The sequence below is a fragment of the Tachypleus tridentatus genome, chromosome 12 (genome assembly GCF_004210375.1).
Source record: "Tachypleus tridentatus isolate NWPU-2018 chromosome 12, ASM421037v1, whole genome shotgun sequence".
In the NCBI taxonomy this organism is placed as follows: domain Eukaryota; kingdom Metazoa; phylum Arthropoda; class Merostomata; order Xiphosura; family Limulidae; genus Tachypleus; species Tachypleus tridentatus.
In genome coordinates this window covers 93,513,108-93,574,055 of record NC_134836.1, presented here as the reverse complement: position 1 = coordinate 93,574,055, position 60,948 = coordinate 93,513,108, and the positions used below count along the sequence as shown (strand labels likewise).

At 31.9% G+C, this 60,948-nt stretch overlaps 2 protein-coding genes across 2 annotated transcripts; one reads left to right on the top strand and one right to left on the bottom strand.

Moving 5' to 3' along the window:
• Positions 1-232: 232 nt before the first annotated feature.
• Positions 233-21,531, top strand: LOC143234012 (polypeptide N-acetylgalactosaminyltransferase 1-like). The gene is given in 11 exon segments (XM_076471008.1): positions 233-1,245; positions 5,252-5,418; positions 6,390-6,567; positions 8,274-8,483; positions 9,693-9,810; positions 12,055-12,240; positions 13,749-13,839; positions 13,842-13,882; positions 15,992-16,105; positions 17,448-17,588; positions 17,895-21,531. Coding segments are annotated over 11 exon segments (2,127 nt in total). The 5' UTR covers positions 233-529; the 3' UTR covers positions 18,060-21,531.
• A 2,864-nt stretch (positions 21,532-24,395) lies between these two features.
• LOC143234013 (putative transcriptional regulatory protein Pmob_0807) lies at positions 24,396-34,506 on the bottom strand. The gene is made up of 6 exons (XM_076471009.1): positions 34,451-34,506; positions 28,942-29,520; positions 28,612-28,724; positions 26,972-27,099; positions 26,416-26,596; positions 24,396-25,660 (listed from the first exon to the last, which is right to left on the bottom strand). The coding sequence occupies exons 2-6, from the start codon at positions 29,486-29,488 to the stop codon at positions 25,460-25,462; spliced, it is 1,170 nt and encodes a 389-aa protein (XP_076327124.1). The 5' UTR covers positions 29,489-29,520; positions 34,451-34,506; the 3' UTR covers positions 24,396-25,459.
• Positions 34,507-60,948: the final 26,442 nt, after the last annotated feature.

Genomic DNA, 60,948 nt, shown 5'->3' with positions numbered 1-60,948 from the left:
TTAGTATCAATTTTTTTAAATCATGTCATGTTTATTTATAATTGTGCCATAATTAGCACTGTGAACAAGAACTGAAATTGCATGATACCTGGCAGAGCTTTTGATGTACTTTTGTTATTTACTTGCTATATGTATAATTACATGGTATTTCTGGCCAATGACGTAATTTAACATTTTAGAAAAACATTTTTTCGAAATTTACTTGGTTTGTTGTTTCATTTTTTTGTATGCTATAGAGGGCAGTAGTGTAATAGTTTCATTTGACACGTGTATAGGTGAGTGACTTTTGAGTGACCTGGATATGTCAGGAAAGGCTATGCTCAACATGAAAAAGTTGAAATGTGGTTTACCTTATTGTATATTTTACAATACTAGTACGGGGTAATATGAGGTGAAAATGGCACACATTAATACATTAAGAAAAGGTTGTAGTTGCGACAAAACGTTCTTGACATAACTTGAGAGCTCTGCGTTTTGACTTAATCTTTCTTTTTGTGTTCATCCAGTTTTGCATTTTTATACGAATAATATGCTTGCACGGTGGTTTAACAGACGTCGTCGCTTAACTCTTTTTAAACTTCTTTTAATTGCATCTGCCACTCTAGGCGTTGGATTTTGGTATAGTCAAGTAAAGTTGAAAACAAACTTAGAATCTGATACTTTCTCGAATAAGCAGAAAAAGATATCGGAAGTAATTAACTTTAGCACAAACGAGCAGAGTTCGAAAGTAATACAAAAAGAGAAACCTTTTGAGCTAGAGAGTTTACAGAAACCCCCGTCAGGAAGTTATGTTTCTTATACTGACTTTATTAGTGATCACCAAAATCATAACGCACAAATACAGCGACCTGGCTCAGACTTGAATGTTAATGAAGATGAGAAGAATAACCACAATAATGTACTGCCACCACCATTAACTGCTGAACTTGCGAAGGACAGTGGCAAAAATGACCAGAACTTAACTAGAAGTTTTGTCGTTAAGACTAAATCAGCTGCAGGTAAGACAAATGATCACAAAAATGAAGCTAGCTGGGAACATAAACGTAGAGATAAACTTCAAAATATAGTTTTTAATGACGGAATTATGAAAGTGACTCCTGGACTTGGAGAAGAGGGAAGACCAGTAATTCTTGATGAGAAAGAGCAAATTTTGGCTGATGAATTGTTTAGTTCAGCAGCTTTTAATGTGTACATCAGTGATAGAATTTCACTTAATCGAAGTGTGCCTGATGCTAGACATCCATTGTAAGTTTATAATATTTTAAGATGATTAGGTGTTTTACTTTTTTACATTGTGTAAAGTATGTGGAAATATGTTTTCTAAGGTACATGAAACTAGTACTTGTATCTTTGTGCCACTAGTCATAGACCATAGGTGTACAATTTACTGTGATTTTATGAATGTACCACTACCATTATAGTACGTAGTAGAATATTGCTCTAACAGTAATGCCAAACAATTGCATTCAAATATGTGTGAAAGACAAGGGATGCAGAAGACAGTTTTTATAGGTTGTTTTTTGTTTTTTTTACTTTACTAATTTTAAGGTTTGACAACAGATTATTTGATTCCCCTTGGTGGATTCAGCAGATAACCCAATGTGATTTTGCTGTAAGAAAAACATGCCACTGATTATAAAACTAAGTTTCTGAACATTTGTAACTTGAAGTAAACTCTCCATAACTTTTTTGCATTATGAAAGAAAACAAGTCTTAAAACCTATAAGCACTTCTCATATATTAATAATTTTAGTACTATCTGTTTTTTACAACACGATGAAAGCGTTTAGTAAAATAGAGGTGAAACTACACACAAGTGCATCGTTCACACACACACGCATACAGTGTTTTAAATAAAACCTCATCAGACTTTTAAGAAGGTAAAATAAGCTTTTTTAATCTTAAAATTTTAATAAACAGAATCAAAACATATTTGATTTTTTGCACCATGCCATAACCCTTATACAAGACTCATTTCCTTAAGTGTATATTTTAGTTACACATTAGTCTGTAGCTCTCAGTATTAACATTTTATTTTCCACTTTGCAGTTCTTTAACTAAGGGATGTCATTTTAAAAACATTTTTGTTTGTTTCTAAAATATCTTCTTTAACTTAAACAGATTTAATGAAAAATTATTTTTGTGTCTATGTTCTACACTTAGAGAATATACTGGAGCTAGGAAACTTCTTTCACCCATTCATCAGTAAAAACACTAATAAACAAACAGTTTAACACTTTTTCATGTAATTTTTTCATAACAAAGTAAATAATCTTTCATATTCTATCTTAACCTTAATGATAACTATTTTTTAATATATTTATTTTACTAAATTGAAACCAGAGAATGATTTAAAAAATTCCAGTTATCCATTAATATTTATCATTTCTTAAAAACTCTTTTCTTCTATTTAAGCATTTTGATAAAGGATTTCAGTTATAATATGAATATTTGAAAGATGATAGTATGGTACATTTATTAAACTAACAAAAAATTCTGAGTTTCATTGACATTCCTCCAATTTACAGTAGCTGCCCAATCCTTCCCTCTCAAATCAGCTTACATTTTAAAATAAAATTTAAAGACAATAAGAACCAAGTTGGTCCAAGTATAAGAAAAAAACCCTATCAGTTTTTCATACAGGCATTTACCCAGTCTCCATTAAACTCTCTTGAATTAACTACATCCACTGTATCTGAAGGTAACCCATTCCAAAGACCAGTCACCCAGTTAAAAAAAAAATAAGTTTTAGTTGAATTCTCCTACCATACCAGAATTTATACTTATGCCCTTTAATAATCCTATCATATTCAACATCAAGCATGAAAAAAAACAATGCATCAATACCATTGATTCCTTCAACAATCTTAAATGCTTCAATCATATCTCCTTCAACTCTTTTTTTTTTTAAGATAAAAATACTTGAAAGATATTTTCTCCTATGACAACCTTTCTATCCCAGGTGTTATTCTTGTAGTTCTTGTGTAAACCCTTTTAAACCATTCAGTGTCTTTTTTTCAAGGTAAGGAGCCCAAATTTGAACATGGTACTCCAAATTTGAGCTAATACAATCTTTTTTGACATACTCAGTGCTTGTGTTGACACAACCTAAAATCCTGTTTGCCCTACTGTCATTAGCAACAGCACAATACTTAGATGGCACAGGACTCTGGTCAACCAAAACACCAAGTTATTTTTCTTCCTTAACACTGTTAAGGTTATTCTCATTAAAATTATGCTTTAATTTTAATTACAATAATCCACTTGCATTTAGTTGCCAAACTCACTAAATAATGTAAATCCTTTCATAAAACAACTGCATTCACCTCATAACTATGAACACCAAAGACTTTGATATCATCAGCAAATTTAGATTAATTGTTAACCATTCTTTCATATGCATATGTATCAATATGAATAATAAAGAGAAAAGTTCCTAAAATAGTCTTGGTACTCTATTTGTAACAATAACAATATTTTTCTGAAACTTCTTACCTTAGAATTTTCACTCAAATCTGAACAGAATCTGTTTCAAAGACCAACTGCCCTGTTAGAAAAATAAAATTCTTAGATGAATATGACTTGTATTTTTGTCTCCAAGTTTTGTCATTCTTATCACTAAGTATGAAAAAAATGTGATTCATGAAAACTGTCGATTCCCTTAACAATATTAAACATCTAATCATATTCTATTCAGCTATTCTTTTCAAAAGAAAAAAAAATCAAAGATCTTCACCTGTCCTCATATGATAATCTTTCTATCCAAGGTGTCATTTTTCTATCTCTTTTCTGAACCCTTTTGAACAATTTGGTGTTTTTCCTAAAGTGAGGCACCAAAAGCTGAACACAATATTCAATATGTGGCCTAATCAATGAACTATACAATAAAATTATAAACTATTTAGATTTGTATTCAAGATTTCTGTAGATACAACCTAAAATCCTGTTTACCCTGCAACTGGAAACAACTGATATTCAAATTATCCACTTCCACAATAAAGATATTAAGGGATTGTATTGAGAAGTTTAAGACTGTTAAGAGAATAAATAGCACTATGCATCCTCTTTGTTTCATATTTAATTTTAAAAATGGTAAGATTAGGAACCTTTAGTTGTGGTAGATATAGGTAATTTTAATTAAAAAGTTTAAGGGAACTTCAATAAACATTTAATAAGGACTGGCTTTGAGTGTTTTATGTTAAGATGGTAAGATTAGGAACCTTTAGTTGTGGTAGATATAGGTAATTTTAATTAAAGAGTTTAAGGGAACTTCAGTAAACATTTAATAAGGACTGGCTTTGAGTGTTTTATTTTAGAGTTTAGTATAATAGCTATAGTAAATTATAAATAATCAAAGGATTTTGTTTGTAAGTACAAAGCTACACAAAGAGCTGTCTGTGCTCTGCTCACCAAGGGTATTGAAACCTAGTTTTTAACATTGTAAGTTCACACATATACCATTGTGCTGCTAAGAGGAAGTCAAAAGATTTTAATATAGTTAATCCCAAATTTTATTACATATTGTTGTAAGCTATATTTTTCATGACTTATTTTGTTAGTTAGAGTATCGGTTTACTTGTTCTGTAAATCAAGGAACTAATAAAATACAGCAACTTATAAATAGGGATTTTTGAGATAGTGAAGTGCATACACTAATATTACATGGACTGAACTTGCCTTATTTTTACTTAATAATTTAAAATAACCAACCACTGAAAGAACAACATGGAAACCAATGCACATTATTTTTGAATATGCAATTTTTATAATTGATTTGTATAACTTCAATTTGCAGGCCAAATCAAGTATGTCTATGGGCCATAGTTTAGGCATTCCTGCTATAATTTATAAACTTTGTCCAGTTAATTGTTCTGTTTGGTCAACAGACCTTTAGTAAGCTTTCTAAGTAGTCTCCTAATATATTAGGATTTATCTCTAAGTGATCTCTGGAAGATGTTCAGCCCATTCAAGTTTTATTAAGAATAATTCATTTGTAATGTTTTAGCATAAAATTGTTTGTTGTGAGGTGCAAGTTTAAGCTGTACATGCAGTGTTATTATCTCAAAATAATAATGTTATTGGTAATATTACATGAATACATGTTCTATTCAAGTATTGGTATGCATTCTGTTCAACTAAGTGTATGTAAATGAAAGGAAGTGATTGTATAATATGCTAGCATTCAAGTGTACTGATGTTAGTGTCTTTCTGTGTTCATTAGTATTAACTGGTTCTAATGTTTAAATTTCAGGTGCAAAAGTGTGCAATATGAGAATAACCTTCCAACAGCCAGTATTGTGATAATTTTCACAAATGAAATGTGGTCAAGTCTTCTACGAACAATCCATAGTGTTGTGAACAGAACTCCATCACATCTTCTTCATGAAATAATTTTAGTGGATGATTTAAGTACTATTGGTACGTTGTTCTCTTTGATATTTAAGATAAACCTTGTAGTTTAAATGTAAATGACTTTCTATCTTTCAGTTGCATTGACATTTTTTATTTAGCAGTTTCTCAGTTTGTGTGTGTGTGTATATTAAGAAATTGTGCAAAAACTTCAAATACAGGATTTCAAAATGATTAGTTCTTTTGTTGTATTTTATTTTCAATGAGATTTTGAACTGTGTATATAATTGGTAATCATACATTATTGGAAGGATCTTAGTGTTTCATAAAGTGAATTTATTCAACTTTTTCAAGGAATTTAAAAGTTAACACAATTAACATTGAAGTAGAAAATAAAAATAATAAATTGTATATTCCTGTTGTAACTATTTCATCATCCATTAGTGATGAACTGCAGCCTTTATATCTGGTGTTTGTATTCATTAATATTGTGTTTTGAAGAATAGGTAAAATAAATGCTACTAGTTGATACTTTTGTTCTGTTTACTGAATATTTTATATGTTTTATGAAAATGAAAATTTCGTAGTAGGAAGTTATATTAGCATTTAGAAAAGTATAATAGAAAACTAGAAAATTATTTAAACATTTATTATTCCAATTTAAACTAGTTCTATTTTATGTATTTTTGAATGAATTCTCTCTATATCCAGCTTAAAAATACTTAACCGTGAACTTAAGCCTTCATGTAAGAAAAAAGAGAAGGCAATGATGAAATCGTTAATAATTAGTCTTACATGAGAGAAGTTAAGAAATGGTATTATCTTGGTACTGATACTGAAAGTATTATTTTAAAACTTGAAATTATGAACTTAAACATGCTTTGATATTTTGTATCATGCTGAGAATGTTTTTTCAAGTTCTAGGAATATGTAGCTATATATCTAAAGCTGAATAAATGCTTCTGCTGTGATGTGAGAATGTTATATTTGGATTAAGCTAAAAGATATATTTATATGTGGATTTTGTACCATCTTATCAGAGTATCTGAAAGGAAAGCTGGAAAACTATTTAAAAAAGAATCTGCCAAGAACAAAAATAAAACTCTTACACATGAAGAAACGGGAAGGGCTAATTCGAGCTCGACTGGCTGGAGCAAAAATTGCTACTGGGGATGTCTTGGTATTTCTGGATTCTCATTGTGAAACAAATTTTGTGTGGTAAGTGGATGGAAAGGAAAATATTGAGATTTTTATAATTTCTACAAGTTTTATAGAATAGTATCTTATTAAATAAGATACAGTTAGTTCAAGATTGTTGGAATTAAACATTTACCCATCCATGTTGTAGTGTTGATTTGTTTTAAAAAGTGTACATCATAATTGTGATGTCTGTTTTTTAAATTGGGTATTTGTATTTTATTTTTTATACATTATTGCTCATTAATCCACAATAAACTTTGAGGACTGTAAGGTTTTAAAGAATATCCTACATTTTATGTATTGTTGTGTAAATTGTGTAATTATGTATTTCACAAGTGCTGAGGTGTGAGATGTTTTTTGTTCCTTAATGCAAATAATAACTACAGAAATAATAGAATAATATTAGTATTAAAATTTTATACAAAGAACATACAAAATTGCCACTTTTAAAAAAATTGGTATCATGCATCATACAACTAAACTATTTTACTCAATAAGTTAACATTTTATGGGGGCCCGGCATGGCCAAGTGTGTTAAGGCGTGCGACTCGTAATCTGAGGGTTGCAGGTTTGCATCCTGGTCGCACCAAACATGCTTGCCCTTTCAGCCGTGGGGGCATTGTAATGTGACAGTCAATCCCACTATTCATTGGTAAAAGAGTAGCTCAAGAGATGGTGGTGGGTGGTGATGACTAGCTGCCTTCCCTCTAGTCTTACACTGCTAAATTAGGGACGGCTAGCATAGATAGCCCTCGAGTAGTTTTGTGCAAAATTCAAAAACAAACAAACATTTTATGGCAAGCATCAACTATATACTAATGTAAGACATATTATTATAATTAATATTAACTTCTAATCAAAGGAAGCTATGTACTTGGAGTGAAACTACAAGTTAGCTTTGCGATTAGTATAGCTAATTAAATATACCTTTCTTATGTTTCTACTTATAAAGGCTATAATGAACTTTTTCTTCAGTTGAATACCATCATTATTAATGATATATGCAGCTGTAATTCATACAGTTCCTTTCTTAGGTTAAACAGAAACATTAGTTCTTGATATGAATTTCTATTGTAGAAGAAAATTTCTTGGAAAATATCACCTTGCGTAATATATCTGTTTGCCTTAATTCTCCTTAATATGTTTTTAACCAATGTAAACTCATTAAGCATCTCCTCTCTTTTACTTTAAAAGAGAATGACATTTAATTGTGATGCATTTATGAGATACATGTTACTGTTTATATTTTATAGATTTAGTTTTAGTTTTTCTATAGTACTACCAAAAACTCGTGTTTGTGTAGATGAAAAATAATAATTAAGAAAATTAAAACATACCTGAACTTTCTGTAATAATATAAAATTAAATGTAGAACAAAGTATACTGAATATACTGTGTGGTGTGTCTAACACCATCACTTTAACTAGCTTTTGACACTTAAAAATCTATGTAACTGCCACAGAAAGTAATAAGTAACCTTAAAACTTTTGTAAAAACTAAAAAGGAAACACAAGTTCTTAAGAAGTTCAATAATAATAAAGAGTTATAAAGGAAAGCTACAACACTTATTATGGCAAAGAAAGCAATTATCAAAAACTAATGTAATAATATTAACATTATGATACTATATGTACAAAACTTCCATACAACATAAATGGGATCTTGAATTCATGTAATTCAGAACTAAAATTCCTAAACTGTTTTTCTATTTGTCTCACAATCAGGCTAGAGCCATTATTGCAGAGAATAAAAGAAGACAGAAAAACAGTGGTTTGTCCAATAATTGATGTTATTGATGACAAAACTCTACAGTATGTTGCAAGCAATGGAGAGTATTTTCAGATTGGTGGTTTCACATGGAATGGACACTTTACATGGATAGAAATACCAGAGTGGGAAGAAGAACAGAGAAAAAGTGTTGTAGCTCCAACAAAGTACTGTATAAATAACTGTTCATTTTGTAACAAAAGTAACATACCATAAATTATTTTGTAAAAACATATTTGAGACTGACTCAATTATAAGGCAATGTTTTGGATTAATAGTTAGTCTGTAAAATTTATAGTCACTTTAATTATGGTTGATCACAGACCCCATCCCCTATTCTAGCCTGTCTCATTTCTGAATGTCTAGATATCATCCATCTATGCATGTGCACCAGATTCATGCTAAAGGTCATTGCTATTTCTTTCTGATTCTCCTGCTGTATATTCAGTAATAATATTGATTTTATGGACCTAGAAAAGGACATTATGACATTCATTTTTTTTCTTTTCCATGGTTTCTAAAAATAGAGCCACTTTATATTTGAGATTGCTCTGTAGTTTGGCCAGTATGGTTATGTATGTATGTGAAACTTTCCTGTATGAAACAAATGTGTGTTTGACACAAGTATGAATTAATGTAAAAGTGTATTAGTAATTTTAATATTATAGCATTGAGATCACATTTTAATACATGTGTTTAATATAAGAAGATGCAGGGGACATTAAAAAAATTCTAACAGAATCTGTTTATAATCCCAAAGAAATTTAGAATTTGTTTTAATAGACATACATTTAAAATTTTATCAAATTAATCTTAAATAATTTTATAAAATTATACATTTTATGATGTACACAAGTTTGCAAGAGAAAATTTGAAAAATCAAATAATGGGTCTATTTTGAATTGAAAAGAGCTAAATTGTTGTGTAAACTAATAAAATTGTTTGAAATTCATTATATGTAGATCAATTAGAAAATTACAATATAATATTAGTCACAAATAATAAAACCTATTTATCAAGCATAAATATTTCTTTCAGTTCTACAAATTCTCGAATGTTGAAAGTAACTGTTTTGTAACAATTACACAATTATTAATTGCAACATTTTAACAACTTTTTAAGTGTGTTTAATAGTAGTATTCTAGCTAATACATTTTTGGAATATATAAGAAATCTAGCTAATTTCAAAATATTTTTGAATGTGTCATGAAACTGAAATTTGAATAGCATATTTGAGGTTGAAATATTCCATCATTTATTATATTGTGTATAATATACTTAGTGCACTCAACGTGTAATGTTTTATTGGTGACTTTCAATTATAAATTATTATAATAAGGAACAAATTTACAAATAGTTTTTTATTTAAATTACAGAAGCCCAACAATGGCAGGTGGCCTTTTCGCCATTGATCGTAATTACTTCTGGGAAATTGGGAGCTATGATGAAGGGATGGATATATGGGGTGGTGAAAATTTAGAAATGGCTTTCAGGGTAAGAAAATTGTTACAGTATTCAATGATTCAAACAATTTTTTTTGATAAATAGAATTGAAAATGTCCCAAAGCAGTGACAAGTTTTGATAACTGATTTGTTCTGTTAATTTAGAAGTGGAGATCTATATATCTGATGAATAAACTCAATAATAATAATAATATAACAAGTAAAATTCAAGCAAACTGAAAAATCATATTGACCCTTATTTTTCATGAAATAAGAATTCTTATGAGAGGTATAGAATGTTTTCTCTCTACCCTGTTGATTATATTCTAAAGAAAAAAAAAGATTAATTTCTTTGCTAGACATGCTGTGATATTATACATACCTTATTATACATATTATATATATTTTTTAAAAAATTCCTAAAAATCTGATAATGAAATTACAGAATAAAAAAATAATTCTTGGTACAAAATATGTTAAATAATTTCCCCCAAAATAAAATCAGAAGAGATAAGTGATATTAAATTTTTCAGATGATGAAAGACTAGTTTCTAAAGTTTTCAGTTGACAGAAGACTAGTTTCTAAAGACATTTAAAGTATTCTTGAAATAAAGTTTTTCATGAATAAAACTTTAATTATTGACACACACATATTTATATATTTTGGGTCTAGATGGCTTTCATTGAGACCTAAAAGTATAAAGTTTCTTCACAAAATTATATATTGAATTTTTTTAATATAAAATTGATATATTTACAATATGGATATAATGTTATATAAAATAACATAACTTATAAAATACATTATTAAATAAATCTAATATATTTCAGGTTAAGTTGCTTTATATGTCTCCACAGAGAGACATAATAATTTTCTGTTGTTTCTTCTTTTTCCAAACACTTTTCAATCTATTGCAGTTACTTCATTTCTTTCTTGGCACATGGACTTCAACTTTGGTAGGGTGTTAAACCTTGGTCCAGTACACCCAAATATCATTTATATGTTTTGATTTAAGAATTTTATGGATTTGAAAGTTATACTATCCAAATATGTACATCTTGGGCTCCTTCAGGATGATATTTACAGGAATCAAGATGAAAACTAACAAATATAAAAATTTAAGCATATTGACATCTAGAAAGTAGGATCTGCCCATTTTAAACCTTTTTTTTTTTTTTTACAAGGGTTAGAGCTCACAAAAAGGCATAATTTTTGGGTGTTTGATCAATTTACTTGGCTTAATTTTGACTGATTTACGTGGTATTTGTTACAAAGATAGTTTTCTGCAGTTTCCATACTTAATTTTTCATTTTGGAAAGCACAATTTGAGGTTTTTGTTAACTATTAATGTGTATGCCAACCAACTTATATGGGAGTTAGTACAAAGATATCTTCTTGCAGGTTCCAAACAGTGATATAGATAGTTTAAGAGGTTTTTGGTGTCAAAATTGGTGATGTTGCTTTTGCCAAAAATGTTGGGCTGTTTAGTTTTTATTAAATTAGCATCTTAATGAAATGAGACTTGAGCTCAAAACCCAGATGAAATATATATTGGCTTAATTGTGTGTGATTAACTATGTATAGCATAACATTAGCTTTTTCAGAATTATTTTTTGTTTCTAAAGAATTTTGTATTATTTGCTAAAATATGTATAGTGTTTTGTGAACAACCCTCTCATATGTTTGTACCAGTACTGTGGGTTTCATATTATTTTTAGGTGCCCTGTGTTGGTGTTTTGCTCCATAACACAAAATTCATAATATTTACAGTTTGTATTATTTGTTAATAAACTTATTGTCTTGTAAATATTATTTGCATATGCTTTTGCATAATTTGTTAATAGGTTTATTCAGGATTTCTTGCTAGATTATTTGTTAGTTTTTTTATGATTATTTTTGAGCATAATTTATTATGGAGAGTAATTCTCCATTTGTTTATAAGTAGTCAACCATCAGCCCACATTTCACATTTTGTCTTCCTGCACATATATTAGTGTTATCTACTCTTAATATTATAAAACCTGTAGCATATGTTCCTCAACTTTATGAGCATGTAAATTTATTTTGAAGATTTTAATATTTTTTACTGTAGATGTCAGGATTAATGAAACACAGTAAAATTATTTCACTTTATATTAGTTTGCATGAATAGTTTTGAAAGAGTAAGGACAAGTAACTTGTGTAAACTAAAATGTAAATGTTAATTCTTATAGACTTATCATTAATATGTATTATATAAAGGTTTGAGTGAAGAGTCTTTGGCTAAAGCACTGGCTATGTTATCATGCAAATAGGTATGGATGTGTGGTGGATCTCTGGAAATCATCCCTTGCTCTCACGTTGGTCATATCTTTCGTAGTTTTCACCCATACTCTTTCCCTGGGAATAAAGATACTCATGGAATCAACACTGTAAGGACAGTTGAAGTGTGGATGGATGAGTACAAGAAATATTTCTATATGCATAGACCAGATCTTAGGGTAAAACTATTCAAGATATTCTTACAGTAATAATATTAACCATTTACTTAAAACTCACAGAACTAATCTGTATTAAAAGTGATTGATGTCCACACATTACTGAAGATATGAGCTGAGGACAGCATGCCATAAAATTGAGCTGAGGTTCCATTTCAGAAAAAAACAAAAAAAATCGTGTTCCACACTTTGGAGCTGTGGATGATGCATTATAAGAGTAATAATCAAAACTCACTATTTGGTCTGATGAAATTAGCCAAGATTTGGCAGTTTGTGGTGTCTAGCTGCCTTCCCTCTAGTTCATTACTTCAGAAGAAGGGACAGCTAGGGCAGATTGTCCTCATGCCACTTTCATAATATCCAACAAACAAACAAGCATAGCTGAATGCCTTTTAGAAAGGGTTTGTGAATCTAATTGCACATTACCAAATGACCAAAATAAGGTATTTTTTAGATTAAAATGGACTTTCGAATGCTCTTTGCTTCACAGTTTTCAAAAATTGTTAATTCAGAGGTAGATACTACTATGTTAAATGTCTCAAAGTTAGAAGAAACTCAAAATCATTTAAAATTTCAAAGTTAATGCCAAACTGCTAGTTCAGGTTGTAGTCTTAACTTATTGGTCACATCAGCTTTCTTTGAATGCGTAGTGACAGTATGATTTAGTACAAGTTTTTTAGATGTTTTGACATTTGATCTCATGAATATTTATGTTGCCCCATTAACTTAAGTCATAAGTTATTTATAATGATGCAGATATATGAAGCAATCAAATTATCATTTTATTTGTGAATTTATGTAATTTATTTGGTTTGTTATGTAAACACCAAAAAGTTTCTCAATATCTTTCAAAAATAAATTTACCAATAACAGTGATGTAAATTTTGAAGTGTTGCTAACTTGAATGTGCCAGAACTTTATATGTGGTAAGGTATAAATCATATGAACTATGAATAAAGTTATTGATAAAACAGGCAGCAAAATTTTAAACTTCTTTTGAAATCATGAAAAATTGTCACTAAATAGTGGTTCAAATGTCATAATAACAGAAAAACATGGTGTAACATTTGTAATAACTTGCAAAAAATTATGTAATAAATATAAGGTTTAAAGTAACAATTACATGTTTTATCACACCATTTTGTACGGAGTATTATTTTACATTGGGGAAAACCAGTATTATCCTCCCTCTGGATGGCTATTGTGTTTTTTTTTTAATCAAATTGGTCATCACCTCACATTTTTACGATTTGTCTTTCTGCACATATATTAGTATTATATACCCTTAAAATTATGAAACATCTAGCACAAATTCCCAAACTTAATGAGCATGTAAATCCACAATTTTTTATGTTGGATGAGCTTTACTGAAGATATGTAACACATTTATATGTATGTAAATGTCTTGTATAATAAACATGTTTTATGCTTTTATGTGTGTGTGTGTATGTATGTATGTATGTGTGTATATATATATATATATATATATTTTTTTTTTTCTTCCTTTTCAGCATATTAATTATGGAGATATTACTGATCGGCTTGAGCTTCGAGATAAGTTACAGTGCAAAGATTTTGAGTGGTATTTGGAGAATATATATCCCAAAAATTCACTTTTGATCAGAATGTTTTTGCATTTGGAACTGTAAGTTTTAACTACATATCTTGTTGTCATTTATAATTATTTGTGTGTATACTTTTCATGTAAATAGTAGATGAATTTGTACAGTGTGTCATTTTTGATTCTTTAGATTATAACAACAAATCGTTAGCTTACATCAGGCACCAAAATCCATACTATAACTAGTAATTTAAGCAGTATCAGATAACACTGGTTCAGTTAGTTTGTTGAAAGAGGATAAATCCAGTAACTATTAAGTGTGAAATTCGGCTTATTACCTCCACTATCAAAGGTAGGTGGAGTTTATTTCATCCCTGTACAAGGGCTGTTCAAAAAATATGCGGACTATTTGAATTGCACGGCTCCAGTTGGTTCCAGAGGAATCCGCTTGGTGTCACTAGGTTTGCACAGATCAGCTGATTACGATGCCATTTCCCGATTGCAGATATCTTCATTTGTGTATTAGCTACGCGGTTTTAAGTGAAGTGCAATTTTTTCGTTTGGCGGATTTCAGAATGAATGACCTGAAGGAGCAACGACTTGCTGTGAAATTTTGTGTTAAACTTGGAAAATCTGCAACTGAAACTTTTGCTATGCTTAACACGGGCTTACGGTGATGCTGCTATGAAGCATACGGCATGTTTCAAGTGGCATGAACGTTTTAAGAATGGTCAACAGTCCATTGAAGATGATGAGCATCCTGGACGTCCTTCCACGTCAACTGACGACCCACGCGTCGACAAAATCAACACCCTGGTGCGGGCAAATCGACGTCTGACTGTCAGGGAGCTTGCTGAAGAGTGTGGGATATCAGTTGGATCTTGTTACAAGATTTTGACCGAAAAATTGAAGATGCACCGCGTTGCTGCGAAATTCAGCCCTCAGAACTCGCGAGTTTTTGGCCAAACACTCGATCACTGTTCTTCCCCTCCCCCCCTACTCACCTGACCTTGCTTCTTGCAATTTTTTCTTATTCCCCAAACTCAAAAGACCCTTGAAAGGAAGAAGATTTGAGATGATTCCTGAGATTAAGGCAAATGCGAGAAGGAGCTGGAGGACATTACAAAAGAAGCGTACCAGGACTGTTTCAACAAGTGGAAACACCGTTAGGATAAGTGTGTGCATTGGGGAGGAGAGTACTTTGAAGGGGTCCCAGACCTGTAACTTCTAAATAAAGTACATTTTGTTTTATGACGTCAGTCCGCGTATTTTTTGAACAGACCTCGTATGTGAGGTTGTCGTTAAGATTTTTCAAAAGTGGATTTAGACAATAGTTAGTTGGTATGCATTTGGATTATGACCCAACTAAGAAGTGATTAGCTTTTGTAGAGTCAAAGTCATGAATATCCAAAACCATCCCTATCTGTTAACATGGGGACAAATTTTTCACACTATTTTTGCTTTACAACTTAGTAAAAAATTATTGATTTTTGCCAAAACTTGATGACATGTAGAATATTTTTCCAAATTGTCCTGCCAAAAAATGAACTGTTTCCATTGATAATGGTGGACATACAGACATTTTAATATTTTTTTAGAGCTGAGTATAATCAACATTGTGTGGCAGGGGAGGTATATGCTCTGGTGAGTGCTCCTCTAGTTGTATTTTTGTTTATACATATTTTGCTCTTTTGAGATGAAAATAACTTTCAGGTCATTTTTTTAGACTTAAAAATCAAGTGTTTTCTTGTATTCTTATGAGGCATAGTATAAATGGGAACATAGTAGCTTACCTGTATAAAATCCATATCATGATAATTAGACAAGTACTGTTCTTTGCAATATGCATTTGTGCTTATAATCATGAAAACATTTTTAATTTCACGAGTAAAAATTTGCTAACTAGCCTACCGATACATTGATATCAACAAACGTTATGCGTGTATCTGAATACATTTGTTGATATCAATATATTTATACATGTGTGTGTGTGTGTGTGATGAATACTGGTTCATACATTTGTAATTTTGTATTTTACATACATTTATTAGAAAGGAAATTCAAGACAGGGAGCTAACTTAATAAATAAAATTTATGAAATTTCTAGGTTTTCTGTTTGAATATATTTTGTGTTGTTGAATTTTGGTAATCTCTAATCTGATACGTATTTTTACCCTTTCATGTTACATGTAGGTGCGTAACCCTGTTAGCCATCTCTGTTTAGATACTTTGAACCGAGATGAAGATAAATCTGAACCACTGGGACTGTACTACTGCAAGAGTCAAAAGGGTGTTGTAATGAATCAAGTAAACTTATAATTTCTTAAAAATCTTGGAACTAGAATTAATAAGAGTATGTACAAGTGAGCATGCATGAATTAATGACTATTACATAGTAATGGTAGTATACATGAGGGTTTATAGAAATAATGTTGTATGTGTAGAAAGAGAAACAAGATCCTTTATTTGGTTGTTGTTTATGTTTTCCTACTGTGCATCATTGATAGACAATATATTTTTGGCATAATCTGGCATTGTAGCCCTAGTCATGATTACATATCCAGATTAACAATGTAATAAAACCTAACAATTTCTACTTTATTTGGAATTTTGAGGGAAAAATTCTTTTGCTCATTTGTCTAATAATACTAGGATTTTCAGGGTTCCTATAAGGGAAAGTAATAGAAAGCCATGGTATTTTGTCAATGAAATTTTACTTCTAAAAGTCCTAGAAAGCCTTTGAAAACCTAACTTCATCACTCTTATATTCCCCATTTTTATTGACAACAACTTTGTATCATTGTGCTTATCTCAGTTTTGCCAAAAAAAATGAACATTGATCAGTACCAGTTGGAGTTAGGAAAAGTTGAAATACATATTTGTATGCATGAATAGTTCTTTAGTGATTTCTTCAAACTTTCTTTTAATGGCTTGTTTCATAACTTTTTTTTTTGATTGAATGTTTTTTTATGGCTCAGGTGTTACTCATATTGCTGACAAGTTTTGTACAGCTATTACTTTTTTTTTTATAAAATATAATAATAGTTATTTAATTTAGTCGAAGTTCAACTTCTGTTCAGATCAGGAGATTAGGCCCATAAAAACGAGAACTTGATCCCAAGTACTCCTGAAATTATTTTTTTCATTATTCTGAACAAACTGTTTTAACACAGAATTCTATCATAGGTTTGTGATCACTATTGGTCCTGGAATGCCAGCTTCAGGAGATACATTTTGTGTATGAAATAGTTATAGCAATCTATGCTACTTTTATAATGTTTTATTAAGAGTAACTCTATTCCTGCAAGTGGCTACAAACAATGAATGTCACTTCAAACTTTTTATGGCTTTTAGGTTTATTTTTTACAAACAAAATAGTTTAAGAAAATAATTTTCACTCAAAATACTCCATTTTGATTTAGGTGTACAATACTTTTTAATGACCTTTAATTACATCAGAACATTCATATAAAATACAAATTTGAAAGCTGTTTTGTCATAAAGTTATTTTACTTAAGTATCAGTAGTGAGAATGCCACTTTGCTTTTTTATAAGAAGGCTTAAGTACAAACACAGTTCTCAAAAACATTTGTAATTATAATTTATAATTAAATGATAATCACATGGTAGCCTTCTTTCTGCTTTGTAGGTGTTCTCCCTTTCTGTTAGCAATGAGCTTAGGCAAGAAGAAAACTGTGCAGAGGTACTATACAAAACTTCTCAACACCAGAAAGTTATGATGGTGAAATGTCATGGTAGAGGTGAAGGCCAAGAGTGGCACCATATGAGGGTAAGATTATTTCAAAAAATGTTACTAGTGTGTATACACATCCACAGACAGTAGCCTGAAAACGTTTTATATAATTTAAGCTATTATCTGGACTGTATTTTCTAATTTAAAAAATAATCCCTGTGAAGTCAAAAAACATTTAAATTTTTTTATAAGTGTCAAAAAAGAAACCACAAAAAACTATTAATACTGAAATGTTTCCTTTTAAAAATATATTTTATTTCATTGGTTGAGATTTTTGTTTATTTGTGTTTTAAGTAAAATCATAGGGTAAAGGTAAAAGTAAGCCACTGTTGCAATTTTTAGGGTGGGCCAATCATCCACAGAGAAACGGGTAAATGCTTGGATGTTGCTGGAAGCAAAGCAGCCAAGGATGTGTATGTAACAGAATGTAAGGGAACTCGCTCGCAAATCTGGTGGTTTGAGAACTATTTAAACATGCATCCTCATGTGGAACAACAGAAACCATAATAAGTTACAGATACGCACTATGTTTCTACGGATATTAGTGGTATGTTTTCCATGATTATACACAAACGTATCTATTCAAATCTATCTACTGCCTAAACCACTATGGAAAAAACTGATATAAACTATATTCACAACTACATTGATGGTAATGTACAAATATTTATAATTTGCTTGGTAGAACTACTTTTTTTTTATGAAGAAATTGAGAGTGAAAACCCCTTATTAAGGTGATTAACACTACATCTTTAACATATTCACTCTTACAGTGACCTTTGTAGAAATTATGAACTTAATTTAAGCAGATATAGTTATTTTTAACTTAGAATTTTGCCTGGTGCCCTTTCCGTTTTGTCTTCCATTATCTGGTAAAGTGAATGTTTAATAAATTTAATTCATCTTTACAAACTTGTAACACAAGAACAACGGCAAAAAGAACAAAATATTTTTTGGTGATTTAATGCAATATTTATTATCACAAGTTTTTTTATAGTATTTTATTAGATGTTTTTAACTTTTAACATAAAGTGCAACATTCATAGTGTCAAGAATTAATAAAGCTGTTCAGTAGTTGTGCAGTGATGTAAATGTGATGTTTAGCATTTTTTTTATCATGCTACATAAAATGAAAAAAATTTAAAAAAGTGTACTTATCTTACTTTATAAAACTATGTAGTGGCTGTGCATATCATAAATGTAAATAACATTTAATCTTTAAAAACTATGCAGTCATTTAAACAATATAAAATTCTAATTCTCTCACAAAGAAACAAATTCTTCTTTTGTGGCTGGAATGAGAAATAAAAGGATGCATATGTCTCCTTATTTCAAGAGATTAAATAAATGACAGTTTATTTGGTTTTCTTCTATATTAACATAAATTTGTGCTTGGATAAGTACCTTGAAACTTTGCATTTGTAAGTCTATTTACATGTGCATGATTAAAGTTAAATTGAGAATAACTTCCTGATATGAGCAGACGTAAACTGATCCTCAAATTGATGTTACGTAACTACATTCGTAAACTAATCCTCAAACTGTTGTCTTACGTAACTACATTTACATTTGTTGTTAATATCAGTTACAAAAGTACTTAATTTTTTTTTGTAGGATTTTCATCAAAGTACATACCATTGAATTCAGTGTAAGAAAACCCTCAATAAAACATTAGTTTACAACAAGAAATATGTGCTATGAGAGCTAGAGGCATAAATGTTTTATTTTAAGTTTCTTACTTTGGGTTTCTTCAAGGTCATATTTCTAATGATAATTCGCTGGATTCATTGTCTTTCATCTGAACTTTCATTTCGTACTTAGTTGTTATCAGTAGCAGCGAGAATATGTTTTCTTGCTTTTTCTGCATGTGTTGACATTTATTGAATTTTCTCTGTGTAAATGTGCATGGTTTATATCACATGGGTGGATAAAAAAAAACTTATCAACCCAACAAAATGCTATAATTGTAGCAACTATACATTAGTTCATGGAATACTGCCCAGCTCATGCTTGTCACACTGGCAAAACATTGTAGCTATATGAGAAGCATATATCAGAAGACAATAATAGAGGTGACTGAAAATTCAAGAGTCTTGTATGTTTATACGTGGTAGTGGTATACTGAGTTGGCCAGTATAGTTTCTGGGAATACAAAAATAGCAAGCATATTAGGTATTCCACTATAGAAAACAGCAAAGAGTTAACAATGTTCCACTGTGTACTGGGTTAGTACATATTCCCAGAAGACACCATGCTTCACTTCAACCACTTATTTCTTGTATAGTAATGCTGCTTACCAGGTCTTTCAGTTGGTACTAGAGTTCATGAGGTTATTTTGGTGGCAACTTACAAAATATTAGTTATCTGTATTTGTAAATAAATCATAAAGTTGAAGGCTTACAGTTTATGATGCTTCTTATCCACCTGCGGAATTGAACTTGAATTATAGACATTTTACATAATAACCAACTCGACTGCTAAAATTACAGATTCAAAATGGAAGTTGATAAAAGTGGATATAAAATTCATTAATTACAAAACACTTTTCAACATTAAATGGGTAGGATAGTGTGGTATTCATCCATGTTGTATCTCAACTTATGAAGGCTATTAATCCACAGAATTGGTTAGTTTAAGTGGTAATAATATGAGTATTCTTACTTGATGTGACCAGACATATACCTTAGGTGGGGGTGTCTAAAGAGGTACAAATCAATTGGATAGCCTTACATATTCTTTTAAGTTTACCCCATAAAAAAGTAATTTGTGTAACTTCCATAATAAGGACTGCACACAGCATCTGCTTTGAAAGCTATAATTTGAGGAACTTTCCTCAAAAGAATTTTAATGTATTCTTTTGACAAAGCCATGCACATTTCTTCTTGAAGCATATTGATGAATGGAATAATTCAAACATTGATTTTAGGATTATTAGCTAATAAATTAACACTTCAGTATATTTCACTGTTTCTGTAGCAGCTTCTGATACAAGTAACTTAATATTATGTACAGCATATATTCATGTAATTATTTATTTTTTATCAATTATGACAAGCAAAAAAGTGTATGAAGCATTTTTAAAGGTATTTACAAAGTATCTTATTACAAAATATCAAATTAAAATGTTTCATCCAGTTGTATTGTGCATGCTATCTTCAATGTGATGCTGGTACTAATAATTTTGATGCATTTCAAAATTCAGTCTAATTGAGAGAACGTTCACAAATCAATACTTAATATTTTTTTATTTTAAAAGGATGTTGTTGTTTTTTCCTTAAGATTACGTAAAGTGATATTTTATTTAGTGTTTACATGTTAATTTTAAATACATTATTAGGCAGCTAAATGTATTTCATTGTCTGTAGTATGTTCTCTACTGGCTCAGGTACAACTTCTATACAAAAGGTTTTGAAAAGTAAATCACTGCAGTTTTGAGAAGATAAAATATATATGTATCCCACACTTAAAAGCAGTTCTGTTTAATGTTTTTCTTTGCAATTTATTGTAAGTTACAATACTTACAATCAAGTGTTAGTAGATTTAAAAAAATTTTTTTAATTTTCTAGGTTTTAAGGTTTCTAGTGATTGTTTTATACCTGCCTTCTCTCCCCAATTTTTTGCTTAGTGATAGTAGTTCTGTTATTACTATTTACAGCTGTTGTATATTATAGTTATGATTTTAGAATAATTAACAGAAACAAGTGAATGTGTTAAGATTGTTATTAATAGCAAAATTTTGAATGGTTTGTTGTAATATGCTTTACTTGATATATCCCCAGCCTATGGTACAAATTTTGATGAGAAAGAATACAAGTGGAATCATATAGAAAATAGTGTTTACTTCTAATGTAGGTTTTACTTATTATGAATAAGAGAAAAATCTCCACAAAGAATCTTAACTTTGTTTCTATGTTTATTATTTTGTTATTATATTTCTATACTGTATATCCTTTCCTGAAATAAATGAGAAATATCTCAATCTTTGTAAATGTTAAATAATCAAACAAAATTAAATCTCAGTTTGTGGATTAAAATGACATGTTTATATTTGTTTCACTAATCATGTGGCTACAGCTCAGATCCAGACATTAAAGTAACACTGTACAGAAATGTCACAAATAAATGATCAAACCAATAACATACAGCTAAACAAAAAAGGAACAAAACATTTAGATTTTATGGAAAACAGGAAACAGCTCATGGCAACTCAGAGTTGAATTTAGCATGTCTAGAATGTTTCATGCAAATTTAGATGATGTAATTTATCCATGGAATAAGATATTATAATTAATGTCACTGAGACTGACAACTGTATAAATAACCAGTTCTGTAATAGCTTTGAGACCAAATCTTGAGACAGGAACAGTTTTGTGTTAAAGCAGCTACTCTAAGAGCCAACAAGAATATTTTCCAAAACCCAAACCTACCGATACATTTTATTTCAGTAAAGAAAAAGGGAATTTGAGTGTTTTCCACCATAAGGCAGGCATGATAAAGTATTCTAAGAAACCAGTGTTAAGCTGGAGAACGTGACACATAAAGAAGCTAGAATCCTGAAATCTACAATCCAGCAAATTTAATAAGACCCACAGATAAACAGTATGATAGTTATTTCAACTTGTTCCAAAAACATGAAAAATATTCTCATTTGGATACTAAAAGAACATGGGGAGGGAGTTCTCTGTTTCCTACTTAGCCAAATATTATACCATTCATACAGTTTTGTACATGAAATTAGTCACAGCACACAAAAGGTAAAATACTGTGTGGCAAACAGGTATATGACATGATGACTGAAAGTCTACGTACAAAAACTTACAAGCTGTATTATGATTATGAAACATTGTTACACAGTAATATTGCCAAAGGTTTGACTAAGAAAACCTTCAAGTCAGAAATATTAAACATCTGAATATTTATATTAAAACTAATATTTCATCATCAAGATAAGGAAAAATATTGATGTTCTATAAAAATTAATTTTATAAGTTCACAACATAAAAACACCCTGAAGAATATGAGAGAGATAAATGGTTAGATAATTATTAGTCACTCTTTGACAAATGTTTCTTGTATATAAATCTAAGTAAAATTTTACTCTCATTATAAGTGCAAAACAAAATAATAATAATTCAATAGTATTCTAAAGATGGCTAGTATAGGTATTAAAAATTTAATTATAGTACGGTTTTAATACCCATACCAGCCATCTTTAGAATAAATTTTTACTTCAAGTGGATTTCTTTACATCATGAATAATTCTGTAGTTCATTTAGATAATTCAAAGTAGAAAATCTGTAATGAGAAAACAATGTAAAAAATTTAGCACAGGGTATTTATAAACTTATTAGATGTATTAACGTTTTTGAAATGGATACATGTACAGCAAAGGAGGACAGGTAAGATCAATGGTTAAGAGTTAATATTCACACAGTATCTTAAATGAAATGCACAGAATAAAGAAAAAATAAACTCAGGTTAGACTGATTAACAAAACAAAAATGCAGACATTTACAATTTTATTTCTAAAAGGTAGCTAAAATTAGTTTCAAAATTTCATTTTTTTCTATGTATTTCAATGAGAAATTACTTGAATAGTAACTGAAAAGACTTATCATTGATTTTGCCAGTTATCCTTTCATTTTGAAGGAAACTAGGTTTTCTGTAGTCTTTCACGTAACACTTAAAATCATATAACTGAAATTTGAAACAAAATTTGATCTGGCCCACCTTGCATATCTAAAAAACACTTCTATAGAAGTGTTATGAAAATGTAAAACGTTTATTTACTTCATGTAACATACTTGTTTTGAACAAATTTTAACCTTTCTATTGAGTTTAAAATATTAAATTTGTCAAATAACATTTTAGTAACTAAAATATATGTCAAAATTCTTAACTACAAGTCCTCTTAGAATTTTTGTATGCAGTTCTTTAGTATTGAAGATCAAGAATAAAATACCATATAAATTATGTACACAGTAACTTAGTTTTAAATAGTCTGTTAAAGCATTTCTCTTTTCAAAATATTCTAAAGTTTTATTATAACATAATATTAACCAGTCCTGTATCAACTTCTCTAACTCAACAATATAAACGAGTTTCCACTAAAACAAACCCATAAAATTTTGCTGCTAACATTATCTTAGCTACATATCTCTGCTTAATAGTTTATGACAATGGTTTCCAAACTTTTAGTCTGTGGCTCTCTTGATGTGAATAAGAATGTTTGAGGCCCTCCCACCTATAACTTTAGCATAGTGATTGCTTTTTTTGTTTTTGAATTTTGTGCAAAGCTACACGAGGGCTATCAGTGCTAGCCACCCCTAATTTAGCAGTGTAAGGGCAACTCTTGGGCTACTCTTTTACCAACGACTAGTAGGATTAATCAGAGCATATAACATCCCTACAGCTGAAAGGGCAAGCATGTTTGGCGCAATGGGGATTCGAACCCACAACCCTCAGATTACAAGTTGAATGCTTTAACCCACCTAGCCATGTTGGGACTGCATAGTGATTGGAAAACAGTACCAGAAACAATAACATCTTTTGATATACTTTATCATTTAATTAATTCAACACAATTGTGATCAGCTTACTGTTTATTTAGAATTAAAAATAATTGAGCATCTTTGTTTTCATCCCATTTTTGGCAGCCCTTGGAGGCTGTGAATCCAACTTTGGGAAACAAAGGTACATGACAGAATGACTGAAAGTTTATGTACAAAAACTTACAAGCTGTATTATGATTATGAAAGATTGTTTCAGCACTCATAAAACAAAAGAATATCTTTAATACTTTTAATTTCAAGCTAAAATAATGCAAACAAAAACTGAAATGTATTTTTGAGATGTAATGAGATTTATTATAAAGCAAAAGAAATTTCTTACCATGCTCACACAACACCAAAATATTCGGTAAGACCATATTACAATAGAAATCTTATTTTTGAACGAACTGTACTTGCTTTTATAACAGAAGAGATGATGCTTTCCCTAAATGATTTCTCAGTTGGCTTGTGTTGTGTCAATATAAGACCATAACCAGTAAAGGAAGTACATGCATTATAACTTCTGTATTTTATAAAAAAACGTTTAAGAGAATATATGAATTCTGTATACTCATTCCTAGACATCAGGATTAATCACCAGTATATTGAACAGTATTGAGAAACATTAAAATCTCTTTCATAATCTACCATAGATCTTCAGGTAAGCTTGCTTCCTTATACTTCACATTGAGTTTTACAAAAGAATGTTAATGATCATTAAAAGGGAGAAAAGAGTATTAGAACTGAATAAACCCACATCAAAGTAGATTTTAAAATCCCTGTAGAAAACTTTATTGTATGATACTAAAAGAACATGGGGGGGAAGAGTTCTCTGTTTTCTACTTAACCAAATGTTATACCATTCATACAGTTTTGTACATGAAATTAGACACAGCACACAAAAGGTAAAATATTGTGTGTTAAACACCAATAAATTTTACATAATTCTTAGTGATAAACAGTTGATGCAGTACCAGAAATCCTTGTAGCTCTACATATGTAAGTTAGCAAAATGTAGTTAACATTCATTAATGTTTCTCTGTAAATGATTTTTTCTCTGTAAAAGTTCAAGAAATTCTAGATAACTTGTATAAAACTTAAACATCATCAAATTCTTGTTCCATGAAGTATTTTTAAACATCTAAGGTTTGGAAAAATTATTGTCTTTTTACATATTGTAACATTAATTATTGGTACTTTGCATCTAAGAAACTGCAGAGAATAATTGTCTAACTACATGTATTTTACTCCAAAGTTTATCTCTCTCTCTTTTTTTACAAACACTTTTTAAAAGATGAAATCACAATCACTTGCAGCTAAAAACTGCTGAACAAAGAACAGGACATGTAACTCCAATTACTCAATATTATCAAAAATTTTAACAACATCTGGTATATCTTCTAGTAAATTTATCAGTTGTCCAGTTAACTGCATATGTTCTTCACTAAGAGGCACACGTGCATGAGGCAAAAATTCTAAACCAGTTTCCTCAATTGGATACTTGGCCTGCTCAAGATATTTCTTTACTTTTGGAAACTCAGCAGGAGATGATATAAACTGAAGTAAAAAATAAAATGTGGAAAATACTTTTCAAAATTTCAAAGAACTTAATTAAAGTGTAAATTTTCAGCTAAATTGAATTTACAAAATGTAAGAACAAAAGTTCTGAGCTGTAACTAAACAACATGTTTGTCCTTGTTGTCGCTGCATACAAAATTAAGAAAACCAACTGATAGTACTCGCACTTAAGTGCAACATGTGATACTATAAACATCATCATCAATGTACCTTATATGCAAGAGGAAAAAAGTAAATTAAGTCTGTTTATTACATCTATTTCAACCAATCGTTAAAAAGCTACACTCCCAGGAAAGTTGGTAACCCTTCTGACAAGCATATAGAATAATTATGCAAAATCATTTTATTGTGATTATATCAAAAAATCATCCATTTCATGATAAAATGGAAGATAAACAAAAGATTACAATAAAAGCGTTTTATATATTAAACCACTGTTTTAATAATATCCTTTGGAGTAAATTCTTATTATGGGACATTATGAAAAATTCTTAAATTATTGTTATTAATGTGGGATATAATGGAAAGATGCAGTTTCAGATAAATATTTTATGAAAAAAATGAACTAATCTGAGTTTATATTCTGCATGCATAATCAGTCTGTATTACTCGTGTTTTATTTATAAACAGAAAATTATATAAATAACACTTGTTTTATTTGTATAAACAATACATGAAAATGTAAATTTCTCTCTTGCTGTTTATGATAGCAAGAACTTTATTTACACATTTACCTGAAGATTTGGTATTCCATCTTCATTCTCCATTTCTTGCACATCCTCTGCTCCAGATTCTATCGCATCTTCTATGGCAACTCCGTGATCGATAGCAACACCATCTTTCGTCTTTCCAGCTCGAATAATCACTTTTTCATCAAATAAAACTTTTGCTCTTCCTTCATCAAGTATAAAAGAACTAAAATATCAAAACAAAAGGGTAAGGAAAGTAATTTTACTCTTAAAATTCAACCTGTACAGTAGTTATGTATCAACAGAATTGCTTTCAGAAATTATTTTCCTCAAGATAAATTCCAGAAACTAAAGTGTTGGAAAATAACTAAAAATTAATCATTTACATTCAGTTAATCAAGTAGTATGGTATTCCTAACATACGAGAAAAAAAATGGCTGATGGCAGGTGCTGTTAGAGATTATCAAATCGATAATCAAAATGTTTCATAAATAACAAATTCAAGAAAGACTTTTCAAAATGTTTCTTTAGAATAGTGATGAATGTAATAATTAACTGTCCATATTTTCATTTAACTAACAATCACTTCTACATTACATACCTGTATTTACGGCAAGATTGTTTGATTTCGTGAATAAGACGAGATAAATTATCAGTTTCCACAGTCACTATTAAGCTACAGCCACCAGGTCCCATTACTTCTATTATACTTGTCTTTGTTTTTTTGTTCTAGAAAGTTATTAATCAAAGCAATATAATCACCTATTTGGTATTATTAACTTTTCTTTCTCTTAATAGTGTACAATAGTACTAAAAGGTTATAAAATTATGTACAAGGAAAATTGTGATTTTATTCGTAAACTTCATGTTTATGAATTCATATTTGACTCACAAGAAAATAGAGTGAATTTGTTTTTCAAAAACAATTTTATTCTACATAATGAAATGTAGCAACTAATTCATTTACAACTAAACAAATACCAGTTATGAAAAATTCACACATCATTACTATGTTTATGTTTTCTATTAGTTCAATCATAAGTTTGCAAGATATGATTGGATTTTTTCACTTTTGTAAAAGAAAAGTAGATAAAATATACATATTTTAAACTCTAAAAAAAATAATTAATGCTTTTTTTATAACTATGTTTGAATTAATCACAAATAATTATAGCTAACTGCCACGTTATAATGCCGGTATGACTGAAAGAGGGAGCATGTTTGGTGTGACAGGGATATGAACCCGCAACCCTTGGATTACGAGTCGAGTGCCTTAACCAACTGGCCATGCTAGGCCCCTTGTGCTGATATTCTCCTAAAAGTATTAAACAGTTGTTTTGTGTAAACCAAACACAAGAGTAAATATTCCACCATGTACTGAAAAGTCAAAATGTTCATTTCATTTATGGGCTTTATCTAAAAACCCTTATTATCATAATGGATACTTATTCTTTACCCAAAAGTGTTTACATACACATGTTGAAAGTTTCTATACAAAATATAAAAAGCACAGAATAAAAGAAAAAAGAATGCTAACCCTTTTACAGATATACATATCTACACGTACCCACCAACCAACTTGAATTCTGAATCTAATAACAGTAATAAAGGAAATTAACAAAATTCCTGTCTATAAACTCATAAGACCACACAAATGGCAAGATAATAGCAGTCAATTTAACCTACTGCTGGGACTCTTAGTCCAAAACATTCAAGTTTTTGTTAATCCATTTTAAATGTACATATGACCCTTCACATTCATGTAGTTATCTAAAAACCATTTAATGGAATAAAAACATATTACATTTTAATATTCAAAAAGTTCCAACTTTTTCATTCTACTATTCAGACAAAATATATCTATTGAGAGATTGTCAAACATTTAACATTTTCCACATTATTTACATAATCAGATCAAAATCTTAAGTTTCCTACATCCTAACTAAAATTCTTTAAATCAAATATTGCTTTAATAGTCTATCTCAGCATGCATCCTAATATGTTATACAAGATTATGGTGGCTTTCCTAATTTTAAATGTAACAATATGAATTCAGAATCTGAATCTACTTCATGAAACTATCAGTTTGATCAACAGTTCAAAACAATTTTATACAACACATATCTATTTAACTATCACTTTATACAACATTGAAATGCCTCAATGTAATGACCCTTTTGTACACCTTTTTGAATTCACCATAATTCTCACAATAATAAAAAAAATTAATTTTATTCTCACCAATGCCTTTTTCAGAACTCCATCAATTGTTGCAGATGGCATGTTGTTGGACCTTGCTTTTTCAATTAAACTTGCCAGTTTACTGTTACGTTTTGGATCGGCACTTCCTCCATCTATACTAATAAATAAAACAACACATGCTAAATGATTCATGGTCATAATATACATATCTTTTTTCTCAAACCTTAGCTTAGATATTTTAGTTCAAAATTTTATTTTATATCTAAATTCTTGGTACAGGTGCTTTCACATTTTCATATGCATTCTCTGACAATAGTACTTTAAGGTAATTATAAATAATAATAAACACAATAAATGACTCAAACTCACCTATGACAGCTTGTCTCATTAAGCGACTTAACTTATCAAATATTTTGGCTCTCATTATATCTTTGCTTCCCTTGATGTGACGTATATTTTGCCACTTGCTGTGACCTGCCATGCCTCTTCTTAATACACATTTATGTGCTTGATAAACATGATTTAGTATTACAGATGGTGGACAAGAAACTTCAAATGAATAGAAGTGTCTAACATACACTGTCTGTGGTGTGAACACACTGGTCATTTTGCCAAGTCCAAATATTTTCTCTTTATCTAGTTGCATCTCACTTTTGCATTTGTTTTGTAATCTGTATTCTTTAACCAACATATTTGGAACTGGTTTTGGAACCTTAACCGTTTTACAGTTTCTTCTAATACTATACGAAGAACCCATTTCTCTTGCAGAACATGTAGACAGATGTCTTGCTTTTAGAACATTCACCAGTGTGTGTTGACAGATGGGGTGCTGGTTGAATTTACCAAGTAAACACATAGCCATGGCAGGTCTGCAGTACAAGAAAATCTGCACAGGTACACCATTATAGCCTACCATGTTTATTACCAACCAAAATACTTTGGATGAGCCTAGATAAAGAGAAATACAATTTGTTATATTCATTATGCACTACAATTTTCTTTCTTACATTATAGAATTGTAGATTTTGAGTGGTACATATAATATATGGTCCCAAACTTTAAATATATACAATTTTTTCCATAAAGATAATGAACAATACACACTTTCATTCAACAAAGTCTGTAATACTTACAGGTACAAATATAAGTACATCAAAGAGTAGAAGACAAAGTATCTGAAGACAATTCAGCACATTAAGGTTACTAATTCACTAATTAACTTACTTCAGATAAAACTAGGAACAGAAATTATTTATATGTGACCCATTATGCCATGCCCCAAAATATCCTATAAATTGATATGTAGTATGTTCTTTGGTGTGTCATAGCTGTTCTGGGGCACTTGGGATGAAATCTCAATAATCAAAGAAATAAATCAGAGTTAAAATGATTAATGAAAATGGAAGATGAACTCCTAACATCCCATGGCATAGTGAATCATGTCAAATGAAGCCTTTCCAATTAAACTTTATATTTACATTTTACATTCCAATTTAATCATGGTCTACTAATGGGGGTTGACCTAAAACCTATTACTCACCAAGCAAGTACTCTATCATACAAGTGTTAACCACTAGCTATTGCTAATTATGTATTTAATGAATAATTCAAAATACTATGCAAATTATCCAAGAAATGTTAAGGCAAGTTCACACAACAGTACTTTATGGCACAAATTAAGTTAATAAAACATGGTTAGTGAGGAATGCTAAGTAAAGGTGGGTTGATAACAAGCTATATGACTATTTTAAGCCTCTAAAACCTTTGAGACAATGCATGTTCAGTTATAAGAAATTTTCAGGTCATACACATGGAAACATCAAACACAAATCAAAGGATGTCATCTGTATGATGTGTTGATTACACCTCATTTGGAGTATATTAAATTCTTGTCCACATGTTGAAAAAGAATTTTTTTAACTGTTGGAGAGGGTTCAGAGAAAAGCTACAAGGACAATTCCAGGTTTTAAGTTTTTGCACAAGACCAGACTAAAATCTATTGATATGTTTTTGCTGAAGTAGAGAAGAGTTTGCAGATGGATGCTACCAATGTTTTTAAAACTGTTAAAGGTTTAGATTACATAAATTCAAATGAAGTCTCCCAAAAATGCACTGGAAGAAAGACTAGAGGGGAAAAATTCAGACATGATTCCAGTTAAGACAGTGTTGGTTTTCTAATACAGTAAAATGATGAATATTTGTATTCAGATATGGAAGAAGCTGTAACAATGAAGGAACTATTTTCAATTAGTTTATCGGTACACTTAGGAATTCATTACATTCTTAAAGCATTTGTCCAAATAACTGCATTAGAAACTTATCTTTTTCTAAACTAGTAATTAACTAAACACTTATTCTACTTCTCCATCCTCAATCCTGGTCTTTCCCATTGGTTATCACTGCAGGTTTCATACAAAATAAGAGAAGAATATGTAACTATGAATGTTCAGTTTTGAAGTACAAGCAAGATGAGGATTCACAGGAGAAACCAGCTTGAAAAATAAAACATAGCTAGAAATAATTTATTATATAGATACTTAAACAGAAACATGCAACCAACTTTGCTTCACATAATAAAACTTTGCAAAATACACACAAAATTCAGAAATCTCCCCCTTTCTGACAACCTTTTTATTGTAATTTTAACAAAATCTTAAGAATTTTACAAGATGTTTGAAAGCCTGAATCATGAAATAAAAGTTGTTTTTTTTAATGTAGTTTGGAGTAGGGTAGTAGAAAAAAATGGGATAACTTAGATGTGCTATGTAGCCCAATATTATCCATTAAATGTAAATTAAAACATACTACCTGCCTTATTACAATCTATATGTCATTACAAAACATAAATATTTATGCATTATGCTATGTGTGAACAACTTCTGTTTATCAGTATATTTAAATGGATAGTTTTCATTAACAATAACAAAAAAATGTTACATTTAAACACGTAAAACTAAAGGTGAAATTAACACAAAATCACTAGGAAATAAACATTTTCAGCTTTTTGTACTTTTATACTAATCTATTTGCTAAGATGCATTTGAAGAGTTTTATTCAGCTTAAGGCATGTGTTTCCTACAACACTGATTCTGAAAAAGCAAATCTGAAGGAAAGCAAGCAAATAAAAGTTGTTTGCCACTATTAACTAGAACTTTCATGAATATTAGAAAGTAGCCCTTTGAATACTCAGTAAAAAAAAGTTTTATTTATTGTAAAGTTAACTTGTGCTCTGTGCACATCATAATCACCAAGTAAACCATGCCACACATTTTAAACTCTAACAGAGAAATAGCATTACTGAAGAGCATATAATGATGTATGCTTTAAAAACATAACGAGTATCACCTTTAATAATGTATGTACAAGCTTGCATCCAACACTGCATCCCTTAAGTTAGAATAGCTAATCCAAAAAGTTACAACTGGTAATATTCACTGGTAATAGTACAATGCAAGTGGTGACATTTTATATACTGTGTACCAAGTGTGTGTGTGTGTGTATATATATATATACACACACGTTATCAAGCTTCAAATGAACATGTGCTATTAATAAAACAAAAATTATCCAAAAACAAATTTTTGAAATTTACATTTAATAAATGGTAAGAAGGGACTAAAGGATTTGATTATATGAACATTTAACTGCCCTAAAATCAATTTTGTTGGGCATATATAAAGTAAAAGTGATCAAGTAATGTTGATAAAAATATAGTTTTACAGCATATAAAGGCTCTCTCTATTAAGATATGAGCTGCCTTTTAAAATGTATCAACCTGAAAGAGCCTCAATGGACATTTATAGTTTTATAAATAAATTTATAATAATCATACTACTTTTTTTTTTTTTACTACAGTGACAGGACAAAATGTGTATTCAACAAGTGGACTGTTATTTCACAATTATTGCTTAGAAAATTTGAGGCAGATCAACCTAGTAGATAAATAGGGGGCATAATGGCATGATTTATCTACAGGCATAGCTTAACTCCACATCAGCCACCGATCCTTTAGATAAATCCAGGTCTATTTGTCTCATTTCAAATGGCTGCCATAAATATCTATTACACTGTCTTTGAATCTATCTCTTCTGAGAGGATTACAGTCATGACAACTGTTGTGAGTGGTACATTCACAATTAAGACTGTTTATGAAAAATGGGAGTGGAAATAACTCCTGTGACTGTGAGTTGTACTTTGCTTCATTGTTGTTTCATGTCCTACCACTGCAAAAGAGAGAGTCAGGATGCATGGAATAGCCCTTGGCAACTGTAAAAGTACTGAAATGGTTTCAAGTCTACTAAATAGAAGTGAGATTATTTCAAGCCCTTCTTACAAAAAGTAGGATAGTATCCCACCACACTTCAAGCATCAATTACTACTACTGATTTAATAATAATGATTTTGCTTTCAACATCATGCCTTCTCTTCACCTGCTACTGTTGGAATGGTGTGAACTCTCAAAGTGTGCATTGGTAACAGATCCAAACCGATTTTATTATACTCTTGTTCTTTTCTTACATTGTAATGAAAAGACTCACTTATAATATTTCTATTTTTTTATCTTACACTATAGTACAAGTTATTAAAATATATAACAAAATGGTTGTAATTTAGTGCTGTAATCGAAGTACAAAATATGTAGAATGTCATTCCAACAGTAATTCTAAGTATGTAATGAGCAGTGGTAAATCCATGTAAAATAGTTACATGTCCATCACACATGTCCATCACTCTCTCTTTTTGTTTTCCTTTATATACATAGTGTTGATAGTTAACTGTCTCTTTATCTTCACTACCAATTTTGTGTGTACCGAGAACAAACTTGTTTTATTTACTGTCAACTTTGCCACTTGTGATGTTTTATGTTGTACATGCCACTCTGTACAAGTAATTAATAAACTTTCTGAGGGTAGGGTTGCAACTCCCATTTATTACATCAGGTGTGCTGACTTATTCATTTTGAATTTACATAATTATGTATTTCAAAAAATATAAATTCTGAATTGATAATTACACAAAAGTGTTTAATACTTTAAAGCAGAACTTACAAAAAGAAAAGAGAATTATATGACACACAGTATGGTATCAACTGCTGTTATTATTTGATGTGGTATTGATTTCTGATATCAATTTCCATACACTAACAGAGACTCAGGTGTCTCTTTCAAAGCCTTCCTAGCAATTAATTTGAATTAATGACCAAGAAATCCAAGCAAATAATGCAAAAGAAGTTTAGAGTAACATGACAAGTGGTACTAAATAAAGTAATTACATATTAAAAATGAACTCGTTATTCTGGAAAAAGTATATTTTTCAGCATAAGGTCAGGTAATAAATCTGATACAAAAACATTTGAAGACTCCTTCTGTAAGCTAAGAAAAACACACGACAAAATCCCTTACAAGTCACATAATATTGGATACAATTTAGTATTACATTATCATTTTTATAATATCAGCAATATTTAAGAATGTTGTTGAATTTTTTGTTGACACAAACACGTAGTGGAATAAAGAGTACTAGCTTCGCACCACTAAGAAAATATACCAAATTAAAACATACTCTCGCTGGACCGTTTTCCAATTTTTTTTCCATAACTTTCAATGATTTTGAAAATTTTCTAATTTACTAGGTTTTATGATATACTGAGGTGACATCGTTATGTATTACTTACTATTTACAAGCAGTAATATTACAAAATTAAGGTCAAGTTGTTAATCACCTTTAATTGATCGAAATAATCCCCATTGTTCACTTAAAACTAATAGATTAACTTACTATACATTTATTTCATCTTATGTTTAATTTCAAGTTGTCCTATTATCATTAGTATACTAAATAGTAGACTCAACTAATGAGAGCGTAACCTACTTCACACCTTCATAAAATCCTTTTCCAAAAGTCTGTAAAGCTTCAGTAGTGACATCTAATAGAATTTTTACCAGTCAGGAAAAACAATAATAATGTCATTCACAGTTATTAGACACAATGAAAAACCGAGACTGAACATTCTTTTTGCGAAGAATGAAGTCCATGTCTAAAACAATCTTTTTGTTGCTGGAGAGTTTAAATATTTTGGTATATAAGGGATGCAAGCCAGTCGAACTTCGGAACTTTCATGAAAATTAGAAATTACAAAAGTAAAATGAATGCTTTGGTTGAATGAAATGAGCAGGAATGTTTTAATTCTGTGATAAACGGCTGGGTTTCCTTAACTGACCTGTAATAGCCCATAAATAGCTACAGATTAAAGTTACCTCAGTTTACTTACTCTGCTGTTGTATCTTTAGCCCCAAAGAGATTAATAATAATAATAATGGTGAACGTTTGAACTTAAATATATAACTTTACATAAGAACCACTTTTGCAATGCCCAACCGTTTTACTTGCTTCTAACGTTTTGGCACAATTAATTATTAAATATCTTGCAATATTTGAACACCTTCTGCAAATTGAGTATACAAATGGTACTTGAAGTTACCTTGAACTTAAAAGCAGCTCCAACAGAATGAGCTCTTCAATCTATTATTGACCCCTGGCAAGGCATGGCCAAGCGTGTTAAGGCACTCGAATCGTAATCTGAGGGGCGCGGGGAACATCAAACATGTTCGCCCCTTTCAAAGAGTAGCCCAAGAGTTGGTGATGGGTGGTGGTGACTCGTTGTCTTCCCTCTAGTTTTACACTGCTAAATTAGGGACGGCTAGCGCAGATAGCCCTCGTGTAGCTTTGCGCGAAATTCAAATCAAACCACAACAAACATCTCCACGTAATAACTGAGATTTTATACAAAACATACACTTCTTCGTTTTGTCAAAAGCAGTGGTGCATTTAGTTAGGTTCTAGAAGGGGCTCAGCCCCATGGCCTATGGTCATAATGGAGGCCCATTAATAATTTTATACTATGTAAAATTACATACGATGTAAGGCACACGAAAAATATTAGGCTGTGGGCCTACACAACCTTAAATACGCCACTGGCTTGAAGTTACATTTTGTAATTTACCGTGTTTCTACTAAGTTTCACAGGTAGGTTTAGGGACTTACCACTGAAAAAACCTGAATCCTTGCAGGGAACAGAGCGTCGGTAGGCCATTGCAAGTGACTTTATTAAACAGGTTTACAAAATATTTTAAAAAGTGGAATACTAAACATATGCAAATGTTAATGAACAGGAAACTTTTTCTGGTGTTCAGTTAGAGTGGTGTCCGATAAATGAACTAAAAGTATTGGGTATTTGGAAATATTTGTGTACATGGTCAGTTGCGACACCTGACATTAATATCCGATAAAATTATTTATCATTTAACGTGTGGAACTTTAGAACACAGTTTTCTATTTCTAATGTCTTATTTCGACAATACACTTTAATAAAAAGTTATTGTTTTTTAAATACACCTTGGGATTTTTGGAATATAATATTTTTATCTTCTTAGAAATTTTAATGTATATGGTAATGTATGTATGTTACGAATATGTACGTTTATTTTTTAAAATATTTGCTAAATTTTATTTTATTATATATTTTTATTAATAGAAAAATCACTTGAACAAGTGAATATAAATTGGTAACCTATTATCGGTAAAATTACCTCGGTTACCGCAAAGAGGGCGTTCTTCTGTCAACTCAAACTTGCTAGAGCAAACAACTAGCAATCTGCGGGTTAAAATCTTATCATCGAACATGTTCGCTCATTCAGCAGTAGAAACATTATGGTGTTTTGGCTAATCCCACTATTCGTTAGTAAACAATAGTCCAAGGGTTGGCGGTGGGTGGTGTTAACTAGTTTATCAAAATTGACCCCTTCAGTGGGACAGCGGTAAGTACTCTAGCGGATTTACAACGCTAAAAAACAAGTTTCGATACCCGTGGTAGGCAGAGCACAGATATTCCTTTGTGCAGCCTTGTGCTTAATTACAAACAACAACAAAATTAGAAACGGTTAAAACAAGTAACCCTCGAGCAGCTGTTCACAAAATTCAACAAACAAACAAACAAACTTTTATCAACTCTTGTTCATTTAGTTGTTCTCGTGTGGCGAGTTATTGACTTACCTGAACAAATGTTACCGATGGATAAGTTTATTTTTTGAGATTTTCATAATTTTATAAGCTGTTGCAGCGTGAAAATGTTAAAATACTTTCTAAATTATTACCTTTTTCAGGTAGGCATTAAAACAACACACAAATACACAGAACTTATTGCAATTCAGAGATGTACAACAGACAAAGATACGTGTTCAGCTAATGAACATATACTATAATATAAACTAGGGTTGAAAAGTCACTGCTATATAATAATAATATAAAAGAAGAAACATAAATGTTCATTTAATACAATAATGTGTAACAATAAAATATAAAAACATACCCAAGGTCACTCCTCCTTTGGTACAAAATGATGCAGAACAAACATGTAACAAATCATCCTATTTTTATAATGTATAATAGAACAAACGTAATCAAGGTTGTCCTCTACCACCATACGTAACAAAACAGAGTAATCCTGCGTTACATTGTGTAACAATACCAACTTAGAATTGCCTCTCAACATAACGTACGTAACACGACAAACTTATACAAGGTCATTTGGTACTACAATGTATAATTGCTCAAATATACGCACGCCCATCTTTTTCTATAATGTATAGACAGAGTCAATTTAACAGAAAATTCATGATATACCATAATGTATAAGACAGTAACCATATGGAGGGTTATTTTCTACTATCGTGTTGAATGAAGTAAACATATGCAAGCCCAACCTTTTGCATAGCTTGGAGTATCCAGTCTTAACTGTATTGCTGTAAAGTTTTCTATTGGTGTGAAGTTTTCCAATAAAAGAAAAATGTCAAATTCAATCCATTTAATAAAAATGGAAGCATTTTATTACTTTGACAGCAAATTACAGAAGTTAGCTTATTAATTTTCACTAAAAGGCCGAACTTCGCGGAAGTCTCTAATACAACAAGTTCATTTCACTTGCCAATTTTCTCACTAGCCTAATTCGCAGTTTGTACTGTTCTCAAATTATTTCATAAACTTTAAAGATTAATTTAGTTACCAAGTCAATGTATATATTAATCATATCGAAGATGCGCCATTAGTGAGAAAGAAAAGTGGGGGAACGTAGAGATAGCGGTAAAAAATTGATTTAAAAGATCAATTTTCTGATATAAGAGATCAGTTGGGAAAACTGGAGATTGAATTCGCGATACGGATAAACACATTGCTCGCTTTCTGCTGTGAAAATATCCTGTAACGGTAATGGTGTAAGCGGTGGGTCTAAATTAGGGATGGCTGTGTTTGTGAACCTCTAAAGCACACATCAAAAACACAAAACACCTGATTTTTACCATGTCTTGATTAGTTCAAAAAAATTTCAAATAAGAAACTACTGGCTAACTTGTAATTAATATGTTTTACAATAGTCTCTGTGTCAAAAATAAATATTAACGCTATTTGATAATATCAACAGTGAACCCAAAAGCTATACGGTAACAAATTGTTTGTTTGTTTTGAACTTTGCCCAAAGTTACACGAGGGCTATCTTCGTTAGCTGTTCCTAATTTAGCAATGTAAGACCAGAGGGAAAACAGCTAGTCAACATCACTCACTGCCAACTCTTAGGCTACTCTTTTACCAATAAATAGTGGATTTGACCGTCACATAATAACGCCCCCATGGCTGAGAGGGCGAACATGTTTGGTGTGACGAGGATTCAAACCCGCCACCCTCGGATTTCGAGTCGAGTGCCTTAAACCCTGGCCATACCGGGCCACGACAACAAATAAGCAAGAGTTTGATTATCTTATATTTGCAATAATAACACTTTCCTGGTTCCATGTAAAAGGAGACTCTTTGTGACGAAAGGTAGAACAGTAGATTTTATGTTTGGAAGGTCACGGAAATTTATTTCTCTCTCTCTCTGTAGTCGAATAAAACAAAATGTTGGCTCGTTAAGAGGTCAGTGTTCTAAGAGTCTAGCCTCATTACTTTGAGTAAAGGTATAATTCGATGAAGTGGATCTTGACAGTAGTCCAAGCGAGAAGGATTTGTTTGAATGACAGATCACCTCGTGACAGAATAAAGTTGATACGCACGTACAGACGAGCGCGTGCAGGGTGATGGTGATCACAAAATTCTGAATTGATCAGAATCCCTCAGCATCGCGCGGGAAGAGGAGGCACACAGTCTGACGTGCACGTGAAGCCAGCGTTGTTTGAAGTCAACGAGTGAACATAGGAGGCGGCCAGTGTTTAATGGTAAGTACGGAAAGTTCATGTTAGGCACAAAGCTTATTACACATTTAACTTAGTTCGGTTTCAGTGTGATTCTCTGCAATAACAGCTTCAATGCTATAATTGAAACGAGAAATAATTATTTATTCAGAGATATCTCCATCGTAAGTTTTTCCAAGCACAAACAAAGAGAAGGCTCCTATAGGATGCGGTGAATGTGTTTGAAAGCGATACTTATGTACCGCGTTTAAATTTCCCCTCATTGTTTCATATTCTCGTGCTAATAACAAACTGACTTCTACAAAACAAAACATTTTAATTAAAACATTTGACGATTCTTTCTTTTTTATATACTAAAATCTAAGTTGTAGTGTATTTTCCTGTATTAGTAACTATAACTGAAATTGAAATTATTGTTTATACAAATATATGTGTACCACAAGTATTTTTCCCTGTACAATGTGTAGAAAGGTCTTACCTCTTTTAATTTTTTTCCTCGTTGTTTCGTATTATTGTTCCAAGAGCAAGTTGACCACTATAGAACAATAAATGTTGGTTGAAATATGTGTTATTGCTTTGTCTTTTGATTAAATCATTAAAATATAACCAAAGCGTACTGTGATGAAGCAGAGACAACCTATGGTCTCTTTATTATGTTAAAAATTCCGGTGTTCGTTTATTTAAGAGAATATGTTGATATTAACTTTAATGTTGTTGTTTGAAGTTAAGCACAAAGCTACACAATAGGCGACCTATGCTCTGTAAGTCGGAAGACATACCGCTGTGCCACTGTGAGGCTTAACTCTTATGATGGCGGGAATACGGTAAGTATTGAGGCTTAAGTACTGGAAGATTGATTGTCTTGTTTGTTTTTCTCAGAACGAAGTCACATTGGGCTATCTGTGTTGTCTACGAGTGGAGAATAGAACCCCGAATTTTAGCGTTGTAAGTCAGTAGATTTACAGCCGTCTCATCAGAACATCTAGAAGATTGAAACGAATTGTTTTTATATTGTTAATTTCAACGATACAGTTTTAATTCAGTACTTAATACGTAATGTCCATCGTTTCATTATTACAATTTCAAAAAACACGACATTTCGGTAACTGGAATGCAAAAAATATTTTGTTGTTTTTATTCTAAATTCATCTTGTCTGTTTTGTTCGAGGAACAATATTGTGCTCATCCCCGTATTTTAGTAATTTTGTGCGAAATTATTACATGTAATATTTATCATAACCAGAGACTATCGCATAAATATACTGTATCTTTGATGTTATTATTTTTACTCCAGCTATTTTACGTCTGTTTGTTCATGCTTGTCTGCCTTAGCAATACTATCATGTGAAGCTCATTTTCCGTATTACTGCCAATGTTTGAGTCATATGAAGTTCATTTAGCGTCTGGGCCCGGCATGGCCAAGCGTGTTAAGGCATTCGACTCGCAATCCGAAGGTCGCGGGTTCGAATCCCGGTCGCACCAAACATGCTCGCCCTTTCAGCCGTGGGGGCGTTATAATGTGACGGTCAATCCCACTATTTGTTGGTAAAAGAGTAGCCCAAGAGTTGGCGGTGGGTGGTGATGACTAGCTGCCTTCCTTCTAGTCTTATACTGCTAAATTAGGGACGGCTAGCGCAGATAGCCCTCGAGTAGCTTTGCACGAAATTAAAAAAAAAAAAAACGTATCGTATTCTTGCCACCATTCGAGTCAAATTTCAACATGGCAAATTTCGTTGTAACGAAACGAAACCTTGGCAGGGGGTTAGTTTAGAAAGAGAGAAGTCTGAGGAATTCTCTCCTTAATAGGGGTGGTCAGGATCGTTGTGGTTCCTCTTCGTCCCCCCTCGTGGAAGATTATTTATTTTTACGTGGAAGTTTTCCTGTATTTTAATTTGACTTGTTTGAGGCAATGAAGTGAAATGGGGCAGTATGAAAATCTCGGATGAGTACACAGAACGAGACGAAGGAGGCAAAAAGGAAGTGAACAAGTCCGGAGTCCGCCAGCAGAAAAGAAGCAAACCGCTGATCAACCCACATTAATCAGTGGAACGTCCCGCGATCAGGGTCACGGAGTGGCTGGGATCTTTGTTCTGTTTTTGAATTTCGCGCAAAGCTACTCGAGGGCTATCTGCGTTAGTCGTCCTTAATTTAGCAGTGTAAGACTAGAGGGAAGGATGCAGCTAGTCATCACTATCCACCGCCAACTCTTGGGCTACTATTTTACCAATGAATAGTGGGATTGACTGTAACTTATAATGCTCCCACGGCTGAAAGGGCAAGTATGTTTGGTGTGACAGGGATTTGAACCTGTGATCCTCAGATTACGAGTCGATCACCCTGACCATCTAGCCATGATGGGCACCATTAATGTCTAACAAGCGAAAAAAAATTAAATAAATACTGCTCGTACATACATACCAATAACAGCCGAAATAGGAAGACGTTCTAGTTTTCATTGCAAAAAGGAAACATTAATACCAGTCCATGAAATAAATTAACGTTTCGTTTGGATAAAACTCGCTGCCAAAGTGTAAACTTTCATATCTGTGGCTGGTCATGTAACTGTAAGGTTGTGATCTTGGTGTGTCTCGAGTTATTCTTATGCTACAAGAAAGGAAATCATGTCCTTTATCGACACAGAACTAATTAAACTTCTTCAAACTCAAATTAATAAAACCTTATCTGATATCAACTCCTACTTCAACAAGACTAATTGAACAGGCAGTACAAATATTTAATATGAAGCAATGAGAGTGCATACGATTTGGTAGTCATGTGTTAACTGTTCCAAGTTATTTCTTAAACAGCTGTTAAGTTTTCTGCTCAGGTTATACATTATCTTAGTGTAGCAGCCATCTTGAACCAGAATTTGAAGTTTCATAGAGTATTTCTTCACTTCAAGTGTTTAAAGAGGTGTTGTATAAAACTTGTTGTGTTAATGCTAGTCGTTGTTTGGTGATCAAAATTCTTCCTTTCGTCTTCAGAACTGCTTCTAATCCGTCTTCTCCCATTTAGTTTGAGCCATTCGTTTTATCTTTTACACCAATTGTTTCGGTTTAGCTACATTTTTATACATAAAAAGAATAGGAAGACATACCAGAAAACATTATCAGCTTAGATTATAATAATTCAGACTGACCATCCAAATTGCTTGGAAGATTTGTTTGTTTTGCATTTTCGCGCAAAGCTACAGGAGAGCTATCTGTGCTAGTCGTCCCTAATTTAGCAGTTTAAAACTAGAGGGAAGACAACTAGTCATCAACACCCACCGCCAACTCATAGGCTAATCTTTTACCAACGAATAGTGCGATTGAGTGTAACTTATAACGCTCCCACCGTCAAAAAGGCGAGCATGCTTGGTGTAACGTGGATTCGAATCCGCGACCTTCAAATTACGAGTCGAGCGCCCTAATGATCTTGCCATGCCGGGCTATTTGATAGTTTATCGCAAAAGAAGAAATTATCCTTCATCATTCTGTAGAGTATTTCATAGGTTCTAGTTGTATTACTTATTACAACTGATTTTGATGTTGACTGTTTTTGTTATACAACGACACACCAATTCTCTGTTTAAACATGTAATAACATGTTCCCCAAAATAAAACCGCTTCAGTATGCTTATAAATCGTGTTTTGTTTGTTAAATTACTATTATATTATCATAATTTGCTTCTGAACACAAATTATAGGCCGTCATGAAGCTTACTTAGTTAGATATACGTATCTTAAACTGACGGATATTGTACGGTGTAGAGCCAAAATGGCCCTTGGACATATGCCAATAACTACTGTATAACTAACTACATTTTGGATCATGTTTGATTCCACTTAGTTATAAAAACACACTAAAACATTATCATTGTACGAGAATCACAGTTTTAACAGATCTTGAGAGAAAACATGTGGTATCGATTTTAATGTTATCAAACCAATAGCACAGATCAATGCTTACCAACAAACGCCTCGTGTCAGGCATAATCCATTTCGAGTTCCTAAGCTCAAGAAACGTGCCACGCATGAAGAGCTAAACGAACAGCCTTTTAATTATGAACACAAACAGCGTTTAAAACCTCTTCTACCGAATAAGTCATGTCTCGTGCATAACAAAAGAAATAAGAGATGCTATCGTGATGACGATGGCGATGATATAATGGTTCTTAAAGTTGTCATGGTAACTGAGAAAAATACAATATTTGGCGTAGGTATTAAAACAATGACTAGCAAACTCATCACTATTAAATATTAGAATGTTTTACAAAATAACAAGAATTGTAGATATCGCTTGTCTTCAGTGTTGGAATGACGAAAATGCAAATTTTGTGTATCGTCTTTTAAACCTTTTCCTTTTGTTCGTTTCTTTTCCTGTAGTCCAGGTGATTAATGTGCTCAACTCATAATTCGAGGGTCACGGGTTCGAATCCCCATCACACCAAACATGCTCGCCTTTCCAGCCATGGGGGCGTTATAATGTGACGGTCAATCCCACTATTCGTTGGTAAAAGAGTAGCCCAAGAGTTGGCGGTGGGTGGTGATGACTAGCTGCCTTCCCTCTAGTCTTACACTGCTAAATTAGGGACGGCTAGCACAGATAGCCCCCGAGTAGCTTTGTGCAAAATTCCAAAACAAACCGTTTCGTACCGTATTTATACATCGTTTTTGTTAAGTGTTGAATATTTGCATCTAATAAGTTGTCTAAGTGGAATAACACAATGTCTAAACATATCCAAGTTAATTAGTTTCTTTTAGTCTGTACTTGTGGCTTGAATAAACATTTCAGGAACTGTTTAAGGCATTCTATAACAAATTAAATAAAATTAAACTTGGTGAAATTAAAAAAAAAATGTGTTCGACAGAATTTCATAGCAATGTTGTCGTTAAACATGCATGTATCTAACTGTTCATGGATTCCATGAAATAAGTAAAGCAGTTGAATAAGATAAAATCATATCTTCAATAAAATGAACTTTTACGAAAACATCTTGGAGTATTACTTAATCGTCTGTGTTTATGTAATTTAAATAGTTTGATATTCGTACAGATATATTATATATGTACACAAGTTTTATACTTTTCGATTAGTTGAAGCGATTATTAATATGGTTGATCTTAAGGAGTTATAGTATGGTGTTATTTGACGTCGGTTTATTCAATATTATTTACTAGAAATAATGTTAAACTAATGTGTGTTTGTACTTTGTGTTGATGTGAAAGGTGAATGAATAAATCAGCATCTATAGAAAGAACACGTTATCTCTGATTTATTTTCAATTGTAAAAAAAAACCCGAGTGAAAATACATTTCGCACACGTTGTTATATAACATGTAATGGGCTTTGCTTCGCACACAAAAAGGAAATTAATTAAGTGTAGCATTTTCTGAACGATGACGGGACGGGCGTAGAACGTGAATTCGAAGTTTCATTCATTGTGGCCCATTGCTGCCAAATTGCTCCAAGCACTTTGGGATCTCAGATGTGCTATGAAAACGATGGTCAAATCCTACCTCTCAACCATACAAGAGCATTCTAAGAGCTTTCAGTGAGTGGCGTTGACGAGCTGTCTTTCCTTTGAAATGACAGCTTCAATTTGAAAGTTGAAGCTACTATAATTAGATAACCCTGGTGTATAGAAATTCAGAAACAAAGTGAGTAGCAACTATGAACAGTAATATCTGTATAAATAAATCACACAGAAATAAGAACACAAATCCGTAACTCAAACTTTAAAACACTATGGCTTTATTATTTCTCAACTTTATTTAAGGTATTTGAATGTAGTTTAATATGATTCTCTAATTATATTTCAGGTTTTGCTATTTTAAAGCCATGAAAACTATATATTGATTTGTTGGTTTTCACGTATCCAAGCCTAATACGGTATACCTAAATGTTTTTCTTTATAATATCTTTATTAAATGAGCTATATGCTGATGTCTCCACAAAGAAATGTACTGTTTTTATATTGTTTTTTTTCTTTCTATCCTCTTCCTTCAAATACTTTTCAATCGATCATCACTCCTTAGTTTATAGGAGGATTAACTTGAACTGTAGTAAGATCATACCTCGGTTCAGTATCCTCCAACCCTTTTCTATTTTCGTCATTTATATCTGTTTAAATAATTTAAACATGCATTTTAATCGCATTAAAATTGATACCAATATCAATATCATATGGTAGCACACAATGGCTTCTGTGCGGCCATATTTACAGCAATTAAAATTAACACAAGTATATATATTTTACTATACATTTTGACTAATTTTCATGGAACTTGGTAGAAAGATGCTTTTATACCGGTTCTATAGCTATGCATAGAAAATACGGGGTATGCCTATTTTTGGTCATTTTGGTAGGAATAAAAAAATCACAATTTTCGGACTTTTAGTCAATTTATTAGCCATATTTCGACTAATAACACGGTATTTAGTACAACGATAGTATTTGCGGGTCCAAAAGAAAGGTGTAGATAGTTTTGGAATGTTTACTCTTTGCCTAATTCAGATGAGGAAAGCACAACTTAGGTGTTTCGTGAACTATTCGCGCGTGTGTCAACCAGCATACGTGGGGTTTGATCCAAATATACCTTCTTTCAGGATCGAAGAAGCCATGTAGACATTTTACGATCTTTACTGCACTTTTCACGGTTTTTATGGTATTACTATTGAGATTACGTCGCGCATACTTGTTAGGTTTGCCTACGAATGTTGAGCGCTTTAAGTTTAAAACAAAGTTACAATATTTTAATTTTCTGAGTCACTTATTTTTGAAATCAACTACTCCTCACTAGAATACGATTTGATTGTTACCCGCAAAGCTACGAAACTGACATCGAAACTGGATTTTTAACGATATAAGTCCCCATTCTTACCACTGAGCTACCAAAAGACATGATCACAATACGACTGGTGTCAACGTTTGCATATATTTATCACACTTTCTTTATGCTACCGATAACAACTTATGTTTACCTCTGATTCTGGTCTTTAAAGTTAGTCGGCGATAAGTTTACGAATTTATAAACCCTCATTTCAACGGTATGGTTCCCCGAGGTAGACAGATCACAGAAATAAAATTATGTAAATTTACGTTAAAACAACAGCAACAACACTTACTCTCTAAGTACACTTTCAGTCAAGTTTGTGGACGAAATGTAAAGTATTGTTTATTCAAAGCCCATTATTTATTGAAAAATAACAATTCATTTAAATTTTTTCCTATTCTTGTCTCCCTTCATTTAAATTTTTCCCTATTCTTGTCTCCCTTTTTGTAATATTTTTTCCTATTCTTGTCTCCCTTCATTTAAATTTTTTCCTATTCTTGTCTCCCTTCATTTAAATTTTTCCCTATTCTTGTCTCTCTTTTTGTAATATTTTTTTCCTATTCTTGTCTCCCTTCATTTAAATTTTTCCCTATTCTTGTCTCCCTTTTTGTAATATTTTACTTTTATTTCACAAGATTTATGAGGCACAAAAACAATATTGTTCACGAATTTGTTACTGCATACATGTATAAATTTGTTTCCCCGAAAGAGGATCGAAGGCCACATAGAGGGATCACCTGTTGTAACTAATCACATCACTGTAAAATAGTGTGTTGTCTGTCAGTCGATCATTCCGTAGGCACTAAAATGACGTCACATGTGGTGTAGAGTTTGTAGTGTCGTGATGTAAGTAAAACATGCGCAAGCCATGAATCTAGAGAAAGAATTATGCACTATGTAGGCTAGAGCACAGCATAACATATAAACATGGAAAGAAAGGAATAAAAATATTTGTTACTCTTAATTTTGGTTTTATTTACTCTTTAAACAGAACAATTCCTTAGTGTTATAAGATGAACAAAATCACTTATGCTCAATAAAGAATACGAACTTTCTTTATAATAAACCCGACAAGAGTAACTTATGAGTTATCACCGTTGGCCCTCTAGTTTTACACTGCTAAATTATTGACGGCTGGCGTAGGTAGCGTTTAGACTTTGTGTGAAATCCATAACAAATAAACAATTTTCAGCAGAGTACAAGCGGCAAATGGATATGTACAGCAGACTGTTTAGAACTTCACGTTAAGTTGATAAACATTTTGATCCCAAAACACTCTAACGCTTTCCTTTAATTATTAATTTTCAAGTAATATTATGTTAGTACAACTGCAGGGGAATTAACCAATATTCATCTCTTTCTTACTTGTGGTGGGCAGAGCACAGACAGCCCTTTGTGTAGCTTTGTGCTTAAATACAAAGCAAACAAACAAACCACAAAGGTTTCAAGAGATGGTGGAGGTGTTGTTACTTCTTTGTGTTATGTTCATTTAATTTTAAATTTATACAGATACGTATGTATAATTAAATTTTTCACATTTTAGTTATATAAATTAAGATATATGATGTCAATTTTTATTTCATTTCCTACGTTAAAATTTAGGTGGTTTCTTGTGAACTTTGGCCTACATTTCATAGTAAAACTAGAAGACAATGTTGCGCTGCACCACCTCAAGAACTGAGCCCCGAATTTAGCATTATCATACATCTTTTCTTGCTTACTTTTGAGCATAGCTTCTCAATAGTTATATTCATTGGCCGTTTCTAACTTGAAGTGTTATACTAGAGAGAAGACAGCTAGCCAACACGATCCACCGCTGACTCTTGGGCCATACTTATCTGTTTGTTTGTAATGTGTGTATGTGTTTTTTTTTATAGCAAAGCCACATTGGGCCATCTGCTGAGTCCATCGAGGAGAATCGAACTCCTGATTTTAGCATTGTAAATCTAGAGACTTACCGCTGTACCAGTGGTGGACTTGTTTGTAATTAAGCACAAAGCTACACAATAGGCTATCTGATAGATAGATAGCAAAATAAACTTTATGACATGCGCATTTCATATTACAGTTCATCTGTCACTCACAATCACATTTAGTCTAAAAAGTGGTGAATTATTTTGTTTTTCTGCCAATTACCAAGTTAAGATACATAATGAGTTCGTTTAACGATATCTGTCTGATGTGACACCTGTCTATGATGCAGAATACAAATAAAGTGATTCTCACCCTTTGTTTCCTAGTCAGAATTATCATTACCATGATAAACCCAAGATAAACCGTTATGACCATAACGAAAGAAAATGTAGTAATATTATTCTTCAGGCAAATAAGTTGGTTGCAAAAACTTTTAATTTTACGTTGTTAAAACAAAGTTACTTGACAGAAACTTTTTCATCATGATCATTCTAACACTTTGTTTTCTTAATCAATGCGTCCCCTACAGAGACAGCGGTAAGTCTTCGAAGTTACAACGCTAAAATCAGAGGTTTGATTCCCCTCGGTGGACACAGCATATAGCACAATGTGGCTTTGCTGTAAGAAAAACACACATACTTAGTAACTGCTAAGTTTTACTTAAATTATCTCTATATATTTAGGGGATTTTCTGCTTTCTGAATGGATTATCTGTGCTCTTCCCATGATGGGTATCGAAACCGGGTTTTTAGCGTTGTAAGTTCTTAAGTTTACCACTAAGCCCCAGAAAAATATTCTAAAAAAGGAAAAGAAAGAAACACTCAGTAAGGTTATCAAAGCAGCGCCTTTAGTGTTGTCGTGCTAGTTGGTTACTGCAGGATTCATATTCATTCTATCTGTCATTCAATGTACGTTATTCATTAAGATCTAATTTATGATACTTCCATCCTAGGCTTATTTCTTGGGTATTTCTCCTTTTTGTTATTACTCACAATTTATGAGAATGACACAGATGCAACAAACTGGTTATTTGTTAAGCTTGGGATAAATACGCATGAATATCAAAAGTATAGTTGTCTCTCTCACTGTTTTCAGCCGCGGCATAACGGCTCTAAGTTTTTTTGTTTTTTTTCAAGTACAAAATATAGCTCATAGCTCCGTGATCTCTGGATCGATTAGAGATCTAATTACAGTATTTGAGGTCAAACCTTTATGATTAATGTATCTGACCACGCCCAAGATCTCATAGCTTAATTTAGTTTAGTCCTGCCTAAAAAAATTCATTTTAGGGTAAGCACATAAAGGTCCCGATGAGTAATAAAATCGAATCGGGTATACGCGTCTCACGCTTGGTATTGCTAGCGCACGAAAATATAGCAAATAAAATAGAATATAAAAGTTTCGTATGTTAATTTACTTTAATTCTGTCTATAAGAATTTCAAGTGCTGTGGCTATTGAGGATTCTCAGTTGGTTCTTTAATATTATTAATGGTTTGTTTTAAAGGAAAACATTGGGCAATATGGCATGTCCACTGCGTGGAATCGATACCCTGATTTTAGCGTTGCATGTTTGTAAATTTAGGGTTTTCTCACCAGATGACAATTTGTTTTTGTTTAACACAAAGCTGCACCGTGGACTATCTGTGCTCTGTCCACTGAATTGATTGAATCTGTAATTTTAGCGACATAAATCCTCAAGTTTGCTGCTGAGTGCATTACTAACAAGTTATGTACGTTAACAGAACCTCAACTGTTAATGAAAGAAGCAAGAGGCAAAGTGATAACTGTTTAAAGGCAGTTAAACACGTTAAAATGCTTTTTTTTTCATTTTTAACCCGTGACAGTATGGCTGTATTTTCCACTACTTCATAGTTGTCTACGTTTGTAAGTCTTACAACATATTCTGCATATTTTAAAAACTGTTGAAAAGACTTTAGATGAGAAGACTGTTGCTTATGAAGACTATTTTTGAGGGTAACAGATTCAAATCCCGTCATATCAAACATGCTTGCTCTTTCAGCCGTGGGGGTGTTATAATGTGATAATCAATCCCATTATTCGTTGGTAAAAAAGTAACTCAATATTTGGCGGTGGGTGGTGATGACTAGCTGCCTAGTGTTGCTCTGCTAAATTAGGGACGGCTAGCGCAGATAGCTCTCGTGTAGTTTGCGCAAAAGTTCAAAACATATAAACAAACACATTCTTGTGTAAGCGCCATTTGTTCCATTGTTAGGTTCTCATTTTATGAAAATGTTAACTTACCCAAATGTGTAAAAAAAGATTGCACACATCATTAAATAAAACATATATGTATTTAAATTAGTGTTTATCATTTATTTGCAAAGATATTTCGCTGTATGAGAGATTCACAGGCATTTTTAAAAATGCTCAAAATTATAAACCATTCGTAATAAAACTGGATTTTGGAATCTTAAATCTAATTTTTGTAAACTAACGTGAGCGCGTAAGAAACTAAAACGTGATAATCTTAAATATTTAGGCTTGTTTGATGTTATTAGGAGCATTATAAGAATAAGGTTCATAGTTTAAGATGATGTACCAGGTAGAACATCCACAAAACCAATCTAACGCTTAAAGTGTATGGTTTACCTTAGATATAGAAATTGCAGTGAAAAAACTTTGATCACATTTATAGTATCAAAACAATGAGGTTTTACGAAACTCTAACGAATATCGAAGTTTGTAAAAAGTTCAAATAAAATGTAATTTTGCTGGTTTTGATTCTATGATATATTGTAATAATTATACAACCTTCCGAAACCGGTAACATACAGAGATAAAGTGTTGTGACTATGACGAAAGGAAGTACAGTGATATTATTTTTCAGACAAATAAGTTGGTTGCAAAAACTTTTAATTTTACGTTGTTGAAACAAAGTTCCTTGACAAAAACGTTTTCGTCATGACCATTAAGTTCTAACATTTTGTTTTCTTAATCAATACTAAGTTTTCTTTAAATTCTCTATATATTTAGTGGATCTTTTGTTTTATGAATTGTAGAAATTATGAGTTATGTATGCTAACGTACATAAGAGAGTTTAAGCTCTGGTATGATACAATTTCTGTACTCAAATATAATGAAATGACACGCAAATTGTGCTATTCTTGTGATTATGACATTTTAAATTTTTATTCGTTTCACCTAGGAAAGAAAAACATTTCCGACATCAGTAGGTATTCGAAGTTTCACTCATATCTTAAACAACAAACTCGTAAGCAATAACTGGAGGAAGCAAAACGTTGGTTGAATCAAACGTTGCTGTAAATTCTCGCCTAACTTCCACTTTCTCCTTACTTAAGTGATACTTGTATATGAGAATATATAAGTAGCAGAATAATGCAGGTTCCTGTTTTCTACTTTCAAAACATGAAGTCTGTAAAATTTTTTCTTTCTTTTTGTTCCACTGTTTTGACATCAAGTTTCACACCAAATATTATATTTAAGAGCTTTACGTAACGTGTAACTGTCGATTAATAGATTAGGATATTGCTATAAAGATTTAAATTCGACGGTCATAAAATATCAATCGATAAACATGTTTAAGAAAGTGTTGGTGTTTTCTAGTCAAATGAATTTTAAACCAAATATACTGATTATCATGTTATCAAGTTCATCAGATATTGTCAGGGATTGTTTATAATCTGAATCTGTGTAAAATATTCACTGATAAAATAGTTAAGGCACAGAAGTTAATGCTCACAATCTTTCTGTTATATACATTATTTTATTTTACGTATCTGACTCTTTAACTGTTGTTCTTTATAATATATTGGTGTTTTAGAATATAACACCTATCTTAGATTCCAAGTTGCTATAAAAAGATATATTTCTGTGCAAGAAAGTAATTCTCATTGAATAAAATTAAGATAAACATACCAGGATATAACTTTGACAGGCCCGGCAGGTGGTTAAGGCACTCGACTAGTAATTTGAGGGTCACGGATTCGAATCCCCGTCACATCAAACATGCCCTTTCAGCCATGGAGGCGTTATTATGTGACGGCCAATCCCACTATTCGTTGGTAAAAGAGTAGCCCAAGAGTTGGTGGTGGGTGATGATGGCTAGCTGCCTTCCTTCTCGTCTTACACTGCAAAATTAAGGACGACTAGCGCAGATAGCCCTCGTGTAGCTTTGCACGAAATTCAAAATAAACTAAAATTTTAAAAAGAACTTTGATGTTCTTTTGAATTAAGCACAAAACTACTTAATGTGCTATCTGTGCTTTGCCACCTACCGATATCGAAATCCGTCTTTAAGCACTGTAAGTCCGCAGACATTCCGCTGGGGGGGCGGAGAGTGATTAATAAATTTCATTGAAATTATCTTTGTTTAAAATTTCTTGTTTAACGCTTGTCCATAAAATTATATTTAATATAAAACAAATAACTTGTGTTGTACTTTATTTGTGTGACACCTTTTGTGTCATTTTTCAGTACTTACACTAAATATCTTCTGTTCCAGTCGTCATTTTTATGAAATAACAAGCAAAAGTGACGGTCCCCAATGAGGATGAAAGTTTAATTTAATGTATCAACTTAAATTATTTCATGAACTTTTAAAGGTTAATTATGTTAAATTCTTGGTTTCACTCAGAGCCAAAACTCTGAGCTACTTGTACTGTCAGGCAGGCATGGCCAGGTGGTTAAGGCGCTTGACTCGCAATCTGAAGGTCGCAGGTTCGAATCCCCGTCACATCAAACATGCTCGCCCTTTCAGCCGTAGAGACGTTATAATGTAACGGCCAATCCCAGTATTTATTGGTAAAAGAGTAGCCCAAGCGTTGGCGACGCATGCAACTGGCATGTGGATCTCTCTCTCTCTCTGTAATCGTAAATCTAAAGACTCAACACTAAACGTATTTTAAAAAACAATAACAGTTGTATTTTTGGTTTAATTCCCTGGTGAGTTTGCAAAAGACTTTATTTGTAAAAATTAAACCAGATAAACAAATACAACAGAGGTACAGGTATATGAAAAAGTTAGGATACCCTATGAAAGCCTGTGTATTTGTGTAACATTTTTGGATATACAGATATTTAATCTCAATTTTAACAATACTGAGAGATTATAGGAATATAACTAAACAATTAAAACTGAAGAAAAGACTTTTCAAGATCTTCTGTAAATGTAATTCTACAAAAATGCATATTCTAACTGAGGAAAAAGTTAGGACAACCCCACATTTATTCCCACTTAAAATGGCTCAACTCACACACAGGTGTATCACACCAGGTGCACATGATTATAAGATTGTTACTCAGCATTTTGAATGAGGCTTGCTCTATTTAAACATCAGACATTTAGTTTGGTGTGCTCCTGACTGTTGAAGTGATAATGAGCACCATGGTGAGAGCAAAAGAGCTGTCTGAGGCCTTCAGAAAAAAGAAATGCAGCTAATGAGTTTGGTAAGGGATTTAAAAATATCCCAAAAGATTTTGAAATCAGCCATTCTACTGTACTGAAAATAGTCAACAAGTGGAGGGCTTTCAAAACAACTGCCAACATGCCCAGGTCTGGTCGTCCAAGCAAGTTCAATCCGAGAGCAGACCGCAAGATGCTAAAAGAGGTCTCCGAAAATCTTAAAATGTCATCACGGGACCTACAGCAGGTTCTGGCTACTGTTGATGTGAAAGTGCATACCTCAACAATCAGAAAGAGACTGCACAAGTGTAACTTGCATGGGAGGTGTGCAAGGAGGAAACCTTTGCTCTCTAAGAGAAACATCAAGGCCAGACTGAAGTTTGCCAGAGAGAATGTAGACAAAGACCAGGACTTCTGGAATAATGTTCTTTGAACAGATGAGTCCAAAATTGAATTATTTAGACACCAGAACAGAGGACATGTTTGGCGTAAATCAAATACAGCATTCCAGGAAAAGAACCTCATAACAACTGTGAAGCATGGAGCTGGAAATGTCATGGTTTGGGGCTGCTTTGCTGCAGCAGAACCTGGACAGCTCACAATCATAGAATCCAACATAAATTCTACTGTGTATCAAAGGGTGATTGAGGAACATATGAGACAATCTGCAAGAAAATTAAAGGTGAAACGGAACTGGACCCTGCAACACGACAATGACCCAAAACATACCAGTAAATCCACCAAGGACTGGCTGAAAAATAAGAAATGGAAAGTCCTGCAATGGCCGAGTCAAAGCCCAGATCTTAATTCCATTGAGATGCTGTGGGGTGACTTGAAACGGGCTGTACATGCAAGAAACCCCTCAAATATCTCACAGCTGAAAGAATTCTACATTGAGGAGTGGGCAAACTTTCTTCAGGCCGATGTCAGAGACTGGTAGATGGCTACAAGAAGCGTCTCACTGCAGTTATTTCAGCCAAAGGGTGTAACACTAGCTATTAGGGGGTAGGGTGTCCTAACTTTTTCCTCAGTTAAAATATGCATTTTTATAGAATTACATTTACAGAAGATATTGAAAAGTATTTTCTTCAGTTATAATTGTTTAGTTATATTCCTATAATCTTTCAGTATTGTTGAAATTGAGATTAAATATCTTTACATCCTAAAATGTTACACAAATACACAGGCTTTCATAGGGTGTCCTAACTTTTTCACATGACTGTATATATATATATATATATGTATATTACATAAAAATAGGCGTTAATGATAATAAGAGATTAATTTAAACAGAGAATTAAAACACAGATCGAGTTATTCTCACATGTTTCTTATGTACCATACTCATAAACTTTCCATGATATATACATACAAGTTTACTATTTCTTTCATTTCTTCTCGTAAGCAACACTAAACCTCTCTAGTGAGTTTACCTCCAGTGGCACAGAGGTATGTCTACAGACTCACGCTGGTAGAAACCTGATTTCGATACCTGCGTAGGCAGAGCACAGATGTTCCATTGTATAGCTTTGTGCTTAATTTCAAACAAACAAACTCTATTGAACCATCATAGTGGAACATGATTGGAGTCTGCGCTATCAGATGACAAAAAAAAGGACTAACGGATATCAAAGTAAGTGATTAGTTTTTTTATAATGCTGACACAAAATTCTGGCCATAACTAAAAACAGGTGAACAGAAGCATCTTACAATCTATAAACAGTAAAAGTTAAGGGTAAAAAAATCGATCGTTACGTCATCAACTTAGTGAAAGTTGTTAACCATTAATTCCATCCATGTAAATTCACTAAAACTTAAGTTTTTATAGCCATTAAACGCTATTGTTGAATGACTCAATAACTTATATGTTTTATACCCACAATAAACTTTAAAAGAAATTTTAGCTCAACGTTAGTTATCTGCTGAAGTTAAAAAAACAACAAAAAACATCAGCGTAAGTGTACTCTTTGGATCAATACAGCTTCCACTTGTAAGCTTTAAAAAATGAGGTCAGGGAATATACTGTCCAAAATGAATGCACGAAAAATAATTAAACCTAACTTATGTACAGTATTAATAATATTTGATCAAAGAACATTATCCAGAAGTAAACATTACCTGATAAATAACGTAGCTAATTCAACATAAAGATCTTTCTGTAGGAGTCGGCAATGCCATGGAACAGGAGCTTATAAGTTCGTTATTTAAAGGTATTTTAACAATATTATAGAAAGTTAAATAATACTAGTTACTTAAACACATGGATGTGACGTAGTATCTCAACTAAGACCACTTATGAGACCAGTTTTTATATGAAAGAATTCAAAGTGTTTGACATCCTATGGTTTGTGGTTTAACTCAGTCAAATGAAAGTAGACTTAGCAGTGATTATCTTGTTGTCTAAGTTATGAAAATTTTGTTAGTTTGTTTATAGCGAAGCATAAATCTACGCAAAAAGCTATATGTGCTATGCCCACCGCGGGCATCGAAACCCGGTTTATTACAATGTAAGTTCTCAGACTTACCACTGTGCCACCGTGGGGGTTAGCAGAGTAATTTTATCCAATATTACTAATTCAAGATTTAGTAATTTAAGTTACGACCATTGGAGACTAACAAGGAAATGTATAGTAGAGAAAAACATTGAGCAAATGACAATAGAAAGAAGCACACTTTCAGCATGTAATGTAAAGAAGTATGTTGTATAGGAGTTAACATGTAGATAAGTTATTTGTTAGACAACTAAAAGGTCAAAAACAGTTCCAGCATGTGATGTAAAGAAGTATGTTGTATAGGAGTCAACATTTAGATAAGTTATTTGTTAGACAACTGAAAGGTCAAAAACAGTTCCAGCATGTGATGTAAAGATGTTGTATAGGAGTTAACATGTAGATAAGTTATTTGTTAGACAACTAAAAGGTCAAAAACATTTCCAGCATGTAATGTAAAGAAGTATGTTGTATAGAAAGAATCAATATTTTGTAAGTTATTTATTATATGATGAAAATAACAATAAACATCGTTTGATCTAAAAACTACTAAAAGATCAAAATCCTTAATGCACAAAAAGTATCATAATTTAACTCTATGAATGTCGCATCAATTTTTCGATTTCATTTACCAGACACTGATTATATTATCTTAGCCTTAGGATAAACGTTTGCTTCTTTATGATTTTATATAATGTTTAACCTAGTTTCTCATCATAGAGATAGGAGGTTTAACTTACTGTTTCGCGCAGTTTTATATGAAAAAAGTTTAGTTTCACTGTTATTGCTATTTCAGTTTAACCGTTGATAGTCCACGCTGGTACACGCTGATTTACAAATCAGAAGTTCAGTTCCCCACGGTGGACACAGTAGACAGCCCAATGTAGCTTTGTTATAAGAAAACGCACACACGCACTTGTCCTTTATAATCTTTTAAACACTTTAATTATGATTAAATTCAGTTAATCGTATAATTTGTTTTATGTCAACCTTATGTTATGATCGAAAGTTTGCGATCCTGTCTTACAAAAAGAATATCCACAATGAAACTTACAATACTACTGACAATATATTTATATATTTTGTAGAATAAAGGAAAACCATCTCAGGTGAGTGTAATAGAAAAATTCATTTAAATTATTTTTAATATATTTACTAAATCCAATGGTAAACACAGTCTTATTATGAAAGATTACCTGTTTACGAACAGACTGACGTTACGTATTCATCATGTGGACTCATTTATAAAGTAACATCGCTTTATATTAACCATTTTTTACAGCGCTTTTCAATAAGGACTGAAAGAGAATGAAAGCAAAGCATGCAGGACTATCGAAGTTAAACACAAAATATACGGATAGTGTCTAAATTATGCACAAATTATAGTTAACTCTGTAGTATTTCTTAAAACTTCCTTTTTAACAACAAATCATGATTTTATTTTGTTGATCGGTGGAATGAAGACAGTATTCATCAGGTTTAGTTTAACACCTTACACATGGTTTAGAAATACTTGGCTAACTTACGTCTACCAGCAGTTTAAATTCATCCAGTAAGGTGATGAGAAATGGATTCTGAGAATGAAGGGAAGTAATTTCATTGGTTAAGAGGTGCCAACATTAGACCAAAAAAGTTAATGAATATTGTTGCTTTACTTTCAAACTGTACGTTTATCATGAAAAATTTCTACGTGATATAATAATAAAAATAAATAAACAACTAAACCTATATCTCAGCCTTTACTTGAAAGCAAATAGACATCAATAACCGAAATTATATCTCTATTCAGACATCAATATCTTAGAATAACTGGACTTAGAATAACACCTACGGCTCTACAGACTTTTAGAATAAATGAACACCTCAAAATTAATTTTTGGTATTATAGCTTCTCTTATACCACTCAAGGTCTATTTCTATTTTCAACATTGTATGAAAACTCATACTTTCTAAATAAATGCTATAATCGTGAGCTAAATCTAGAAGGCTCCTGAAAATGTTTACTTACGATTAGCAACTTTAAAGTCTATCACTCCAACTCTTTATCTTACTCGTGGAATAATGTATCAAAAACTCGCATTCTGTTTACACACTTCGAGAGTGCACAAACAATTTATGCTTTCTCTTTATATTCTGAATGTTATTCCTTTATTAGTACTGGCCACAATTTTGACCTTGCTCTTGACAGAAGTCGAATGTGTTATCTATTTGACTGATGTCTCCCTTCTATAAGAACTTAAACCAACTTTCTGTTTGATGGAGACACGACTTTTAACGAGTTATATAACAGAATGTGCTATCAATAAGATGGATTTATAATAACTCTTTAATTTTTTTTCTCGTGTGTGGTTCACAACAAATTATTTTAATTTTATTCCAGTTTTTTGTGCAATATTCTTCACTAGTAGAAAGATCTGTTTCAGATAAATCAGTATTGCCAAATATTGTAAATTCTGTCTTTTTCGTTCTTATAAGTATTAAAATCCATAACTACAGGGGGTGCTATAAACGGAATTTTTCCAATGGTGGTTTTGTGTGTACTAATTGCGATGGTATTACGTTGTAGCTTCAGGACTGTTTTGATTTCATGTTGTTTGCATGTTTTCTCTATATTTAAAGGACTTTTGATACAGGAGGATGTGGTTCATGTCTTTAAGTTCCCTCCTTTTTATTCTCGGTGTCTATTTTTGTTTTTTCCTTCATCAAGTGTTTTGGGTTCCATCGTTTTATTCCATTTTATTATTTTCCCTGGTATTACACGTCTTGTTGATTTTGAAATCTATACAGTGACTTACCACTTCTGAGGTGGTTTGATTTATAGTCTAGATATTTACCAGTATGTGTGGATTTCCTGTAAACTCCGGTGGTATACGGGTTATGTTGTCTTTATCTGTCACAGTATTTTGTCTGTTCAGGCGGTTCATGAATTATTTATTGTTTTATTTAGTTTGTGACTATATTACAAAAGTATCAAAGATATTTAAGCCAGATCTGAGGCCTAGATCTGCTGTTTCGAGCACGTTATCTTCGAAATGTTTCGTGTAGGTGCTGAGCACTGGTGCTATGAGTGAGCTCGTACCTAAGACATCTCGTTGTTGGTAGTGTTTACCTTCAAGTAGTAAGCAGGTTGCGTTGATGCAGAAGTTTTTGGTTAATTATCGTGTTGATTGTTGCTTGGGCATATTCTGGTGAATTTTCTATAGTTTTCAAATCGTTGGCGCAGCATTTGTCAAAGGTTTGTACGTTGGTCAAAATTGATCGATGTGTCTTGTGAGGTAACATGGTTGTTTTTACACTGTAATCCCTAGAAGGTGGAACTGAATTATTAACATGTTACCTCTTAATTGTGATATTTTATATATCATATATCTACTTAGAAGATGGCATTGTTAATCTACACAGTTAAATACGACCGAAAAGGATATCCCTGTGAGAAATGAGGGGTAAACAATATATGTATGTATGAGGTGGCAATGCTGAGTACTGTTAATCTGTTAACTGTTTCTGTTTTAAGTTATTTCTTAATCAGCTGTTAAGTTTTCTGCTCGGGTTATACATGATCTTAGTGTAGCAACCATCTTGAACCAGAATTTGAAGTTTCATAGAGTATTTCTTTATGTAAGTGTTTATAGAGGTGTTGTATAAAACTTGTTGTGTTAAGTCGTGTGTGCTAGTCGTTGTTTGGTGATCAAAATTCTCCCTTTCATTTTCAGAACTGCTTCTAATCCGTCTTCTCCCATTTAGTTTGAGTTATTCGTTTTATATTTTACACCAACTGTTTTGTTTTAGCTACATTTTTTATACATAAAAAAGAATAGGAAGACACACCAGAAAACATTATCAGCTTAGATTATAATAATTCAGACTGCCCATCCAAATTGTTTGGAAGGTTTGTTTGTTTTGCATTTTCGCGCAAAGCTACAGGAGAGCTATCTGTGCTAGTCGTCCCTAATTTAGCAGTTTAAAACTAGAGGGAAGACAACTAGTCATCAACACCCACCGCCAACTCATAGGCTAATCTTTTACCAACGAATAGTGCGATTGAGTGTAACTTATAACGCTCCCACCGTCAAAAAGGCGAGCATGCTTGGTGTAACGTGGATTCGAATCCGCGACCTTCAGATTACGAGTCGAGCGCCCTAATCATCTGGCCATGCCGGGCTATTTGATAGTTTTATCGCAAAAGTTTTACGTAGTTGATAGTTTTACGTATTAAATAAAACTATTAGTTCTTCGTTAATTTATGAATTATGTGAGTAAAATGAGCATGTTACGAACTAATATTTACCTTACATTGAGAACTCTAAGTATAATTATCAGTGTTAAGAAAGAATATTTAAAAACCTATAATAAAAAAGATTTTATGTTTATAAAAATACCACTGGCTGGAAATAAGAATAGACACGGAAAGTATAAAAATGTCACTAAACTGATTCCATTAGAAATATAAATGAAAGGAAACGCACCAGAAAAGAAATGCCTTTAAAACTAAATTATGTTTAATATTAAATTTATTCGTGATGACGAGAAATCCACTTGAAGTAAAAATGTATTCTCAAGATGGCTGATATGGGTATTAGCACTTCAATTAGAATAAAGTACAGAAGAACGTTTCGACCTGAGGATGACCTAAGAAGGTCGAAACGTTCTTCTGTACTTTATTCTAATTAAAGTACTAATACCCATGCCAGCCGTCTTGAGAATACATAAAACTTATTTCATTATATATCGTTCATGTACGTTCTAAGGAAATCAGATGAACAGTGGCACGCATTAAGTTCTTTTATTCACAGCCCAAGGAAAAATTATAGAAGCGTCTACTGGTCATTTCTAACGCTTACCTCACTTTTAGCACATTGGACACGTATATGATATGGTATCATTTCAACGTGCTGCAAAATCAGTTTTAACTGAATCGTTACTGTTAGAAATGTAAATATAAAAAACTTAAAAGTTAATAACTCGAAACATTAATGGTTTGATGAAGCTTTATTTATTAAAAGAATCACAAATTATTTCATCTATTAAATGCGTAAGAAAACCACTATTAAATAAGAGTATTTTGATGCTATTAATTAACTTTTTGATTGAAACTAATAATAAACTTCGCGCTCAAGTTTGATATCAGAATTATAAAATGATGTGTGTAAGAGAGCAAGTTCGTAATTTTACTATTTAGTAGTGAATCGAATTCTGTTATTTACGTACTTCAAGAATGGACAGACCTGACCTGAAGAACGGTTAAAATTTCATCTGCATACCTCTGATAACAATGGTTTAAAAGACTGCAGACTGGGTAAAAAGAGATTGGTCCAAGAAAAAGCCAATCAAGAACCTCTAACTCATAGCTACACCATCAATGTGATTACAAAGGTTAAAATTAGAAAAGCAAAGATAACTTATTTGGTAGTAAAATTAAATTATCTTAAAAGCTAAGATTTTGTATAGCTTGTAAACTGTTGTTACAAATTAGTACAGCATTTAGCCGTATTGTTTCATTCAGATGGATTAGAGTATAGAGAGTTTCAACATT

Excerpts from the sequence above, each read along its gene's own strand:
- LOC143234013 (XM_076471009.1), bottom strand. The coding sequence starts at position 29,488 with ATGGTAGGCTATAATGGTGTACCTGTGCAGATTTTCTTGTACTGCAGA. Across the intron at positions 27,100-28,611 it reads GAGTTCTGAAAAAGGCATTG|AACAAAAAAACAAAGACAAG; the intron begins GTGAGAATAAAA and ends ATAACTTTCTAG. Across the intron at positions 25,661-26,415 it reads ATGGAATACCAAATCTTCAG|TTTATATCATCTCCTGCTGA; the intron begins GTAAATGTGTAA and ends TTTTTACTTCAG.